We start from the raw sequence: 72,089 nt of genomic DNA, 5'->3' as shown, positions 1-72,089 counted from the left end.
AATACTGATATCGAGACTTTCAGATTTCTCTTCTTCAAAAAAATGAATTATTTTTTTATTATTATTATTTTAATTTTTTACTATTATTAAATAATTTACAATATTATTTAATAAAATTGAATGATAGATTAAAAAGAAAAAAAATTATTAAACTAAATTGAAACATGTGACGTACCAGCATTGAATCGTAAACATTTTAAGTGATGAACATCTGTTGTGGATTTAGACTTTGTGATAAAAAAGAACTTTTATTTTTAATGTTTCTTTAAAAAAATCAGGAACAGAAAAGTCACATTTTAACAAAAAAAAATTGTTTCGTGGATTCACAATTGAAATGAAACGATTCTTTCTTGACTTTCATTTTTACACTGATAGAAGAATATATTTGGTGGGACTAAATAAATTTATTAAAATTATTTTTCAGCATTTATTTGATACATATAAAGATTTATTTGTAGGTATTCTGATTTCGAGTCGGCCGGGCGAGCAAACTGAAAACTAGTGGACTGTAAGAATTAAGAGCAGAATAAGAACAAAGGTTGGATGCTAGAAGGTTCCAAAAAATAGTTTATTAACACCGAACTGCTTGGGTTTTATAGATTTTATTCAACAATAACACTTAACATAATCAATAGAACTTAATAATCACTACATATAATTGAGTTGACTGTACAGTAATTGTTCATACACTTCTGAACTGTCTGATAGTTATTTTTTCACCAAAAAAATAGTCTCAAAACAACAGTGAATAGCAACATTCACAGTATACACCAGAGTTGTTCGGGGGTGCGATGTATCCGTGAGGCACTATGGCGTCGACGCCAGTTCAGCTTCGCGCCCAAAGACACTACAACTGAATATACTGGACCACTGGCACTGATGAGAGTAATTTGATGATTCACGTATATTCGTGAGAGTTGTCTGAGTCTATTTGACCGTACTTTTTTGTACAAAGAGTGAGCTGACTGCAAAAATCTGCGATTTGACTGCGAACTATTGTACAGAGATGACCGCGTGATTTGCCTGGAGCTAACTGACGCCACAAGTGCTCGACCGCATGCTTGTTGGCGTCACTAGGGCCGTAGAGTTGCCTTCTGGGCCATGAGGGAAATACTTCCCGATGATTGGTCCAGTGAGTTGACTGAAGCGCCAGTAGACAAGTCCGGCATTACGAAATTTTGATTATTCCTGACTAACTGACTTGGGCCCCTCCAAGTCAGAACAGTAGGTAATAAATCTTCTTTGCTTAGCTGTCAAATATTATTATATTTATGAAACCATAAAAAATTCACACAAAATTGAATGGTTATAATGTAATTGCTCGTCGAGCTATTGGTTAAAAGAAAATATTAATTTTAATCATTACGAAAGCGTTATCTTTTATTTAAAAATTTCCAATAAATAAAAAGTATTTCATAATGTAACCTAACATTTGATTATGCTTTACCATCATTCTACCTTACCATCGAGCCCAATCATAGTATTTAGATGAGAAATAAATATTTGTTGGCAGCTAAGAAATCATTCATTGAGCCAAATAAATCTACTCTAATAAATAATTTCTTAACTGTTAACAAATGTTCATTCGATTTCTTTTTCAAATAACATATTTATTAGCTGCTAATAAATTATGTTAGATAGAAAGAAATACTTCTATAAGTGTTTTTGTAATTTAATAAATAAAATATACATAAAAAATGAAAAATAAAAGCATTTTATTGTTTGCGATTACTTCATTTGTTTAAAGTACAATAGAATGATTCCATGAATTCAAAAAGATTAAATACGTCTCCATATAACGTGAAATTCCCGCCCGAGTAATATTATTATAAGGGGAAGTGGTAACATTTAAATTTTGCAATACGGTTGATACTATAAAAAAACTACACTCTAGGTAAAATACCACAATGATTGTGATATATGTCACATACGCAATTTCCCTTTCACAATGTGTCCCATTTTTCATAGCTGAACTCTCTTTGAGTAGTAAAAAATTGTTCTCTTTCCACCACGTAGTCTTTTAAAACGATCAATAAGATTCATGAAGCAATAAAAAATAAGGGAAATATCATGCAGTAAATCTTTAATTGATTAACTTCACGAATCCAATTTATGATGCAATTTAATCAAAACATTATTATAACTACAATGATAATAATTATTATTAAAAGTTGAGGGAAAACACTGAAAACAAAATAAAAATGATGGTAATAAATGATAGAACTTAATCAAATATAATAATAAAAGATGTTCAACATTCAGACTTGACTGAAAAATTTAATAAATTAGTAATAATAATACTTTCCGTCTGCTCTTAACAAATGTAAATATCATCAACATGCATTTATAATTAATCATGATTCCAATCACTTTCAGCAATATGCACAATTTATGCAATAAAAACAAGAAAGGGTCCAGAAGGGTTTAATGAAACTTATCACATAGCTTTTATAAATTATACGACGATGCCCTGGTAAAACGAACCGATAAAATCCAATAGATACCCATAGACAATTTATAAGAATGAATAAAAAAGTATTGGGTCTATCGGAAGAGCAGAAAACGACTTATAAACTTTTTATAAGTATGAATCAGAATTTATAGGAGTTAAAAAATTATTTTTTCAATGTATAAGAAATTATAAGAATGAATGAGAGATATGCAATAAGATTTAATAAGAAGTTATAAGAAAATAATAATTAGAATTTCTGCTTCAATTAATGAAGAATTATAATCGCAAACGCTATCAGAATTTATGAGAACTTATCGGCAAATAATATCCAAAAATTTATCGCACGAGTTTATAAGAATCTGTAAGAGCAATTTTTGTTAGAATTTATAAGAACCTATTAGTAATAGGTACTTTAAATATTATAAACTAGCTATATAAGAATCTATAAGAGCAACCATTGTAAGAATTTACAAGAACTTATTGGAAAATAGTATTTAGATATTCATCACTTAGGTTTGTAAGAATCTATAAGTGGAGATGGCATCAGAACTTATAAGAATGTATTTGTAAAAAATGTACTGCGTCATCTCCTTCAGATTTATATGAATCTATGAGAGTAATTTTTGTTAGAATTTATAAGAACCTATTAGTAATAGGTACTTTAAATATTATAAACTAGCTATATAAGAATCTATAAGAGCAACCATTGTAAGAATTTACAAGAACTTATTGGAAAATAGTATTTAGATATTCATCACTCAGGTTTGTAAGAATCTATAAGAGCAATTTTTGTTAGAATTTATAAGAACCTATTAGTAATAGGTACTTTAAATATTATGAACTAGCTATATAAGAATCTATAAGAGCAACCATTGTAAGAATTTATAAGAACTTATTGGAAAATAGTATTTAGATATTCATCACTTAGGTTTGTAAGAATCTATAAGTGGAGATGGCATCAGAACTTATAAGAATGTATTTGTAAAAAATGTACTGCGTCATCTCCTTCGGATTTATATGAATCTATGAGAGTAATTTTCGTTAGAATTTATAAGAACTTATTATAATTTATAAAACCTTATTATAAAGTCGTCAGTATTTGCTAATAAATTCTAATAGAAAACGATAAAGTACTCCTTATAGATTATTGTAAATGTATAAGAATTAATCGGAAAATTGCATGAGAAATATGACGATTTTTATAAGAATTTATAAGAAAATGTCTTATGGATACTTATAAAATGTGCACTATTTCTCATGCAATTTTCCGATTCATTCTTTTAAGTTATTTTTTTATAAGTTTTTATCGAAATGTTTAACCAGGGTGGTTTTGTGGCTGGCGTTTGTGCCTCTGTACTTAACATTTACAAGTAATGCTATTAGAGTTGTCACTCTTGCTTTATTATTATCACTAAGTGGACTTGTTTAACTGGGATGCCTGTTTTTTCCCAAGATATACATAGTTTTAATGAAACCAGAAAAAAATACCAAAGAGTTGGCAATGACACAACATAGAAGCTCATGTTTACCAACATCAGCAGTGCCAATGCTTGTTTTTAATGGTAATCACTTTAAATTTATTTGAAGTATCAAAAAATAAATTAGAAAGGTTTGTAATTATTTTCTTGTTTAACTTAATTTTTTTAAAATTACGATACAATCTCCACTCTCTGGCTGCTAGAGTCTAACTTCTAAACTTTACCATATAGAGAGTTGCCCTTGTCATCGTTAGACAAAATTTTGATGGATTAATGAGGGTATCAAGGATACAAATTTCTTTGTAGATGAGTTTAATGATAAAAATAATTAAGATATTTTAGTATAGAACTAGGTAACGTGGGCTGTTGTTAGCAAAATATTATTCCCATCAAAGCAGTGTATTGAATTTCTTCAGATTTTAAAGGAATACCCTCCACAACCCATAGCTCGTCGAGTTCAGGATTCAATAATCGTGGAGGGGGACGAGAAATCTTTAGTAAATGACGGTTTTCAATAAAACAACATATTATTCAAACAAACAAAATAGTTATTATACGAAAACAGACATTACAATGACATTTGCAAAAATACTGAACAGATACGGAATTTAAGTACAAGTAAAACGGATGGAAGTGGAAATAGAAAATGATCAGTCGGTTAGTTAGTCGCAAAAGTGAAGAAACCGGATAACAACCTCCGTCTCTCGGAAACCCCAACTAGAAGAAAGCCGTCTAAAAGACAACTTATGGATTACGATAAAAAGATGTCTAAATGCTATTTGATATTTTTATAGTCTTCCTACAGACATTCAAGAAGATGTCCATCTTTGCGTAAAACTTTGGTCAAATGACATCCAAAAGAAAGTCAAAACATTGTCTAGATCTCCTAAAGACATTATTTTATTTTTCTAAAAATTACTTCCTATTGATATCTTTCTAATGACTTTTGGAAAAACTAATTCTTAATTTCTAAAAAACATTATATAGGCATAAAAAATTGTTTCTCTTCTAGTTGGGAACAAGTACTTTTATTCTCAAAGGAGGCATAGACTTAAAAACCGTACCCCATGCCAGCATTAGAGAAAATAAAAGACACCCAGTGTCCACAGTGAAATCTCGTATGTCTTCCTCTCTTAATTTTTAACAAGTAAAAACTTGCTAAGCTCTGCTCTAGTAGAACGCAAAACGAACCTATTTGAGATTGAATCCCTTTCAACAATTCTATATTTGAAACGGGAATGGATTATTTTTCTAGGATAGATTTAATATCTAAATCATAAGTTAATTTTAATGTTAATGATTTTATAAAGATTAAACACATAACTAATGCATTATACCTGGAACCAATCTCTAGTATTTTTCTACCCATGTACTAGAAATTACTTTCATTGGCCTCAAAAAAATGAATTTTACTATTCTTGGTCCACAGGTGAAGCTATTAAATCTAATACTTATTCAAATAGACCATTACAAAAATCATCAAAATCTAATTATACTTATACAAATCGTTGTGAGTTATAAAAAAAATTTGATCATTAAGTTAATTGTTTTTTTTTCTAATTAATATATGGATATAGTACATATCATTATAATGCCTTTTTTTACTATCAAACATGAATTCTTTTGCAGGTAAATCACAATTTTTGCTAAAAGATGAAAACATAGAACTAGAAAATACTCTCATAAAAAACAATGGAAAATTAGAAACAAACACAACTTAAAGCTCCAGGAGTAAAAACCTTAATATACTTTTTATTCAAATTATAAAAAAAAAAAACCAAATGTTACATAAATTTTCATTTATATAAATACTAGCAATATCCAATAACCATAGTGAGTTTACAAGGAATTTCCAATGGATTTCATAGCATAGATAATATTTAATTACATGGAAAAATTTACTAAACTTGTAAAATATGAAGCTAATTGAAATGATTGAAATTTCAAAACTTGATGACAAAACTGGAGTCTATTAAAAAATTTTCAACGCCAGAATTTATAAAAAATCTACAATAATACAATAACACATATCGCTAATTAAAAGTTATTAGTAATGATAAAGTTTGAAACATACTACTACTTATTAAACTCAATATACACGTATATAAAATAAGTACAATTTATTTATAATCTTATTGAATACTGGAAAAATGTACATTTAATTATGAATAATATACAATAGTTTTCATGCAAGCTGTGTAATAATTTTAAAATAATCGGTTATTAATTCCTTTTCTGTGATGAATAATACAACTGTTAGTATGTATCATTTATTCAATTTTTAAAATCAGAATTTCATGTAAATTTGCTCTCTTATTCGGAACGTAAAACATTAACTAATTATCAATGATTTTCACTGATTTAGTTCAAGAGGATCCATGAATTACTAGAGGCATCCAACACGCTACCAGGTGGCGTATGGTGTCATTTCATTAGATTTCACCACTAGGAGGCGCATAAGAGCTAGGTATCTAGCCAGCCAGAAATGTTTTCAATCATATGAGATTTGATTCTCGACTTGTGCACATCGTGTTATTTTTCGCTCATTTCTTTTGTGAAAATACAAGTGCTATTGAGTTTTTATGCTTTAACTGCATAAATTAATCGTCAAAAACGATCATTAAAGAATAAGTGGGTGTTTGTGATTAAAATTAGTTAATTTTTACAGTTAAGGTGAAGTAAATGAACAATGTCATACCAAAGTTCCAAAAAGATAAAAAATCCTATTTTCATGGCTGGAGTTCCTGGAGTAAAACCAGTACAAGATTTATCGAAAGTTGTGAAAATTCAAAGAAAAGTTCAGGAATTATGCAAATGGAAGGGAAATGGTTTTCCTGGTTCTCAACCTGTCTCTATGGACCACAATAACATTATCCAATTTAAAATCAGACCATACAAAGTGTCATGGAATGCTAATGGTACTAGATTTATGATGTTCATCCAAGCTAACAAGGATGTATTCTTTATTAATAGGAATAATAGTGTCTATGAAGTGTCTGGTTTAACTTTTCCACATTATAAAGACTTTTCTAGAACTCTGAATGATACTTTATTAGATGGAGAAATGGTTATTGATAAAGTGGATGGTAAAAATTATCCTAGGTACCTAGTTCATGATATTATTATGTGTGATGGCAGAGATGTATCTACAGACTTATTTTTCATTGAGAGATATGACATCATCGAGAAAGAAGTAATAGGAAGCCGAATTAGAGCATTAAAGGAAAGCCGAATACACCGAGATCAAGAACCCTTTTCTATTCGTCAGAAGCAATTTTGGGACATCACACAAGTCAACAAGTTATTGAGTGAAAAATTCGTTAAACAATTGGGTCATGAACCAGACGGTTTGATCTTCCAGCCTTCGAAGGAGCCCTACATCCCTGGACCTGCAGCAATCGTCTTGAAGTGGAAGCCGCTATCATCAAATTCAGTGGATTTCATGCTAAGAATCTTCGTCGAATCAGGTATGGGAACATCACCTAAGAAAATAGGTCATTTATATGTTGAGGGTTTAGAAGAACCATTTGGTTTTATTAAAATTACTAAACAAATTCAACAGTTTGATAATAAAATAATAGAATGCACATATAATAATGGAACTTGGTTATTTATGCGGGAAAGAACAGATAAATTTTTCCCTAATTCTTTCATTACTGTCCAATCCGTTTTAAATAGTATAATTAGACCCATTACTTCCCAACATTTAATACATTACATTGATAAAAATCAATTTAATGAGGATTGGGAAGATTGCATGCCACCCGCGAAACGTCGTAGATAATTTTTTTTCAGTAGTAGATTTTCTTCAAGTTGTTAGTTTTTGCATAAATTAGTAAAGTAAAGTAGAGGTTTGTTTTCTATTTTATAAAAGTGATCGATGATTAGAAAAGTGTGTATGGTGAATTCTTACCTACACACAATTATGAGATCTTATAAAAAAAAATTTTTTTTTGGTTGTTATTATAGTTTTTTCCCTTTTCATTAGATTATGAATATTACTAATAAATAAATAGATAATTCCAAATTTATCAAGGCATCAATTATTTCATATTTAGACATCATTTGCTTCAATTTAATGTCCAATACTTCATTTCTTATAAATTACTAGAAAAATAGTAAACATTTATGCATGAGCACTTCTAATCTACTCCAAAATTAGTTTTATTTGTAAATTAATATCGATGTATCTTCTTATATACTAGAATTTATAATATTTTGTAATATAAAATAACAAAATATCTTTTTATGTTACTTGAAAAATCACACTTTTTTTAATATATTATTTACAATTAGAATTGTGGAAAATATGTGCATAAATTTACTGATAATGGAAGATAAAAAATAATAAGATTTGTCTTTGGAAATTTTTTTTATCGAGTTGAATTTAAGATGAATTTTAGAAAAATTCTCAATTTGTTAGTAAACATTAATTAATATCGTCATTCACAACCAAAAGTATTTAATCGTTCTTGTTAACACTGATAATTATTATTTAATAAATATTAATTTAATTAATAACAATTGAAATTTGCATTGTCCAGAGCGAATTAAAATTGCTTTTTGTCTAAACTAATTCTTTTCTATTTGTAGAAAAGCTGGTTTACATTCCTTTGCCAAGAAATTTGGTTTAACTCCTGAGGATTTTGCTAAAAATCTTCGTGATCATTATCAGCGACACGAAGTAGATCAACAGCCTATTGATCCTCTCACGTTGACTTAAAGTTTTATTGGAAAACAATTAAAAACTCCAGAAGAAATCTTAAAAGCAGTTCAGCAAACGATAGCTATGCAATTAGCTCGTGAACCTCTTGTGAGAAAATATATGAGAGAAATGTACATGGTACGAGCAAAATTATCAGTAAAACCTACAAAGAAAGGAATAAAAGAAATTGATGATAATCATTCTATTTATACTATGAAATGTTTGAAGGATAAACCAATTCGTGAATTTCAACAAGATCAGTTTCTTAAACTGGCCATGGCTGAAGAGGATAAATAAATCACAATAATATCAAGTGATGTAATCGAAGGACATACTAGCAACAATTACATTGAGGAGATAAAACAGTTATATATTAGGGACGAATTCAGCAAAAATGTACAAGACTGGAATAATTTAAGAATTGCAAGTCTAGAAATAGCGTTAAACAAAATGATTATTCCAAATTTGAAGAAAGAATTGAAATCTAGTCTTATTGCTGAAGTTAAAGAGTATGTGATGCAAATATGTTGTAGTAAAATGTTTGATTGGATTAAAATAGCTCCGTTTTCAGTCGAGTTTCCTGAGGAAGTGGACGCAGAATGGAATACTAGTAAAGGTATCCGTGTGATGGCGATTTCATATGTTTCAGACTATACTCAAGCAGCATTTACGTGCATCATTGCTCCTGATAGAGAATGCATTGATACTTTGAAGTTACCTCACTTATTAAAAAAGAAGAACAGCTTTAGCGAACATGAAAAAGGGTTTATCAAGATTGACACCAACAGTCTCGGAGATAGTACTGAAGTTTATGTTGAAGTGCTAGATGGCTCGAGAGTTCATCCTGAAACATATGAATGGGCTAGAAAGATGGCTGTAGACGCTTTAGAATATGATGATGAAGATGGCAATCCTGCTGGAGCTTTAAAAGAGATTTCAGAAACTCCAGAAAAAGTAAATGACTTGGTTTTAGATGCAGTTGCTCAGGAATTAGAGAGACAAGGCTTTGGTAATAAATCTATTACATTATATGATATCAGAGCTGAGTTAACTGAACGCTATAAAGAACTTAGAACTATTTACGAAATTCCTTCTTCAGAAAAATTGTTTGATATTTTGACAAAAGAAAGTGCAGAAACTTTCTATATTGGAAAATTAATTTTAGCCGAAGGTATTAGCATCAACTATCATCGAACACCAGATAGAGAACAATTGGATCAAGCTCATCCCGTAAAAATTGATGAGTCTGGACTATGGCAATGTCCATTTTGTTTGAAAAAAGATTTTCCTGAATTGTCTGAAGTCTGGAATCATTTTGATGCTGGAACTTGTCCTGGCGAAGCTACTGGTATTAGACTCGGTTTAGATAATGGAGTTTCCGGATACATCCATATAAAAAATTTGTCTGATAAACATGTAAAAAATCCTGAAGAAAGAGTTACAGTCGGTCAAAGTATTCATTGTCGTATTATTAAAATTGATGTTGAACGATTTAGTGTTGAATGAACTGGTAAAAGCAGTGATCTTGCTGATAAAGAACATAAATGGAGGTACATTTTTATTTTTTAAATAATATTTATGATAATTATAATATTTCAATACAATTGAATTGATAATTACTTTTTTATTCCAGACCTACTAAAGATTCATTTAATGATACAGAAGAGGAACAGAAAGATATTAAACAAGAAGAAGAAATTAAGAAAATTAATCAAAGGCAGATTTATGTAAAACGTGTTATTCTACATCCTTCTTTCTATAATATTAGTTTTGGAGAAGCAGAAAAACGCATGAAAACTATGAAACTCAGAGAAGTAATCATAAAACCTAGTAGTAAAGGTTCAGACCACCTTACTGTTACATGGAAATTAACTGAAGGTATTCATCAACACATTGATGTAAGAGAAGAAGGCAACGCAAATGCTTTTTCTTCAGGTCAAAGCTTATGGATCGGTAATAAAGAGTTTGAAGACCCGGATGAAGTTATCGCGAGATACGTGAATCCCATGGCTGCTCATGTCTGCTAGTTGCTTGACTACAAATATTATAAAACCGGTGTGAATGGGATAAAAGATAGAGCTGAAGAGCTTTTAAATGAAGAAAAGAAACAAAATCTTGAAGGAATCCCGTATATCTTTTCTGCAGCAAAAGATTATCCAGGAAAGTTTCTCCTTTCCTATCTTCTTCGACTTGAATGTTTACATGAATATATTTCGGTGGTGCCAGAAGGATTTAAATATCGTGGACAAATATTTACTCGTTTTGACAGCTTGATAAAATGGTTTAAAGAACATTTTCGAGATCCAATTCCGATCCAGACTCCCAAAATTTAACAATCTGAAATGGAAGATATAAACTCAAATATAATTCAGAGTATGGATCAAAAACATTCTTATTATTATCCTCCTGACACACCAGGAGTATCGGGAGCTCTTAAATATGACAATACAACCTCAAATTCAAATACTCGCTACACTTCTTCAGCTCAAACTCCATACATGACACCATTTAGGGCTTCACCGCATACTCCATATGGTTCTGACAATAATTCTAGGTACCAAAAGGAATTTCGTGGTCATGGATGAGCATCAAATCCCAGAAGTCCTGGCAGAGGACGTGGCAATATGCAGAATAAAAGAGGTTGGAATAACTCGGCTAATAATGCTTGGCCTACAGATAACTCAAACATGCCAAGAGATTGGCAGAGTTCTACAGATAATAATTGGCCTGCAGGTGATTTGGCTAGTTCAAATGACTGGAAGAAACCTGCCGATGATGCTTAATCTACAAGTCATACAACTACTTTTAATCATTGGAAAAATTCTATTGATGATACATGGTCTACAAGCAGTACATCTGATAGCCATTATCGTGATCGTGATCGAGATAGGGGTCGTGGTCGTGGTCGATCATCAAATTTCAGTGGACGCGGCAGAGAACAAGTCAAGGGACGTAGTTGAGAACGTGGCAATATGCAGAATAAAAGAGATTGGAATAACTCGGCTGGTGATGCTTGGCCGACAAGCAGTGCTACGTATTCGAACGCCGATAACTCTTGGCCTACAAGAAATACAACTGATTCGAATATTGATGATGCTTGGCCTACGGGTGATACAGCTTCGTCTAATAATTGGGAGAATTCTGGCAATAGTGATTAGCCTACTGGAAATTCGACTACTCCAAAAGACCCGTAAGTTAATTCATGACATTACTTGCTATGCATTTTAAAGTTAATTCAGTAATTGAAGATATTTTACAGAACGAGAATATTGAAGAAATAATCTACTTTATCAATTTTCATATGTATTACCATGTAAAGTAATTAATCTCACACCATTTTTCTTCAATTTTAGATATAATAGTCCGATATATAATGATCCAAGAAGACCTTAAAGATACGGAAATGAAAGAAGTCGATCGGATAATCGAAATTCTTATTGAGGAAGATCACCCAGCGACACAACAAATATAAATTCTAGTCCTCAGAGTATGTTGCTTGGTAATGACACTCCTCTCTATAATGAGAAATAATATTCAAAAGTTGGTACAATAATTTCCTCAAGTTCATTTATTTCAATGTATCTTTTTTTTTTTTTGAATTTAATATTTCGGAAATTTTTCACTATTCTCAAGGAAGTTATAGTAATGGGTACGATTTGGCGAATCCCGAATTTTGATATATATCTACGTTTTAAGGTCCCCAGAGTCGAATATGGCCGTTCTTCAGTGTCCGTCTGTGTATGTGTATGTACGTATGTGCGTTCGGAATTATTTTTCGCCTCGATTATCTCGAGAACAAAAGATGATATCGTCGTGGAACCAACTGCGTTCGACACGTAATTGCGCAACTTAGAACTGATTAGGTTTTCAACAAAATCGGTCCAGTAGTTTTTTATGCAGAATCAAAAAATGGAAAACGTCCTGAATTTTGCAATTTATGAATTATACTATTTTTTAGACAAAATTTTAAATTCTTTGCAAAAATATGAATATTAAATGATTAAAATACTTGTATGAAAATATGATGACAACATTTCATCGGAAAAAACAAATTTTAAAAAACAAAATCAGCAATGAAAGAATTTTAAACTTGTGTCGGGATTGAGAAAACAGCATTAAAGACGCTATAATAGTCAATAATAATTGTCAATCATATGGAATTGTGTCCATAACAATTGAACATTGTTACTAACAAATGATTATTGATCATGGTAATATTTAAATAATAAGTTTTAAATTACTATAAACAATAAAAATAGGGATCTATTCTATATATATATGAGTACTTTTAACGCATGATTTTTTTTTTACTAAAAAAATGTTACCAACCGTACGACATAAATAAAAACATACTTTTTTTATTTATAACAATGAAATTGTTGAATAAAAACACACTAATGGATAGAAACACACTTATCTCGTTTATAACAATTTCATTTGTTACAAAGAGTGGAAACGAATTCTATTGGAAGTGTTTTTTCATTTTTTCCACTGGTAAGTTGGTCGTGTGGACCATTCGGGTCGCACCCAGACCACTGCAGAGCACTGATATTTTGAAAATTTCTGTAACAAAATAAATATTATTTGACAAGTAAAATATACATGATGTAAGATATTCTCATATTTGCATTTAAAATGAAACTTGGAAAGAATGAAACATATACATTCAAGTGTTACAAGTGCATATGACAGATTATTATAGTTTTCCACTATTTTCACGTAGTAAGTTTTTATAAAAATAAAAATGCTTTATGCTTTCACATGGTAGACTGATTTTAAGAAAGTAATGAGAACAAATTTAAATGGAATTATCTTTTCTTTTATTACCAACTTAATATCGAATAAATCAGAATACTTTTTGTAAAAAAGATATTTTTAATAGTATAATTTATCCCGTCGCAAAACTCAATGTAGTAATTTTAAAAATTTATATCTATCTAAGAAGATGTAAATTACAAAATCAACAAGGTCATTTTAATGATTTTTTTATATAGCTGTAAAAAATTGGCAAATTTTTGAACAACTTTCAAAACATAAATTTAAAATCATCTTAGTGAATTTAAATATATAACATAAATTTTAGTATATAAGAAGATACATCGATATTAATTTACAAATAAAACTAATTTTGGAGTAGATTAGAAGTGCTCATGCATAAATGTTTACTATTTTTCTAGTAATTTATAAGAAATGAAGTATTGGACATTAAATTGAAGCAAATGATGTCTAAATATGAAATAATTGATGCCTTGATAAATTTGGAATTATCTATTTATTTATTAGTAATATTCATAATCTAATGAAAAGGGAAAAAACTATAATAACAACCAAAAAAAAATTTTTTTTTTTTATAAGATCTCATAATCGTGTGTAGGTAAGAATTCACCATACACACTTTTCTAATCATCGATCACTTTTATAAAATAGAAAACAAACCTCTACTTTACTTTACTAATTTATGCAAAAACTAACAACTTGAAGAAAATCTACTACTGAAAAAAAATTATCTACGACGTTTCGCGGGTGGCATGCAATCTTCCCAATCCTCATTAAATTGATTTTTATCAATGTAATGTATTAAATGTTGGGAAGTAATGGGTCTAATTATACTATTTAAAACGGATTGGACAGTAATGAAAGAATTAGGGAAAAATTTATCTGTTCTTTCCCGCATAAATAACCAAGTTCCATTATTATATGTGCATTCTATTATTTTATTATCAAACTGTTGAATTTGTTTAGTAATTTTAATAAAACCAAATGGTTCTTCTAAACCCTCAACATATAAATGACCTATTTTCTTAGGTGATGTTCCCATACCTGATTCGACGAAGATTCTTAGCATGAAATCCACTGAATTTGATGATAGCGGCTTCCACTTCAAGACGATTGCTGCAGGTCCAGGGATGTAGGGCTCCTTCGGAGGCTGGAAGATCAAACCGTCTGGTTCATGACCCAATTGTTTAACGAATTTTTCACTCAATAACTTGTTGACTTGTGTGATGTCCCAAAATTGCTTCTGACGAATAGAAAAGGGTTCTTGATCTCGGTGTATTCGGCTTTCCTTTAATGCTCTAATTCGGCTTCCTATTACTTCTTTCTCGATGATGTCATATCTCTCAATGAAAAATAAGTCTGTAGATACATCTCTGCCATCACACATAATAATATCATGAACTAGGTACCTAGGATAATTTTTACCATCCACTTTATCAATAACCATTTCTCCATCTAATAAAGTATCATTCAGAGTTCTAGAAAAGTCTTTATAATGTGGAAAAGTTAAACCAGACACTTCATAGACACTATTATTCCTATTAATAAAGAATACATCCTTGTTAGCTTGGATGAACATCATAAATCTAGTACCATTAGCATTCCATGACACTTTGTATGGTCTGATTTTAAATTGGATAATGTTATTGTGGTCCATAGAGACAGGTTGAGAACCAGGAAAACCATTTCCCTTCCATTTGCATAATTCCTGAACTTTTCTTTGAATTTTCACAACTTTCGATAAATCTTGTACTGGTTTTACTCCAGGAACTCCAGCCATGAAAATAGGATTTTTTATCTTTTTGGAACTTTGGTATGACCTTGTTCATTTACTTCACCTTAACTGTAAAAATTAACTAATTTTAATCACAAACACCCACTTATTCTTTAATGATCGTTTTTACGATTAATTTATGCAGTTAAAGCATAAAAACTCAATAGCACTTATATTTTCACAAAAGAAATGAGCGAAAAATAACACGATGTGCACAAGTCGAGAATCAAATCTCATATGATTGAAAACATTTCTGGCTGGCTAGATACCTAGCTCTTATGCGCCTCCTAGTGGTGAAATCTAATGAAATGACACCATACGCCACCTGGTAGCGTGTTGGATGCCTCTAGTAATTCATGGATCCTCTTGAACTAAATCAGTGAAAATCATTGATAATTAGTTAATGTTTTACGTTCCGAATAAGAGAGCAAATTTACATGAAATTCTGATTTTAAAAATTGAATAAATGATACATACTAACAGTTGTATTATTCATCACAGAAAAGGAATTAATAACCGATTATTTTAAAATTATTACACAGCTTGCATGAAAACTATTGTATATTATTCATAATTAAATGTACATTTTTCCAGTATTCAATAAGATTATAAATAAATTGTACTTATTTTATATACGTGTATATTGAGTTTAATAAGTAGTAGTATGTTTCAAACTTTATCATTACTAATAACTTTTAATTAGCGATATGTGTTATTGTATTATTGTAGATTTTTTATAAATTCTGGCGTTGAAAATTTTTTAATAGACTCCAGTTTTGTCATCAAGTTTTGAAATTTCAATCATTTCAATTAGCTTCATATTTTACAAGTTTAGTAAATTTTTCCATGTAATTAAATATTATCTATGCTATGAAATCCATTGGAAATTCCTTGTAAACTCACTATGGTTATTGGATATTGCTAGTATTTATATAAATGAAAATTTATGTAACATTTGGTTTTTTTTTTTTATAATTTGAATAAAAAGTATATTAAGGTTTTTACTCCTGGAGCTTTAAGTTGTGTTTGTTTCTAATTTTCCATTGTTTTTTATGAGAGTATTTTCTAGTTCTATGTTTTCATCTTTTAGCAAAAATTGTGATTTACCTGCAAAAGAATTCATGTTTGATAGTAAAAAAAGGCATTATAATGATATGTACTATATCCATATATTAATTAGAAAAAAAAACAATTAACTTAATGATCAAATTTTTTTTATAACTCACAACGATTTGTATAAGTATAATTAGATTTTGATGATTTTTGTAATGGTCTATTTGAATAAGTATTAGATTTAATAGCTTCACCTGTGGACCAAGAATAGTAAAATTCATTTTTTTGAGGCCAATGAAAGTAATTTCTAGTACATGGGTAGAAAAATACTAGAGATTGGTTCCAGGTATAATGCATTAGTTATGTGTTTAATCTTTATAAAATCATTAACATTAAAATTAACTTATGATTTAGATATTAAATCTATCCTAGAAAAATAATCCATTCCCGTTTCAAATATAGAATTGTTGAAAGGGATTCAATCTCAAATAGGTTCGTTTTGCGTTCTACTAGAGCAGAGCTTAGCAAGTTTTTACTTGTTAAAAATTAAGAGAGGAAGACATACGAGATTTCACTGTGGACACTGGGTGTCTTTTATTTTCTCTAATGCTGGCATGGGGTACGGTTTTTAAGTCTATGCCTCCTTTGAGAATAAAAGTACTTGTTCCCAACTAGAAGAGAAACAATTTTTTATGCCTATATAATGTTTTTTAGAAATTAAGAATTAGTTTTTCCAAAAGTCATTAGAAAGATATCAATAGGAAGTAATTTTTAGAAAAATAAAATAATGTCTTTAGGAGATCTAGACAATGTTTTGACTTTCTTTTGGATGTCATTTGACCAAAGTTTTACGCAAAGATGGACATCTTCTTGAATGTCTGTAGGAAGACTATAAAAATATCAAATAGCATTTAGACATCTTTTTATCGTAATCCATAAGTTGTCTTTTAGACGGCTTTCTTCTAGTTGGGGTTTCCGAGAGACGGAGGTTGTTATCCGGTTTCTTCACTTTTGCGACTAACTAACCGACTGATCATTTTCTATTTCCACTTCCATCCGTTTTACTTGTACTTAAATTCCGTATCTGTTCAGTATTTTTGCAAATGTCATTGTAATGTCTGTTTTCGTATAATAACTATTTTGTTTGTTTGAATAATATGTTGTTTTATTGAAAACCGTCATTTACTAAAGATTTCTCGTCCCCCTCCACGATTATTGAATCCTGAACTCGACGAGCTATGGGTTGTGGAGGGTATTCCTTTAAAATCTGAAGAAATTCAATACACTGCTTTGATGGGAATAATATTTTGCTAACAACAGCCCACGTTACCTAGTTCTATACTAAAATATCTTAATTATTTTTATCATTAAACTCATCTACAAAGAAATTTGTATCCTTGATACCCTCATTAATCCATCAAAATTTTGTCTAACGATGACAAGGGCAACTCTCTATATGGTAAAGTTTAGAAGTTAGACTCTAGCAGCCAGAGAGTGGAGATTGTATCGTAATTTTAAAAAAATTAAGTTAAACAAGAAAATAATTACAAACCTTTCTAATTTATTTTTTGATACTTCAAATAAATTTAAAGTGATTACCATTAAAAACAAGCATTGGCACTGCTGATGTTGGTAAACATGAGCTTCTATGTTGTGTCATTGCCAACTCTTTGGTATTTTTTTCTGGTTTCATTAAAACTATGTATATCTTGGGAAAAAACAGGCATCCCAGTTAAACAAGTCCACTTAGTGATAATAATAAAGCAAGAGTGACAACTCTAATAGCATTACTTGTAAATGTTAAGTACAGAGGCACAAACGCCAGCCACAAAACCACCCTGGTTAAACATTTCGATAAAAACTTATAAAAAAATAACTTAAAAGAATGAATCGGAAAATTGCATGAGAAATAGTGCACATTTTATAAGTATCCATAAGACATTTTCTTATAAATTCTTATAAAAATCGTCATATTTCTCATGCAATTTTCCGATTAATTCTTATACATTTACAATAATCTATAAGGAGTACTTTATCGTTTTCTATTAGAATTTATTAGCAAATACTGACGACTTTATAATAAGGTTTTATAAATTATAATAAGTTCTTATAAATTCTAACGAAAATTACTCTCATAGATTCATATAAATCCGAAGGAGATGACGCAGTACATTTTTTACAAATACATTCTTATAAGTTCTGATGCCATCTCCACTTATAGATTCTTACAAACCTAAGTGATGAATATCTAAATACTATTTTCCAATAAGTTCTTGTAAATTCTTACAATGGTTGCTCTTATAGATTCTTATATAGCTAGTTTATAATATTTAAAGTACCTATTACTAATAGGTTCTTATAAATTCTAACAAAAATTGCTCTTACAGATTCTTATAAACTCGTGCGATAAATTTTTGGATATTATTTGCCGATAAGTTCTCATAAATTCTGATAGCGTTTGCGATTATAATTCTTCATTAATTGAAGCAGAAATTCTAATTATTATTTTCTTATAACTTCTTATTAAATCTTATTGCATATCTCTCATTCATTCTTATAATTTCTTATACATTGAAAAAATAATTTTTTAACTCCTATAAATTCTGATTCATACTTATAAAAAGTTTATAAGTCGTTTTCTGCTCTTCCGATAGACCCAATACTTTTTTATTCATTCTTATAAATTGTCTATGGGTATCTATTGGATTTTATCGGTTCGTTTTACCAGGGCATCGTCGTATAATTTATAAAAGCTATGTGATAAGTTTCATTAAACCCTTCTGGACCCTTTCTTGTTTTTATTGCATAAATTGTGCATATTGCTGGAAGTGATTGGAATCATGATTAATTATAAATGCATGTTGATGATATTTACATTTGTTAAGAGCAGACGGGAAGTATTATTATTACCAATTTATTAAATTTTTCAGTCAAGTCTGAATGTTGAACATCTTTTATTATTACATTTGATTAAGTTCTATCATTTATTATCATCATTTTTATTTTGTTTTCAGTGCTTATATAGAATGAAACCCCCTTTAATCTTATTTTTTTTTTTTTTATCTTGAAAATTAAACTCATGTAGAGAGAAAATTTTTTAAAGTCGTCATTGTCTAGAGGTATTAATGATATTTTAAGGATATAATAGCGATAAACATTGTTTTTTCGCAAATGTTATGAAATTGGAAAAGTTATGTAACTGTAAATTAAAGTGTGTTAAAAATGAGTACGCATAAACGTGTTCAATGTTAAGTACCATACACAAAGTATAGAAGTCTTGATTGTTTTGTACAATTTCTAAGTGTGTTAAAATTTGTATCAAGTTTACAAATAGAAATTTGTAGCTTCACCGTGGGGTGTTATTATAATAGGTCCGGTTTTGCAAGTCGTAAGTTGTGAGGATAAATTCAACATACATTTGTAACAATATGAGATTTTTATTAAATTAAGTATTTTCTTTAAATTCCAAAAACAAAGTATTGTAATAATAAAAATATTTTCGGATATTCTTTTTCCTTTAAACGTATGAAAATATTTAAACCATTAACATTATTTATTATGGAGATTTAAAATAAATAATGATTTACATAAATCTTTAAAAAAATTATACATGTGGATTCGTTCATATTAATATAATAGTAATAATTTTTTTCATTGAATGAATAGCTGAGCTGGTAAAGAAAACGGGTCTCAGATGCGAGCAAGCTAGCAATCGTAGGTTTGAATCCCCTAAGGAACATTTCCGCGGTAATTTAATTAAAATACGTTCAATGAATAGTATTTCGACAATAAAAAATCATGAAAAATGAGATAATCAAACAAAACTTAGTTTTTATATTTAACTTGCCTTAATTAGGCTTTCCTCACTTGGTTCCAATAGGGACAAGCGTTACATTCCCAATGTGGGCATAATGTGGTATCCCATTCGGCGCCTAACTTGAATTTAGGAAATTTAGGACTTTTTCCCAAAAAATAAATTCTATTCGGATATCTCCACATTTCAAAGTCCCCAGAGTCGAATACAACAGTTTTTAAGTGGATGTATATGTGTACACGTATGTATGTACGTTCGGGATTATTTTTCGTCTCGATCATCTCCGACCAATTGCATTCGCAATTACTTAACTTCAAACTGATTAGGTTTTTGGCGAAATCAGTCTGGCCATTTTTTTGTGAAGAATCAATAACATAAAAAAGGTTAATTAGCTGCATTTTGTAATTTACGTAAAACTTTCACGCCTCAACTTTTAATAATAATTAATATCATTAAAGTTATAATAATGTTTCGATTAAATTGAATCATAAATTGGATTCGTGAAGTAAATCAACTAAAGATTTATTGCATGATATTTCCCTTATTTTTTATTGCTTCATGAATCTTATAGATCGTTTTAAAAGACTACGTGGTGGAAAGAGAACAATTTTTTACTACTCAAAGAGATTTCAGCTATGAAAAATGGGACACATTGTGAAAGGGAAATTGCGTATGTGACATATATCAAAATCATTGTGATATTTTACCTAGAGTGTAGTTTTTTTATAGTATCAACCGTATTGCAAAATTTAAATGTTACCACTTCCCCTTATAATAATATTACTCGGGCGGGAATTTCACGTTATATGGAGACGTATTTAATCTTTTTGAATTCATGGAATCATTCTATTGTACTTTAAACAAATGAAGTAATCGCAAACAATAAAATGCGTTTATTTATTAAATTACAAAAACACTGATCGAAGTATTTCTTCCTATCTAACATAATTTATTAGCAGCTAATAAATATGTTATTTGAAAAAGAAATCGAATGAACATTTGTTAACAGTTAAGAAATTATTTATTAGAGTAGATTTATTTGGCTCAATGAATGATTTCTTAGCTGCCAACAAATATTTATTTCTCATCTAAATACTATGATTGGGCTCGATGGTAAGGTAGAATGATGGTAAAGCATAATCAAATGTTAGGTTACATTATGAAATACTTTTTATTTATTGGAAATTTTTAAATAAAAGATAACGCTTTCGTAATGATTAAAATTAATATTTTCTTTTAACCAATAGCTCGACGAGCAATTACATTATAACCATTCAATTTTGTGTGAATTTTTTATGGTTTCATAAATATAATAATATTTGACAGCTAAGCAAAGAAGATTTATTACCTACAAATAAATCTTTATATGTATCAAATAAATGCTGAAAAATAATTTTAATAAATTTATTTAGTCCCACCAAATATATTCTTCTATCAGTGTAAAAATGAAAGTCAAGAAAGAATCGTTTCATTTCAATTGTGAATCCACGAAACAATTTTTTTTTGTTAAAATGTGACTTTTCTGTTCCTGATTTTTTTAAAGAAACATTAAAAATAAAAGTTCTTTTTTATCACAAAGTCTAAATCCACAACAGATGTTCATCACTTAAAATGTTTACGATTCAATGCTGGTACGTCACATGTTTCAATTTAGTTTAATAATTTTTTTTCTTTTTAATCTATCATTCAATTTTATTAAATAATATTGTAAATTATTTAATAATAGTAAAAAATTAAAATAATAATAATAAAAAAATAATTCATTTTTTTGAAGAAGAGAAATCTGAAAGTCTCGATATCAGTATTGAGAAATCAAGAATTAAATTATTTTTTTATGTAATCTTTCAATCAAAGTAGATTGTTTCAATTTCAGGTATGACTTGGCCTCTAAACTATCGGAAAATGTCTTAATTGATAGTAGTTTGGATTATTTTCTTCCAACTAACTTGTTGAGGTTCTTGGATTAAGTAATTCTCGCCCACTTATCTGTAAAATTTTTTTATTGAACTTATGAATTAATATAATAAAAAAAACTAAACATTATAAAAATGATTTCAACAGTCGGATGCACTGCACATTATCTAAGTACATTTTTAAATGATAAAATTTTTTATTATTCATAAAATTTGAAAAGGTCTAATTTTAAAATTCATTACGTATGTGAATTTCGGAAAAAAAACTCTTACAGTTATAGGTAGCGTGACGATACTTAATGGCGATTATTTTTATTGAAACACGAATTAATCCACCAAACTTTAATAATTTTTTTTGCGAAAACTATCAATTTGTGAATATAAGTTGATATATCAGATCCTTTTTATTTTTTCGCATTACATATATCCGGCTTCGTTGTAAGTGACCTGACACCCTGTATATTAAAGGATTAATAATTGAAAACCTTTATTTAAATTCAAGGTTAAACTCTTCGTTACCGATTAAATTTTGAAAAAACTAATAGTACAGGCGCTCAGCATCGTATTATATACGTAAATAAGAGAAAAAAATTATATTTCATTTTTAAATTAAAAATGTCTCCCGCCATTACTTCTAACAACCAAACAACACCTGAATAAAACGATGACGGATATGACGACAACTGGCCATGCCTTTTACAAGAGAGAAAATTCTTCTTCTAATACCATATAATACATTATGGTCAAAAATATGCTGGCCCAAAGAAGGAGAGGGACCAGACTAATGCGACAGAAAAGGGCACTCTTTTCTAGTCAGATGTTTTCCAGACACTGTACAGACAGGTCATAATAGAGAAACAATATTTTAGTGATTGGTTGGATATTTCTAATATCAATTTAGAGTCTTTATGTTATGAAAATTACATTGATGCACCATTGATAAATTCCACATTACAGTTGAATACTATAAGCAATTTGATAAATAAATAATTACGTTCTTATGTGATTAACGAGAATCAAAATAATGTGGTGAATAGTGAACATATTGTGACAAATTATTCTTTAACACTTGCTGAAACATCATTCAACGTTGATGAAAAATGGATTAATATTGGGACTGCATTTCGAAATAGTATTGTGAGAGACACCTCCCAGTATTTAAGAGTGAGAATAATTTAAGTAGAGTTTTCAGAAAATTTCTAAGACATATTGTCTGCATACCGCCAGCATAGTTGAGCATACGCCGCTAGGTGGCTACGCCAGATCCAATTCGCACACTTTTTAGATTAAAATAATTCTGTATATTTGAGAATTGGGAATTGGACTGGCAACCTTAAAAATTGGATCTGTTGACTGAAACAGGGAGCATTTCCCATTTCAGTCTAGTTTGTAGTGCAGGAGCATTTCCCTACTTCAAACTATTTTGTATTCTTGACAAGGAGAGCGGGAGCATTTCCCTTCTTCTTCCTCAAGTCGTGGACCGTTCGTAAGTCATTATTTTGTTGTTTTTGTGATATTCAAAAACCGTAGTCTCACTTTTATAGTTCATAATAGTATTATTTGTACTAAACATTCTAGCCGTTATAAAAGTATTATTTAAAGTCATTAGAGTCATAAAATTCAGTAATAGTCAATTACACTATAGTAGAGAATAGCTTGAACCGCCATTTGTTTTTTCCAGCGCGGCAAAATTCAAAATATCAATTTTCTAGTATTTAAATTTCTGTTTAAAAGCTGGTAACATAGTTTCATCCTGTACCAGTAGTTACCGATACCGGTTACCAGCCATAAACGATAACATTGCTTTCATTTGTACCGACCGTACTTGAAATATTATACGCGGGGAAATCTAAAATACCCGAACCATTGTAAATACGTTATTATTGAAATTACTGTTTATTTTTATGTCAATAAAACATTTTATTATATTTATTTAAACAAATTTAGTCTTTCTTTGCGTTAAAATAAGTCACCACCAAATTATTTCTAAGGGTAATTAAACATACTCGAGTAATTAGCTGCCCGAATTGCTCATTCTAGTCAGATATACGAAAAGGTGACGTTCCTGGTGGAACTCTGGACAGCTGAGCTAAGAGCATTACCAGTCATTTCTCCTCAATAATACTTTCCTTTATTGTTATCAATAATTATATATAGGATAAATAATTAGTAAGTCAATTCAACTGAAATCCATGCAATTAATTAAGTTTAATTAAATGTTAAATTGACATTCTATAGATCTAAGATTTTGAATTCACCAAAAACCTGAAAAACAACCGTTACAGTATTAGTTTTCACTAAATACTACATACAAAGCATTTGAATTCAGTAATTTTTTTAACAGTTTGTGAAAAGTTAATTGGTGCTAAAATAATAGACCTCAAAACATTCAAACGGTGTATTAAAATAAATTTCAAACTTGTATGTACTTTTGAAAATGTAAAAAAGGATATTTCCGTTCATGAAGAAAACCATTTAACAGTGAAAAATAAACAAGTACTATCAATTACAAGATTCTCTGAAGAATTCACTTACGAAATAAAATCGAATTTACTGGAAACTATTGAAAAATTTCAAGAGTGTAATTCAGGATTTGTACTAGCAGAAATCATAAGTCGTGAAATAAACATCAACGATTGTACGCCATCAGAATTAACGGATTCTATAACAGTGACGAGCAACATTCCAAAGAATAACAAACTTTGTTTCATCGCATCTGTTACTGCTACACTATATCATCAGTTATTATCAAATAGTGTTCCAGGTACCACACCATCAAATTTTATATTTCAATAAATTTATAGCAAATCTGGCATAAGGTATCCAACACTATTACAATATATTCAAAAAATCGAAAAAGTTAATAATTCATTAATTAATGTCTATGGTTTCGATGAAAATAAATTTATTGTACCAATCTACTTAAGTCAAAATTATAAAAAAGTATGAAACGCTCTTGCATTCCTCTGTTAGCATCACAAAATAAAATGGACATAATCAATGGAGCACCGATTTCTGTATATCATTATTCTTCTATAACTAATTTATCTCACTTAGTAAGCAATGGAATATATGGTAATTGTAATCAAGTTGTTATATGTGATCGTTGTTTAAATCATTTTTCCAGTCAGCGATTGCTCGATAATCATTTGGAGGATTGCATAGCTATAAATAAATGTAAAATTTCATTTCCAAAAGATGATTGTATACAATTTACTAACCATCTTAATGAACAACAAGTACCTTTTGTTGTCTATGCCAATTTAAAATGTTCTATTAAAACAACTGGAGAAGATGAATCTAAATTAATACCTTGTAGCATAGCATTTTATGTTCATTGTTCTTACGATAACTCAAAGTCGAATTTACATTTTAAATGTAGTCAAGATTGTATAGATTACTTTTCAAAAGAGTTACACAAATTGAGTGAAATATTCGCCGACATAATTAATAATCCTGTGCCAAATGGAGCTTTAAATGATAAAAAAATATATTTTTTTTATACATCAAACATTTGCTACATGTGTGAAAAACTTTTTACAAGAGATCATATCAGGATTCCTATTTATTGTCACTTTACAGGAAAATTCTGTGGTCCAGCTCATCACCATTGTTATTCAAATTATAAAATTAGTGTGACTATCCCAGTCGTTTTTCATAATTTATCAACATATAATTCTCATTTAATCATAAAATCATTATCTTTATTATTCCCCGGACCTATAAGTGTTTTACCTATTGATAAAGAAAAATATATTTTATTTACAAAAACTGTTGAATGTGAAAAAAATGTATCCTCTATAAATACAGGTTCAAATTACTCAAAAGAAAATGATGTATTAATAAAATTACAATTTATTGATTCTTTTTTGTTCATAGAAAAAAGTCTTAATGAATTATCATCATATCTACATGATAGTTTAAAAAGTCTAACAAAAACCTTTTTTTTTGTGTGAGCAGTTATTTAAATTGGTGGCACATAAAAGGGTATTTCCATACGAATATTTTGATAGTAGGAACACATTTAAAGAAACTCAATTACCTGACAAAAAATCGTTTTATTCTTATTCAAATAATTCTGATATACCAGAGGACAATTATAAATACGTAGAACAATTATGGTCCCATATGAAATTTAAAACATTGAAACAATGTTATTTTGTATATTTAAAAGCAGATGTACTTATACAAGCTGATATTTTTGAAAACTTTAGAAAAGAGTGTCTTTTTACTTACGATCATGATCCTTTACATTATCACACAGCATCTGAGTTAGCATTTGATGCTATGCTTAAATGGACAGGTGTTAAGCTAGATTTACTCAAAGATCCTGAAATGTGATTATTCATTGAAAAAGGTATTCGAGGTGGAATAACTAAATGTCATAGCAGAATTACTGAAGTACACAATAAATTTATCTTTGGTTTTAATTTTGAAAAAGAAAAATCCTACCTGATGCATTATAAAATAAAAAATCTCTACAAAGCTGCTATGTGTTTTTACTTACCATACAGTTCATTTGAGTGGGAAACAAATAACATCAATGTCATGAATATTCCAGATGATTCGCTAATTGAATACATTTTTGAAGTGGATTTGGAATATCCTCAATCATTGTCAATCATTGTTTCAACTTCATCAAGATTTGCCACTATGTTCTGGGCATTTTATTCCACCTAATTTTAAAGAGTCACAATGTATATCAAATTTGTGTAATAAAAACAAATATGTGATCCATTACAAAACTTTAAAAAAATGTTTGAATTCAGGATTGAAATTAGTAAAAGTACATCAAATTCTTAAATTCAAGCAATCACAATGGTTAAAATCATTTATTGATTTAAGTATAAATATGAAAAACCAATCACTAAATAAATTTAAAAAAAAGTTTTATAAATTGATGAAAAATGCTGTTTATGGTGAAACCATCAAAAATGTTAGAAAACATGAAAAAGTTAGGATTGTTAGTGAGGAAGAGCAACAACGAGCAAGATCTTACATTGCATTACCAAACTTTAATTCAAGTATTATTTATGATGAAAATCTAATTGCAGTAGAACTTGATAAAATGAATGTAGTGTTTTATAAACCAATTTACTTAGGGTTTTGTATATTAGATACTTTAAAAAATGATGTTTATAATTTCCATTACAACTGTATTTTAAAATATTTCTCTCCAAATCAAGCAAAATTAATGTACGTAAATTCTGAACACCTGATTTATCATTCAACTGTACCAAATATACATGATTATGATTCTCAAATAATGTATAAATTGCATTATTAATGTACAAGAACAATCAAAAGTTTGATAAAAAAAAATTATGATAGATTTTATAAATTTGTAAGCAAGATTGTTATATGCTGTATGAACGATATAATATTTAACTATTGTAAATAATGTCTTTTAATCATAGAAATGTTATGAACAGAGAGTATGAATGTATTAATTGTTGTGAAACGAATGCTTAGATGTTGTAAACATTGCGAATGTTTAAATGTTGTAAGCAAATTATCAATTTTAAGACACCCCGAAGTGTGTATAAAACAATTACAAGAGTTCTTTTATTCGTTTATGGTAATTAACATTAGACACATTCATGTGTGTTTATCTAACTATATATGATTTGAAAATACTTTGGATATATGGCCCAAGGTGAGCATAAATGCGAACCCCCTTACCGACCATACACCCGATGACTCTTCCGAGCGACACCGGCAGCACCGTCACCACATCATGGTGGGGACGGCCGCTGAGTGGGGATCGCTCAGGATATGAGGCCGTGCTGAGCGGCCAGAGGGCCATTCCGCTCCGAGGCATCACCCGGAACACTACAGGTGAGGCATAATACCCACCAGAGGTCTTATCCCAAAACACTGAGGCATCACCCAGTATTTGTGAGGTCTTCACCCACCAGGAGGTTGTAACTCCGTCACCGCTGAGGCATTACCCTGCCGTTTGTGAGGTTGTTACCCACAGGGAGGTCATAACCCTGTACCGCCGAGGCATTTCCCGGCCAACTGGGTGAGGTCTTCACCCACCAGGACCCCAAGATTCTCCCTATCTCCGTCGCCATGGACGTGACCTGGCACCGTATTTCGTGTAACCCCGGGTAGAGAAAAAACTGAGGTTATAACCCAGCAGTCTGGTGAAACACCAGGCTGACCGGTCCCATCAAAAAGGCAGAGGTCTTACCCCGCCGCCGAGGTTGTTACCCGGCACTCGCGCCGCGGCAAGAAGACGGTGGTCATCACCCCGTCGCCGAGGTCGTTACACGGTACAATACCGCTTCGACAGGACGAAGGTATTACCCCGTCGCCGAGGTCTTCACCCGGTCAATCGCCATTTGCCAAGCTTACCCGTCACCAGGGGCCGATCCCCTGGGGTGTTGGAAAGGAGGTCATATCCTTCCCTCTAGAGTCACGCGTCCAGTTCACACCGTTGTTGCATGAGTCATTTGGGGTCGTAACCCCATCCTGGTGTGGATTGAAGTAAAGAGGGCGTGCACCTCCGGAGAGAAGAGACCCCCCCCCTCCAGAACCCGTTACCCCGCCGACCACCCAGACCGCCGTTACCCACTCTCACTTCGGGTACTCCGTCCGTCTAATAATCTCGCTAGCAACAGCTAATAGACACCTAGTTAACCGATCTCCGACTCCGCCATCATTTTTTCGAGATTCACTTTAATTTTGTTTATTTCTGTCTTGTTCATTTACCTAAATTCTGTTTTATTAATAAAATTCTGAAAATATAACTCAACTAATTTAATTCAATTATCGAGACCGTTACCTCCCCCCCCCTGCCCCTTCCACAGTAAACACAAGAATCCTGGACTCGACGAGCTGAAGGCACGTGGAGGGTATCACTTCCTCTAGAATCTACGGAAAAAAAGTTCTCTACAGATTTTTGGCGCTCGAACAGGGACCTGACCGCCGTTTTTTTGCTTTCTTTTTAATTTCGTGTGAGTAAGGATTTAACTACAAGTCCAACGACTGAGAGGTCAGAGACTTTGTTGAACAAACCCCATTGCTTGGGGGATCTTTAAAAATGTCGGATTCACGGGAAGGAACCACCTGGATATGGAGTTTAAGAAAAGCAGAGCTCGTAGCCGAATGTGAGAAGAGAGGAATTGTGGTCGAAGAAGGAGCCACTGTGGGGGAGTTAAAAACCCTCATCATTGAGCATATTCGTCAAATCAACAGGTCTAATTCCCAACGGAATTTAAATGAGCCAGAAGCTGGAACAAGCTACTCACTACGAAGTTTGAATAATTCTCGGGCAGATATTAACGCATCTTAAAATTCTTTAAGTAATTCGATTGCAGGAAGAGGGGGAAACCCCTCACATAGAGATAATGTAGTTATCATTACTCCAAATCGGCAAGACCGTAATTTTGAGGTCACACAATGTCTATCCGATCTAAGTGGCAAACAGCAACGACAAGAAAGGCCAGTGAGGCACACGGCTAGGCTCGAAAGTACAAATTCGACCAGACGAAACTCCCTAGCCAGCCTCGTAGATAATGACCGAAGCGGATGGACGAACTAAGCACGGCTTACCAGTGGAAGGACAATGTATTGTTAAAATGCGTCCCGCTAGTGCTCAAAGGCGAAGCTCTGCTGTGGTACCGCAATAGTAGCCAGGATTGGCGAAATTGGAAGGAATTCCTCATAGATCTAAAAAGATTTTTCTGGCCCGTAAACTTAGATGTACAACTGGAAGATGAAATTAGAAATAGGACTCAAGGTCCCGACGAAACGGCCAGAGACTATATAATAGCCACACAAACTCTCATACGGCGTTATGGTCGAATGAGTGCCGAAAGTCAATTAGAGCGAATATACCGCAATCTCCGACCAGAATATAAACTATATGTACGTCGTTCTGATATACATCACGTAAACGATCTGCTGCAGTACGCCGACGATTATGAGAAAATTAGTAGATAAGCAGGGCCGGTTCTGGATCACTCTGCAATACCGGCCAAGTCAAAAAAAGTGGGTTCTGATCCGCACTAATTACCGACCGCGATAACTTTGACGATAAGTTACCGACCGCGATAAGTTATCGACACTGATAAATTATCGGCAGCGATTTTTTTTTTACCAACCTCGATAAATTATCTTCAATGATAATACCGATTTTTTACCAACCGCGATTAAAATTTCACTATCAGCAAAAATAACTGATTTTTTTTCAAAGTTTTGTCAATGTATTGATATTCTCTCAAAATTTGCGCTACCAACTATCAGATTTTTTTTTGGAAATAAATGAATGAAAACAGTAATCTTTTTCATGTACACAATTTATTTATAGCAAAAAAAAAATTTGATTAATACATGAATAATATAATCATAATTATATAATATGTATATTTTTTACAATATTTTATGTTAGTTTTCTCATTTGCGCACTTAAAGGTTTATACTCTATTATTCGATCATGTAAGATCAAACAATAGGCTGATGTGTTAGCAGGAAAAGCTTTTGATGATTCAAATTCCAGTCGAACATCAACTGGTCCTGATTTTAAGGATTCATTTTGTTTAGAACAATCAATTACAACGAGTGGTGCTATATCTATAAATTTTTTTTTCGTGAGTAGAGGTTCTGCTTCTTTATCATAATATGATGTTTGGAAATCTCTATACATATCATATAATAAGGCAAATTGATTGTGACTTATGTCAAGATTCATGTTGCCATATGGATAGCATTGTGAATTGAGGAAAAGTTTTACATCCCTTAAATCACAATGATCGAAATGACTTGCATCTTTTGTAGCATTATTTTTGCGTGCAGTTTGAAATCCTAATATAACATAGCGGGGCTTTTCCAATTGAGTTGATGTTTTTACGACCCATACGTGTTTGGTTGTGTTCGGCAGCATTGGATATTCATATAATTCCCATGATCTGAAACTCACTGGAATCGGTGGGTCTTTTGCAATGTAACTTAACAATTCTACCTTTTTCATGTCTGCAACAGTGATATAAGGAATGATCCATTCAATTTTTATAAGCGTGATCGTCTCTTCAGGTTCCGCTGTAGCTTGTACAATTGCATTAAGATCGGTATTTGAACGAGTAAGTATTAATTCATGTTTGGCATTGACAATTATGCGATGATAATCTTCAGCAAATCCCAATAGCATATGTAACGGTATCGAAACATCAAAGTATCCATTATCATTAAATAATCTTTCATTATCAGTTACCCAACCTGCATTATCTAAATAATTTTTTTGACCTGGATGAAGAGATAGATATCCCTTCATGAGACTTGTAAGACCAACATTTTTATTTCGATCAATCTCAACACCATTCAATTCATATCGTATTTCTTCAAATAAATAGCATACGGCCATATTAACGAATCTTGATGTTGCTGCTACTGCATTTCCGTTAGATTTTGTAAATTTCCCCATAATATGAAGGGAACTTTTGCTTGGCAACAGACATAAATCTTGATGTTGAACTGAGATATGTATCTCATCATTATTATTATATGTTGTAGATGCATATGGTTGATGAGCATGCACCTCAATGTGTGCAATAGACTCATCAAATATGACACCTTTGCTTATTGCTAATTTTTCTTCTTCCATGGTAAAAGACATGCAAGACAACACACTTTCACTTTAATTTTGTTGCACTTTTGCGTATTTTTAGTCCCAGACTTTGTAGGAATAATCGATTTTGATAAGTTAATCGTTTGAATTTTCTTCGATGACTGATGGGATTCAGGCATGATATGTTAGTTTTATAGCTTCCCCCTACTATTGGTTTATAAACAATCCCCATTACGTGACTGATTTCAAATGTAAACGTATTGTTACAGTTTCACCACGTAAATTAACCAATTGACCGTCTTGATCAACAATGCGCAGTTGTAAATTATGTATTGTCTGTACGGTGATTGGAAGATAAATGACGTTTGATGGAACTTCAATGATCTTATATCCTGGTGGAACTGATGGGAAAAATTCGTGAATCGTATGTACCAACTGATTATTCATGTATGCTCCTGTAGTAATATTACATTCAATCCTTAATGCATTAATTTTCAAGATAGATACTGGTAAATCTGATGTGTGAGTCAATTTTGGAAAAATAACTCGTGGACTAAAGCCCAACAAACTACCAATAGAATCATGCGGTTTGAAATTTATTGTTGCATTTTCACTGTAAACTTCACTGTGTAGTTCATTATTATTGGGCTTAATAGAAATTGATAATTGAGTATCAGCTTTCTTCAAATAATTTTCAATGTCTTCAATTTCATAGCTTCCTGTGGGTATTTTAATACTTTTATCTTCACCATTGAGTGTATAATAAAATTTATTATTGCCGTTATCAATATTTGGAATGGAATTGAAGGTTAACAATTCCACAAGTCCTAAGGTATATTTTTTAGATGATGATAATTCAATTGGGGGAAAATAAAACGCTTCTAGAATGGACGTTTGTCCAGACAATGTTAACGTGAGTGAATCATCCATGACTGATGCTTATTGGAAAGTGCATATTACTTTTATACTTTTCTACGTAAAAATTTTAAACACAAGTGTCCGCAATTATCTGTACTGTAATCTTGATGTTTTTCATGATTGTACAGTATTTTATCAACATTAAGATATTTCATAAGCTCATGTGGTGGCTGCAAATTGCCAAAACTGTCATAATATATAACTTTATTACCACGTTTTTTATATGCCACCCAATGAGTTCCAGGTCCAGTTTTATCATCGAGATTAATAATTGCTGATTCATTTTTCCACGGTGAAGATTTTGGAAGATCATTTCACATAAAAACACCACGAAAAAAGGGTATTTTCATGATTTTTGCATATTTTTGAAGTTCAATATCAGTCAGTGCACGATGGGGTAAATTTAAAAGTTTTTTTTTACCGGTTTCAAATACAATCCTAATCCTCTCTTGTGCGGTTTTAGACGTAGACCTTTACCCAAAGCTATTGCTTCCATTTTCTCGTTATGTCGTTTAGCTTCTTCTAATTGACGTTTGGCGTCTCTAGCATCATTAATTGCTTTCGCAATGCCAGCAGCGCCACCTGCTACAGCACCAACTGCACTTAAACCTGCAAATAGAGGTATAAGAGGTAAAATACCTCCCACTTTTGGCGGCATTGGTATAATACGTGGAACTTTGATTTTTTTCTTTCCACCAGCATCGCGAACAGTCTTTCGTGCAGCAGCTAATGCAGATTTAATAGGATCTGAACTGGAATTTAACATAAGCTTTGCTGAATTAACAACTTTTCGCAAATGTTTAACTCCCTTGTCCTTTTTGTTTTTTTCTTTCAAACCCATTCCCAATTTTGATTTAACTTTCATGACGTTGGAAATTCCTAAAGCAGCAATTCGTTCAGCAATATCTGCGTCTCTCGCAAAAACACGTTTCATAGATTTTTCAGCAAGTATTCTATCAGCTGCGTTTCTAGCTTCAATATTATCTCGATTTTGCGAATATGCAATATCGTGTTCTTTACAAGCAGCGTCCAATGGATTGATTCCTGGATCTCCACGTGCTAATCTCTCCTTCAATTTAGTTCCTGGACCACAATAATGATATCCTGGTATATGAAGTTCAAATGGCAATTTGTTTATAAGTGTGTTAACAATACCAGCACCTCGTTTTTTGATACGTCTTTGCACTATCATTGTTCAAGAACGACTAACTCGACACCTATAAAAGATGTAAATTTATAGCTAGAATGTCATTCTACATCAAGATGAAGTTCAATCAACAAGACATTAAGTTGCCTGTAATTAACTTTGACCTATCACGAGACACAAATATCAAACGTCACGGACAACTTTTACCAAATAGTGTCCGTGGTGTTATTTGTGGTCCATCAAATTGTGGAAAGACAAATACTCTTTCAGCACTTATTGTACATCCAAATGGCCTACGATTTGAAAATATTTATTTGTATTCAAAATCATTTAACCAACCTAAATATCAGTTTTTAAAAAAAATAATTGAACCAATTGAAGGTATTAAATTTTATGCTTTTAATGAGCATGAGGAAGTGGTAAAACCGGATGAAGCAAAACCCAACTCAATTATGATTTTCGATGACGTAGCATGCGAAAAACAAGATAATATGCGAATCTATTTTTGTATGGGATGACATAGAGAAATTAACTGCTTTTATCTTTGTCAAACTTATGTACGAATCCCAAAATATTTGGTACGTGACAATACAAACTTTCTTGATCTTTTCAGGCAAGATGACATGAATCTAAAACACATTTACGATGATCATGTAAATACTGACATGACTTATTCTGATTTTTGAGATATATGTTCACTGTGCTGGAATAATGATAAATATGGCTTCTTGGTAATTGATAAAGACAGTGATCTTAATAATGGGCGATATAGAAGAGGATTTGATTGCTTTATAAGTATAAATTCACCGTGAATACATTAAATTGTACATTATGTATGTGATTGTCAAAGTGTCAACATGAAAACTACGAAGCTGCAACAAGAAAAAAAAATATTGTATCAAATAGCGAAAGTTAGTGATGCAATACGCCAAAAGCATAAATTGATTAAACTTGGAAGAGATATGACTCAACAAACCATGAGTGAAATATTTAAACCTATGGTGACTCCTCTTAAACAATTAGCTGATAGAACACTTATTAAAGAGGAACCTCAAGAAAAAAAATAAAAAAAGAAGAACCTAAAGAAGAGCCTAAAGAAGAAGTTGAAAGCAAACAAGAAAGCCTTACACCTGATTATGAAATAACTGATGATGATTCTTATACAACAGCAACAATTACCCATCAAAGTACTCCTATTAAAGACATACCTGTAGTAGAATTAGATACAAAGTATGGCATACGAAAGTTAAAAGGTAATCGACTGATGATGGGTGATTCTGAAGTCAGGTTCGACAATAATTTTATTTATATTGGTGATAGAAAATACAATACTACTTCTGGTCTATTGGAATTATTATTTATGAATTCACCTGATCAATCAAAAATAACAAAAGAAAGCATTATCTTCCTGACAGAAGTATCAGAGTAGATAAGAATTTAAAAAAATTCACCGACATAATCAGTAAATATATACCAAAAAGTGGAGGAAGTTTACCACAATATATGATTAAACATAAACAAAATCATCCTACCGATTATATTTATTGGGATGATCCCAATGAACTTGTAGATCGACTTCGTTTACTTATTGCATCTCAAACTGCTGGAAATTTCAGTCATACTAACGAAATTTTATCAATTTTAGAGGAATTGCGTGAAGCTGAAATCTTTTATTAATCTGATGTATTCTACACAGCTACTCATTCTTTGAAGAACTTTTGAAGTGAGAGGTTTAAAAATGAGTGTTGACGTTTTTGGACGACAATTAGCGAAAGATATTGTGAAAAGTGCTGTTCGTGGGCCTCCTGGTGAAGGATTCAAATTAACTGTGGATCAACAGTTTGACATGGATAATAAGAGATTGTGTAATCTCGCTGAACCAGTAGATTTGAATGATGCAACATCATTAGGAGTAATTGAAAAAAAGATTACAATTTTAAAAAAATTTATTGAAATAGAATTACGTCTGTTACGCGAAACTGTAGCGAATTTAAGAAGAATTGTTGAAGAAAATAGAGAAAGAATCAAAATCATTAATGTTCAAGTAGAGCAACATATTGAATCATCACAAGAACATCGTAAACGTCTGAAAGAAGAATTGAATGAAACAATTGAACTGCATGAGTCAGATCGATTACGTTTACTGAAAAAAGCAAATCGTAAACAAGCTGAAAGTATTAAACAATTGGAAGAAAATATTCGGAAATATCTTGATCAGCAGCATCATGAACAAGGAGAAAAAAATAATAACTGAAGAGCTGCATAGACCGGTCAGAAGAAATTATCAACGACGACATGTTGATATACGTGGGCTTGATGAAACTTGGCAAGCTGATCTAGTTGACATGACAGCATATAAATCTTATAATAAAGGTCATCAGTATTTATTGACTATTATTGATATTTTTTCAAAATACGCTTGGGCTGTGCCCACAAAATCTAAAAATGGTAAAGATGTAGCCCATGCAATGAAATCGATTCTATCACAAAAAAGAGTGCCAAAATTTTTGCATGTTGATAGAGGAAAAGAATTTTACAATAAAGAATTTGAAGCACTTATGAAACAATATAATATCAAAATGTATTCCACATTTAGTAATCTTAAGGCATCTATATGTGAACGATTTAATCGCACGTTAAAAAGTCAAATGTGGAAACAATTTACGTTGCGAGGTAATTACCAGTGGATAGACATCTTACCAAAATTGATGACATCATATAACAATAGCAAACATAGAACCATCAAAATAAAACCGATTGATGTTACTTCAGCCAATGAGAAACAATTACGTCATACTATCTACAATAATAAACTTGAAGTTCAACAAAAAATAAAAAAGACTAAATTTAAGGTTGGGGACAAAGTACGCATAAGTAAATATAAGCATGTCTTTGAGAAGGGATACACCCCTAATTGGACAACTGAAATCTTTAATGTAAGTCAAGTATTGAATACTGATCCAGTAACCTACAAGCTTGTCGACTATCAAGATCAACCGATTGAAGGAGGTTTTTATCAAGAAGAATTGACTAAGGTTCAATACCCTGATATTTATTTGGTAGAAAAAGTTCTGAAAAAACGTGGTAATCAAGCTTTTGTCAAGTGGTTAGGATTCGATAAAACACACAATAGCTGGATTAACATAAAAGATTTATAATGTCTCTAACTGATGAGTTAGAAACAATGACTGCCAAAATGTCTTTAGCTGAAGAGCTAGAAACAATGGCTGACAAAATGTATAGTGATGCTCAAAAATTACCACGTTATACAAAAGATAAAGCTGCTAATATTAAATGGATATCTTTAACTCATAAAGAACAACAACAAATTAAAAGAGAAAAAAAAATAATTAAACGTCTTGATAAAATTAATAAACGAATGTTAAAAGAAATTAAAAAAAATAAGACCAATAAGAATGAAGATGATTTTGTCATATTATTTGTAGAAGATGAGTTCAATACAAACTAATGTAAATAATTTATAATATTTTTTTTTATTGAATAAATTTTTTTTTTTCTTACAAATTATTTTTTTTTTTTTAACATAAACCTCATATTTAAAATAATTTATTTACACTATTTAATATAAATTATAACCCCAAGGAAGTGTATCAGTTGTTTGTGCTAGAAGAACTCTTTTATTGTCTTCCCAACTTAATGCTAATTTTTGTCTACTAATTGTATGTACTTCATGTTTCTTGCTGACTATATGATATTCCGTTTTACATAATTTTTCATGATTAAGTAAGCATTTTTTGTAATCATCAAATGTTATAGATTTTATTGTTGCAGTTTTGACACCCTTTGCTTTACTATATTTGTCTTTTTTATTTTGAACTTTAAATGTGTACATTTTTGCTTTTAGACCAATGAATTCCGTCATTATTTCACCTTTATTTTCATCTTTCATAAGACCTACAATTTTTTTATTAACTAATGGAATATTAAAACGGTTATTTGGTGGATAGTCTGAGGTGTCAAATTTATGTATATTATCTTTGATGCAATCATAAATATCAGCATTGAGAAATTGATAAATTAAACTATCTGTATCTGTGTATAATAATTTTACCTGATTGTCTGTAAATTGTCTTTTAATTAAATTGTAATGGAAGTCATAAATAAACATTTTTGAAAGATCTAAAACTACAAATCCTACGTATATCGGCTTATTGAAATATATATTTTTTCGCTCCATTTCTATTATTACCATGTCATTGTCAAAAATTATACTATTGTGGAATTTTGGAGAGGCAATGAGATTTTTTGCACCATACCGACCTTCCCACTGTGTAACTAACTTTACATCTTTATACTTCCGAACGTTTTCCATTGTTTTTCCGTAAACTGCATTATTCATTAATTTATAGAAATTCTTTTCAAAATCATTTTTAGATTTTTTTCGTAAATCTGTATTCAGATCTACATACTTCTTCATCCATGGTGATTGATTAAATTTAAGGATCCTATGGATTTTGGTTACAATCATTCCTAAATCGAGACATTGTTTTAAATTTCTGTAGTGAATCACATATTCAAGTTTAGGTAATAATGTCGTCATAAGTTTGCTGCTATTGCTGTTTGGAGGTTTACGGTGTTCAGGACACAATGGCAAATCTTTATGATGCTCGTGTAAGATTTTTGGATACTCTAAATCAACCTCGAAAATGTAACCAACTGGAGAATCATTGGAGATATTTTTAATTATTTCACAGATATTAGAAATATTGATGTCATCTTTCACCCATTCAAATGATCCAGTTGGTAGGTACTCACTCATTGCTGCTCCATACAAATTATTTACATCAAAATACATGAGATATGATATATTTTCATTGGGGTTATAATCATTACACATATACGGGTTATTTGCTTTTGCATATCTATTTGAACACTGTGCCACTCCTCCTCTAATACCTTTTTCTATGAAATTAAGCATTTCCACATTGTCCAAGAGTTCGAGTTCAATTTCTGTATATTTCAACATAGCATCAAAAGCTAATCCAGGTGCAGTGTAGTAATGTAACGGATCAAGCTCATAAGTAGAGATACAACTTTGTCTAAAATTTTGAAAAATGTCTGCTAACAGAAGAACGTCTGTTTTTAAATATAAATCTGAATATTCACCGAGGGTGTTTAGTTGAAATTGATCCCAAACGTGGCGTGCATGTTGGTAATCGTCATCGGAAATGGCCGAATCGTTGAGTTTCGAATAGAATTTTGTTTTGTCAGGTAGTTGTCGTTCGTCAAGTTTTTCCCAACTGTCAATACATTCATATGGGAAAACACCTTTACGAGTTACTAACTGAAATTTATCTGGCTCGGGATAGAAACTTTTGGTAATTGATTTTGCATTATTATCCAAAAATGATGCAAGTTTCTCAATACTATTGCTCATGAATCGGAAAGAATCAATAAATCGTAATTTAACAAATATTTCTTTTTTTCTTTTTTCGTGGGAAATTTTCTGATCAACTGTTTTTGTAAATGCTATGTATTTTTCTTTATTGACAGGTAATAATTCCATATAACCTTTAAATGATGCAGCTAATGATTGAATTTTGATAATTTAAATTACAATTAACATGAGCAGCGCCTCGATAATTGCCTGTAAAGTGACAGTGATCATGTACTTTCGTTTCATCATGTAAAAATGATTTATTACAAATGTGACAGATTTTTGCATTATGAAAATCGTTTAACTGTTGGGATGTTAATGGTTTCATTGGTACTGCGTTTTCTAGGTAAGTTTTGACAGTTTCAGCTATTTTTTTCAACTCAGTCATGAACCAGTTTATACAATTAACGTCACGTTTAAGATTAAATCGACATTTTGAATTGTCATATGTACAGTGCATATAATAGGCTACACTACATGGAATATGCTTTTGATTACCTTCATTATCAGGTTCAAGAATACTCTCAAGATCGGCATAGATAGCAAATGGCACAGGCTGTTTAAAATGAAAATTTTTAAATTTTATTTTAACACCTTTTTCCGGAAGTGAAATTCGCGTATCATTCATATTGATACAATCTTTTTGATGATTTTTATATGATTTTTCTATCTTAAAGTGATTTAAACATCTATCACATAAGAATAGTTTGTGTGCATTTTTAGAAATTTGATTTCCAACTAATCTTGAAAGATCCTTTATCAGACAAAAATGAAAAACTGGATTAATATTATTATTTTCATCACCTACTTCTACTCTACTTTGTACCATTAACAGGTGAATACATGGCTCATCTACTTTATAATATTTACTTAAATATAACGGAATAATTTCACAATTATTATCTAAACCATACGTACAGTCATCTAAACCATACACATTTATTGGTAAATCGTTGAGTTTTTCAAATTTTGGAACATCATGTAAGGTTGTGGGACAGTTGATACCCTCACATTTTAACACACTTTTGTAATCAGGATATGAACTTGTTCTTGTTGAATTTACAAAAACAGGATAAAGAGCTGCAGTAACAGCCCAAAAGAAACAACATTGATCGTTGTTTTTAATATTTAGTACTGCTTTTTTTTGTTGTATAAATTTTGGTAGAGGTATAAATGTAGATTGTCCAGCTAATAGAGGTTGATAACGATTAATATTGACTTGCAGATATTCAATTTCTACAAGTGACCAACCAGAATCTCGTTCTTGAAAATCCTCGACTTTTGTTAGTAGTTTGTCAACAACATTTTCCAGAAAATGTTTTTTTATGTCTGTTGACGGCAAAATTGCTTCATTTTTAACATTAAAGTACTTAATTTCTACAACTGTTCCATCATTTGTTTGATTACTGAATTTACAAGCAAGGACAAAGTTCACTTTTAAATTTCCCTCACTTGTTACTATATCTGTCAACTTTTCGGTAATCAGCTTTTCAGCGTCCAATAAGAAGTCTCGTAAATTTAAATGTTGCAAGTTAATGACAACACCAGTGCGAATTCGATTTTGGAAAATATTTTCTAAATCTTTCCATCGAATCAATTGTTCTGTTGATTGAAGGCTTCCTCCAACGATTGAATGATTTATAAACTTTTCATGTAATGTTGCGAGTGCTGCAATTATCGATTGAATTCGTTGTTTTTCACCAACCGATAAACCACTCGATTGCAAATGTCTGTTTAATGTAGTAATATTGTCACTACTAATTCGCACCCACTTATCAATGATTTCACTAGATTCATGATTCAAAGATGGTAGAAGAGTATAAGCCTCCTCCATCATTTTAATTAAATCAGAATAATAGTTTAATGCACTCATTTCTTTCGACTATACTAGACAAACTTCAGAATTACAATGATGAAAAAGCGTGTTTGAAAAGATTTATATAGGATTTTGGATGACCTTGTAATGTGGTGCCATAATCCGAAAAAATTTCTTGAGAGTTCGAGAATATCAATTACCAAATTTAACCGTCATTAAATAACGATTTTCTTAAAATGTAGAGAGGGGAAATATTTAAATCAAAAGAACAATAATTTCAAATATTTATTGTATTCATTATTTTTGTAACATGAAAATTTTTTTTTAGATTACATTGATTATCGTAAGATTTACATTTCATCAATTGTATCCATTATATTTTTTTTGTTTGACATGTAAAATTTTAGATTACATTTCATCATCAACTATGAATTCAAAAGAATTGTTAGCTCCACCATGGTACAAAAATGATAATCTGTTGTCAACGGCCAACTCAACCAATTTTTCAAATTCTTTATGATTTTCCAAAATTTTCACCGTTCTTGGAGGTAAAAATATCATGTAGCTATTTTTAACTGTTGCCACAACTTTTGTTCCATACACAGTTTCAAGTTCTTTTAAACCAGTAATTTTATACGTTTTAGACGGTTTTAATGTATCCATCTTTTTGGTTGGTAAGTACGTCTCACACTTGGCAATTTTATTTACTCTTGATAGATCCATTTTTACTGTTTTGAATTATGTATAACAATGTATTTCTCACAGTTTCAATTGATCAGTGATTTTAAACATGAGTCGCATGGGTATAAATACAATTCATCCCCTCCAAAACAAAGATTCCAGAATGTTTCAATTTTTGATGCAATCATAAATTAAAACATGCATAAAAAAACGTTTGCATAATGTTTCATCATCATCCCCCGCTGAAAACTTCCAGAACATGTCAAGGCTGTGAATCAGCCCTGAGATCATTTAAATTCTTGCTTGATTTTCCAAGAAAAAATCGAATGCATAATGTTGCATCATCATTCTCGCTGAAAATTTCTAGAATATGTCAAGGCTGTGAATCATCCCTGAGATCATTTAAATTTTTGCTTGATTTTTCAAGAAAAAATCTTGAGGGGTTGGCATGATGTTTCATCATCGTTCTTGCTGAAAATTTCAGACTATCGAAAATTACATATAATGAAAAAAATATAATTTTATAGACAATCGTTGTAGTGATCAAACAATAAAATTAGATATTATAATTTTAAAGTGGGGATAAACATATAAATAGATGATTTACCAAAAAAACTTTTCAGTTGGGTTTTACATTTTGGCATGTATACAAATTTTTGAGCACATCATGGAAATGATATTGGATGTTCAAGGTTTCAAGCAGCCAAATAATCAGTTTTTAGTGAAAGAATTGGCGACTATTACAATCCAAGATAATAGTGATGGTATGGAAGACATTTCAGTGATAATTTTTAAACCGCCATATCAGTGGGAATATTTACCTGAAAAATATAAATGCATAAATTCGTGGTTGATACGTAATTATCATGGCATTCCATGGAAATCTGGAACAATACCATATGATAAACTTCCATACATTCTTCGTGTACTTGTTAAAGATCGAGACCGTATTTACGTGAAAGGAGATGAAAAGAAAAAATGGTTAGAAAGTTTAATTGACAACTCAAAAGTTGTAATTAATTTGGATGAGCTTGGATGTCCTTCGCTACATGTTCTGGATATGAATCATCTAAGAGATTGTGGGGTGCATAATGGAGAAAATAAAAAATGTGCAGAAAAGAATGTAAAAATTCTAAAAGCATGGTATATGGTGAATTTTCATGAAAAAACTCCATTTGAGAAGTCATTCAAATTGTATTGTTTATTAAAAAATATAACAAAAATGTCAAGTGAAGATATTGCTTGTCTTCCAAAGTATTTTTTCTTGAAGATTGTTCCAGAATACATCGACGATATTTGGGATAAATTACCGGAACATTTACAACTCGATAGAGATATCTTATTGCATCGTAAATGTTACAAACATTACATGTCATTAGATCATACAAGAACATTGAGAATTAATTGTATTGATTGTAAAAAAGAAAAATTCATTCATTCAAATACATAAAATAAAAATGTATAATTTTTATTTCTTAAATAAAAATTCTTTCTCAAGATAAAAATCTTATTATTATTGTTAAAGAAGTCATTTAACGTAAATAATTATAAATCATAGTTCAGAAAATATAAAATGAAAAAGATAATAATTTTTCGTTTCAATAATTTTTTTACATTTAAAATACGTTTAGTTATGATTACTCATACAGTAAATAAAATATTTCAATTGATTATTCATGATATGTATTCTGTCTTACTTCAATAAGTAACAGAGAATGAGAGCATAAACAAAGTGAAAAAGAGATAAGGGTGAGGAAAATATGATGCAGTCGACCGACTGAGTCAAACGTTAACGTTTCTAAATGAAATGAAATAAGTCGATTATTTTTCGACACATGGCCCTTTCAACTCTTGCATGAATCACAGCTTCTTAGCGGAGAATGAAAGTATAGACAAAGTGAGGAAGCGGTGGCGGAGCGAGGAAAAGAAGATAGCAGAGGCATGAGCGACAAAGAAAACGCGTTTAATTAAAAATCCAATCGAAAAAATATGTGTCTAAAATTATTTATCCATAGTAGAGATCGTTTACAAACTATTTTAATAATTAAAAAGAAAAAATGTCATTTATAAATTTTTTTTTAGTGAGAATTTTTTCTTGTTGTCAAATTCTTTTCTTTATCTGTAATTTGATGCTGAGTGATGTGATCAAGGCCTCTCTATATAGATTTAAATCAATATCGTTCAATGATTTTTTCACCATTGGCCTCTTTGAAAAATATAAACATTTAGCCATGGTGTATGATGCATAGGACAAAATATTTAGTTCATTTTCGACAGTCAAACTGATCAAACCATACCAAGTAAGTAGTGACTTTTGCTTCATTCAAGTATAAAAAGTGTGTTTTTTTTTTAATTTTTATGCATTAATATAATTATTTATTGAGTGTAATTGTGAATTTTATAAATTGTTAAATGATAATTTATCAAGTGGGAGAATTTTTCTTTTTTTAAGTTTGAAAACAATCTATCATAATCGTTATTACTTTTTAGAAAAAGATGTGCACTTTTATTTTTCCGGAGGCCTGGTTCGACCTACCGATCACCCTCCTAGAAATTATTATTCTAATGACACTTGAAGATCATTGGGAAGAGACGGGAGGGATAGAAGGCGCTACCCTTACACTTTGTGGCGTAACGGCTACCTGCCTAACGTTCCCCGGTAACGTCATATGGTTCCGGATAGAAGGAGACATCTCCGTCGTGCCACCACCTCTAAGCCAAGAAATCATCACTGTCGAAGACAGTGATAGTGAGGTAGAAGTTCTACCTCCTTCTCCAGCGACTGTGTCATCGGAGGATAGTGAGGTAGAATTTCTACCTCCTTCACCTCCAACAATTGATGACGATGATAATTATGATGATGATTCCACTGACTATGATGATGGTTATGATACTGTAAGTCTTGTTTTATGATTAGTTTTTCTAGTTTTACTTATATGAAAAAAGTTATTAAAGCAAATAATTTTGATTCTTACAGGTAGATTAATGCTACTTGGGAACCATCATTCAAGGGATCATTATTTTTTTATAAAAAAGAAAAAATATATTATAATTTTTTTTAATAAAAAAAAAAAAAAATTGACTTGAAAGAGAAATTGTTTTTACTCTAAAACGTTTTCCCAATCATCTAACATCCTTGAAACACATCATCGCCATTTTTTTTTCTACGGTTATTTTTTTTTGCTGATAATTATAATATTATCGCTGAAGATAATTTATCACCAATCAGGATCGGTAAAAAAAAAAATCGCTGCCGATAATTTATCAGTGTCGATAACTTATCGCGGTCGGTAACTTATCGTCAAAGTTATCGCGGTCGGTAATTAGTGCGGATCAGAACCCACTTTTTGACTTGGCCGGTATTGCAGAGTGATCCAGAACCGGCCCTGCTTATCTACTAAAATTGAAATTTCGAAAAGACAGTTCAAGCAGCCACCACCGTCACAAAACACCGTCATGCCCGAAACAGCCTATAAGGGAAGAAATCCTAAAAGAAAGGAAATGGTGGTAGCAATGATCAATCAGCCATACGTCTCCGGCGAGTGCTGCTGAAGATGCGGACAGAGGGGTCACTACAGTCCACAATGTAAAAACCCACGAGTCTTATTTTGCTCACGGTGTGGAAAAAAAGACATTATGTCCCGGGACTGTCCCTGTCCGCCAACGGGAAACGAGAGATGGGCCGGAGTGACACCTGCAGGCCGGCCCGAGAAACAAGAAAGGCAGAACAACTGTTACTAACAAGAGGAAGCAGCGACACCTGTCAGACCCGGAGGCAAAGCCAGCCGAGCTCCACAACGGCAGATAATAGAGAAACCATCAGTAGTACCGCAATCTCTATCATTACCAATACCAGTTACAATCCAAGCCCAAACAACATCGAGTGCCACGCACCACTCTACAACATAGAAGGTACCGACGTGCGTCCTTTTCTAGGTGTAGAAATTGGAGATAGAAAGATATGGGCACTCGTCGACACTGGTGCCACTAGAACATGTATCAACCAATATCTATGGGAATACCTCAAGAAGAACAATCTAGTGGAGGGGTGTAGACTACAGGATTGGGTGGCACGGGTGGCCGATGGCCGTAAGGTCAAAGTGACAGGGACCGCCATATTACCAGCGAGAATCCACGACCGACAACTCATTTTAGAAGTAGCAATCATGCCAACAATGCCAAGAGAGATGGTGCTAGGGGTGGACAACTTAATCCGAATTGGCTATCAAATTAAATTCACGAAAAATCCAGATGAACCCAGATTCCGTTACGAACCCAGATTACGAGCTCGAGTCAATCGAAGACCTCTCTTGGGCATGGGCGATAATCGAAGAAGAACTGACACAGAACCAAAAGGTATCAGGCCGCACTCACCTCACAACTCACATCATCAAAGTAAAGGAAGGGGTAGAACCCACTAAATTCCATTACACACCAAAGAATCCAGCCATGTTGAAAATCATCAATGATGAGGTCGACAACATGTTGAACGAGGACGCCGTTGAGCCAGCAAACGGTCTATGGAATTCACCCATCGTCCTGGCAAAGAAGAAGACAAAGGATTACCGGTTCTGCATCGATTTCAGGAAAGTCAACAAGGTAACGGAGAAAGATGCATATCCTCTACCCCAGGTAAACGCAACGCTTGATAAGTTGCGAAATGGAAAGTACTTTTCGACCATCGATCTAAAAAATGGTTACTGGCAAATTCCATTAGACGAAAAAAGCAGGCCAATAACCGCCTCCACAGTACCCGGGAGGGGACTCTTTCAGTTTAAGGTAATGCCATTTGGATTACATTCCGCCCCCGCCACGTTTCAACGACTCCTGAACCAAGTAATAGGTGTTGATTTAGAACCACATGTGTTCGTCTACCTAGACGATATTGTAGTGGTCACAAAAGATTTACCGGAGCATATAACAATACTACGAGAAGTATTCCGCCGACTGAATGAAGCTCAATTAAAAATCAACACGAAGAAGAGCAGATTCTTGCAACCAAGCATAACCTACCTAGGCCACCTAGTGGACAGGCAGGGAATCAGGACCGATCCCGAAAAGACAAAGGCTATCAAGGATATACCAACACCAATAAATATAAAACAAGTCCGATAATTCCTGGGAGTCGTCTCATGGTACCGCCGATTTATACCCAACTGTTCAGATTTTACCGCTCCGTTGACTAAACTTTTGAAAAAGAACCGAAAATGGAATTGGACGGAGGAGCAACAGATGGCGTTTGAAACACTGAAAACGAAACTACAGGAAGTACCAGTGTTAACCCCACCAGACTTCAGTAAACAATTCACACTGCAAACCGACGCCAGCAATGAGGGGTTAGGGGTAGCCCTTACCCAGACCCTTGAGGATGGGGAGCACGTGGTAGCTTACGCAAGCCGAACATTGAATAAGAATGAGAGAAATTACTCCACAACCGAGAAAGAATGTCTGGCCGTAGTATGGGGTATACAAAAGATGAGACCTTATCTAGAAGGATATCAGTTTGAGGTCGTTACCGACCATCAGTCTTTAAAGTGGCTGCAGTCAATGGAAAGTCCGGCAGGACGGCTGGCCCGATGGGGGATATACCTCCAACAGTTTGACTTTACCGTTACCTACCGCAAGGGGAAGCTGAATAAAGTTGCTGACGCTCTTTCTCGTCAACCTATTGAATTAAACCAAGGGGGAGAGGAGGAGGATCCCTCGGAAGAAACTTTATGCAGTGTAGAAATCGTAACTACCGACTCGTGGTACATTAAAACTGTCAAGTTAGTACAAGAAAACCCCGGTAAAGCGCCAGACTATAAATTAGAACACGGGCACCTGTATCGCCACCTATGGCATAGTTTACACATGGGTGACCGGGACAGAACTTGGAAATTATGCGTCCCCAAAGAACTACGGGACAGAGTCCTGAAAGAAAACCATGACCTGCCCACCGCTGGACATTTAGGAATAGCCAAGACATTCGCACGTATTTCTCAACATTATTATTGGCCATCAATGCGAAGACATATCAAGAAATACGTTTTGAACTGTGTTTCATGTCAGCAATTCAAGAGTATGTCGACAAAACAACCAGGAATGATGGGGACGATGAATGCGAGAGACCCCTGGCAAATAGTTTCAGCCGATATAGTAGGGCCCATGACACGTTCTTCTGCTGGTCATTCATATGTACTGGTAATACAGGACAAATTCACGAAGTGTATTGAAATCCAACCGTTGCGCCAAGCTAAGGCTTCTCCAATAGTAAAGGCTCTTAGAGAGCATGTCCTGTTACGGTTTGGATGTCCGAAGATCGTAATAACCGACAACGGAACGCCATTTGTGGGCAGAGAGTTCACTAAACTCCTTCAAGATTACGGCGTAAGACATCAGAGGACACCACCATACTCTCCTCAATGTAACCCCGTTGAGAGGACTAACCGAGTTTTAAAAACAATGATTGCCCAATACATAGAGAAGTCACAAAGAACTTGGGACCGCCGACTACCAGAGCTTACATTTGCCTACGACACTAGTATACATGAAGCAACCGGGTACTCCCCCGCTTTTTTGAATCATGGCCGAAAACTAGACCCACCGCTTACCCTACACCAGCAGGTGGGAGAAACAAAAGACCAGGAAGAGGGGGATCGGTTAACAGAACTAGAGTCTTTGCGCGACGCGTACTCAGTGGTGAGAGTGAATCTGGCAAGCGCATACACGAAGCAGAGTAAAAACTTTAACAAAACCCATAGACACTGGAAACCCGAAGTGGGAGCCAAGGTCATGAAGCGGTCACACACACTGTCATCGGCCGCGAATGATTTCTCCGCGAAGCTCGCGCCCAGATTTAAGGGTGATTACACCGTAATAAAAATACACGGCAACAAAGTGCTGGAATTATGTGATAGTGCTGGAAATCATTCACGTGCCCATGTAAAAGACGTGAAACCCCTAACCCACACCCCGAACATAGAAATAGAAATTACTGTTACAGATCTCAAGATGACCACGGATCCTAATGGACTGACTGTACTCGAGGAACCACGGTTCGAAGAAGTCGCCGAACCGCTACCTACAATCACACCAACGCCAGTGGAAATTCCGCCAACAGAACCAAAGAAACGCATAGCAAGACCGCGAGATGACCACCGACAAGGCATTAAAATGTGCGAGCCGACGGGGAAAAACCCAGAGCCAGACCCGAAAGCTCGCAGAAAGGAAGCGAAAAAACTGAAAACCCAGGGCAATAAAAAAACCAAGATCAGTGACAACGGAAGAGGGGGAGCGTCCACAACTTCACCCCCACCACAGAAGAGCACGCCCAACGAGAACGTGGTACGGGAATTATTTGAGGAGACGCCGCCTAAGAAAGGGCCGTTGGAGAAATCCCTCGAGGAACAGATAGAGGAGGCGATAGGATGCAGTATGGTCGAGTCGGACCCTCTCTCTCCCCTTGACCATTCCTATGAGCCCAGGATCGAGCCGCCACGAACGAATACACCAACCCGTGCAGAAGATGAAGTAACGACCATGGAGGTAGACACAGAGGTAGTAAAAGCGACAGCCATACCAGTGGGAACCGTGACCCCCACAAAAGTCATACCTGTGTCTACCGCGAGTACACCACCGCCTGCGACGCCATCTTTTCCACCATTAGATCCAATACAGAAGACTAAAGAACCGAACACATGGCGCCCGCCACCACCAGTGCACGTTGCTCGATCACAATTATCTACTGGCTTTGTGGAGAGCCACCCCAATGACCCCCGCGCCAGAAGGGCAGCACCCACATACAACTGGGTTATGGCTAGTGATGAGAACGACCCGTACGAGCCAACAGGAGCCAGTAGTAGTAGCGCTATACCATATGTGCCCACGCCAATAAGGGGTCTGCCTACACCTAGACCACCACTGACCGCCATGACAAATTTCGTTAGCTGGCAACCATCACCGAGGCCATTGCTGCCGAGAGCGACCATCGAAACCATACGACGTCACCGACGTCATCGGCGGCGTTACTTCGAACGAGACGCTGATGGGGTGGGGTACCAGGTGACCGTCACCCGCAAGGGAATCATGCGAAAGAGAAAACAGTAAGCGGAAGAAAAAAAAGAAACCAAAGAAGACTGAAAAGAGGAATATACCCTCTCGCATCTAAGTGTTTAAATATTAGTATTGTTAGCTAATTGTGTTGCTTTTATAACTATCCTGAGTTTAACTATTGCATTTGTTGAAAAAAATTACTAGCGTAAGTTGTTGGCTAATTGCCCTATTTTTTTTATATAGAGTCATTGGACCCTGAGTGTGATTACTTTATTTATTTGTTGCTAAATTGCCTTGTACTTATAATTATTAGATTCCAAGCTTAATTATTTGACTAATGGATTTGTTCTAGAGTTTGATTATTTCTGTGTGCAATTACTATCGTAAGTTGTTGGCTAAGGCCCCAGTAAATTTAAGGTTAAACAGTCCATGATTAAAGACTGAATAAATTAATTAGTCGCATTTTATTTAAAGAGTTAAATACTATTGTTGGCTTCGGCCCCTCTTAGTTTTAAGTTTCGAAATAAATGAAAATGTATAAACACAAAAAAAAGGGTATGAATAAATATATCTATGTATAAAACGAAGAAGGAGAGTCGAGCCTTCCTCGACCCTCCTTTTCGTCTAAGGAAGAGGGGAGTTTGTAAAGATTACCCGAGGTGAGCATAAAAGCAAACCCCCTTACCGACCATACACCCGATGACTTTTCCGAGCGACACCGGCAGCACCGTCACCACATCATGGTGGGGACGGCCGCTGAGTGGGGATCGCTCAGGATATGAGGCCGTGCTGAGCGGCCAGAGGGCCATTCCGCTCCGAGGCATCACCCGGAACACTACAGGTGAGGCATAATACCCACCAGAGGTCTTATCCCAAAACACTGAGGCATCACCCAGTATTTGTGAGGTCTTCACCCACCAGGAGGTTGTAACTCCGTCACCGCTGAGGCATTACCCTGCCGTTTGTGAGGTTGTTACCCACAGGGAGGTCATAACCCTGTACCGCCGAGGCATTTCCCGGCCAACTGGGTGAGGTCTTCACCCACCAGGACCCCAAGATTCTCCCTATCTCCATCGCCGTGGACGTGACCTGGCACCGTATTTCGTGTAACCCCGGGTAGAGAAAAAACTGAGGTTATAACCCAGCAGTCTATTGAAACACCAGGCTGACCGGTCCCATCAAAAAGGCAGAGGTCTTACCCCGCCGCCGAGGTTGTTACCCGGCACTCGCGCCGCGGCAAGAAGACGGTGGTCATCACCCCGTCGCCGAGGTCGTTACACGGTACAATACCGCTTCGACAGGACGAAGGTATTACCCCGTCGCCGAGGTCTTCACCCGGTCAATCGCCATTTGCCAAGCTTACCCGTCACCAGGGGCCGATCCCCTGGGGTGTTGGAAAGGAGGTCATATCCTTCCCTCTAGAGTCACGCGTCCAGTTCACACCGTTGTTGCATGAGTCATTTGGGGTCGTAACCCCATCCTGGTGTGGATTGAAGTAAAGAGGGCGTGCGCCTCCGGAGAGAAGAGACCCCCCCCTCCAGAACCCGTTACCCCGCCGACCACCCAGACCGCCGTTACCCACTCTCACTTCGGGTACTCCGTCCGTCTAATAATCTCGCTAGCAACAGCCAATAGGCACCTAGTTAACCGATCTCCGACTCCGCCATCATTTTTTCGAGATTCACTTTAATTTTGTTTATTTCTGTCTTGTTCATTTACCTAAATTCTGTTTTATTAATAAAATTCTGAAAATATAACTCAACTAATTTAATTCAATTATCGAGACCGTTACCTCCCCCCCCCTGCCCCTTCCACAGTAAACACAAGAATCCTGGACTCGACGAGCTGAAGGCACGTGGAGGGTATCACTTCCTCTAGAATCTACGGAAAAAAAGTTCACTACAATTCGAGATTAAGTTGGTAATAAAAGAAAAGATAATTCCATTTAAATTTGTTCTTATTACTTTCTTAAAATCAGTCTACCATGTGAAAGCATAAAGCATTTTTATTTTTATAAAAACTTACTACGTGAAAATAGTGGAAAACTATAATAATCTGTCATATGCACTTGTAACACTTAAATGTATATGTTTCATTCTTTCCAAGTTTCATTTTAAATGCAAATATGAGAATATCTTACATCATGTATATTTTACTTATCAAATACTATTTATTTTGTTACAGGAATTTTCAAAATATCAGTGCTATGCCGTGGTCTGGGTGCGACCCGAATGGTCCACACGACCAACTTCCCAGTGGAAAAAATGAAAAAACACCTCCAATAGAATTCGTTTCCACTCTTTGTAACAAATGAAATTGTTATAAACGAGATAAGTGTGTTTCTATCCATTATGGTGCTTTTATCCAACAATTTCATTGTTATAAATGAAAAAAGTATGTTTTTTTTTATGTCATACGGTTGGTAATATTTTTTTAGTAGAAAAAAAAATCATGCGTTAAAAGTACTCATATATATATAGAATGGATCCCTATTTTTATTGTTTATAGTAATTTAAAACTTATTATTTAAATATTACCATGATCAATAATCATTTGTTAGTAACAATGTTCAATTGTTATGGACACAATTCCATATGATTGACAATTATTATTGACTATTATAGCATCTTTAATGCTGTTTTCTCAATCCCGACACGAGTTTAAAATTCTTTCATTGCTGATTTTGTTTTTTAAAATTTGTTTTTTCCGATGAAATGTTGTCATCATATTTTCATACAAGTATTTTAATCATTTAATATTCATATTTTTGCAAAGAATTTAAAATTTTGTCTAAAAAATGGTATAATTCATAAATTGCAAAATTCAGGACGTTTTCCATTTTTTGATTCTGCATAAGAAACTACTGGACCGATTTTGTTGAAAACCTAATCAGTTCTAAGTTGCGTAATTACGTGTCGAATGCAGTTGGTTCCACGACGATATCATCTTTTGTTCTCGAGATAATCGAGGCGAAAAATAATTCCGAACGCACATACGTACATATACATACACAGACGGACACTGAAGAACGGCCGTATTCGACTCTGGGGACCTTAAAACGTGGATATATGTCAAAATTCGGGATTCGCCAAATCGTACCCATTACTATAACTTCCTTGAGAATAGTGAAAAATTTTCGAAATATTAAATTCAGAAAAAAAAAGATACATTGAAGTAAATGAATTTGAGGAAATTATTGTACCAACTTTTGAATATTATTTCTCATTATAGAGAGGAGTGTCATTACCAAGCAACATACTCTGAGGACCAGAATTTATATTTGTTGTGTCACTGGGTGATCTTCCTCAATAAGAATTTCGATTATCCGATCGACTTCTTTCATTTCCGTATCTTTAAGGTCTTCTTGGATCATTATATATCGGACTATTATATCTAAAATTGAAGAAAAATGGTGTGAGATTAATTACTTTACATGGTAATACATATGAAAATTGATAAAGTAGATTATTTCTTCAACATTCTCTTTCTGTAAAATATCTTCAATTACTGAATTAACTTTAAAATGCATAGCAAGTAATGTCATGAATTAACTTACGGGTCTTTTGGAGTAGTCGAATTTCCAGTAGGCTAATCACTATTGCCAGAATTCTCCCAATTATTAGACGGAGCTGTATCACCCGTAAGCCAAGCATCATCAATATTCGAATAAGTTGTATTTCTTGTAGGCCAAGAGTTATCGGCGTTCGAATACGTAGCACTGCTTGTCGGCCAAGCATCACCAGCCGAGTTATTCCAATCTCTTTTATTCTGCATATTGCCACGTCCTCAACTACGTCCCTTGACTTGTTCTCTGCCGCGTCCACTGAAATTTGATGATCGACCACAACCACGACCCCTATTTCGATCACGATCACGATAATGGCTACCAGATATACTGCTTGTAGACCATGTATCATCAATAGAATTTTTCCAATGATTAAAAGTAGTTGTATGACCTGTAGATTAAGCATCATCGGCAGGTTTCTTCCAGTCATTTAAACTAGCCAAATCACCTGTAGGCCAATTATTATCTGTAGAACTCTGCCAACCTCTTGGCGTGTTTGAGTTATCTGTAGGCCAAGCATTATTAGCCGAGTTATTCCAACCTCTTTTATTCTGCATATTGCCACGTCCTCTGCCAGGACTTCTGGGATTTGATGCTCGTCCATGACCACGAAATTCCTTTTGGTACCTAGAATTATTGTCAGAACCATATGGAGTATGCGGTGAAGCCCTAAATGGTGTCATATATGGAGTTTGAGCTGAAGAAGTGTAGCGAGTATTTGAATTTGAGGTTGTATTGTCATATTCAAAAGCTCCCGATACTCCTGGTGTGTCAGGAGGATAATGATAAGAATGTTTTTGATCCATACTCTGAATTATATTTGAGTTTATATCTTCCATTTCAGATTGTTAAATTTTGGGAGTCTGGATCGGAATTGGATCTCGAAAATGTTCTTTAAACCATTTTATCAAGCTGTCAAAACGAGTAAATATTTGTCCACGATATTTAAATCCTTCTGGCACCACCGAAATATATTCATGTAAACATTCAAGTCGAGGAAGATAGGAAAGGAGAAACTTTCCGGGATAATCTTTTGCAGCAGAAAAGATATACGGGATTCCTCCAAGATTTTGTTTCTTTTCTTCATTTAAAAGCTCTTCAGATCTATCTTTTATCCCATTCACACCGGTTTTATAATATTTGTAGTCAAGCAACTCGCAGACATGAGCAGCCATGGGATTCACGTATCTCGCGATAACTTCATCCAGGTCTTCAAACTCTTTATCACCGATCCATAAGCTTTGACCTGAAGAAAAAGCCTTTGCTTTGCCTTCTTCTCTTACATCAATGTGTTGATGAATACCTTCAGTTAATTTCCATGTAACAGTAAGGTGGTCTGAACCTTTACTACTAGGTCTTATGATTACTTCTCTGAGTTTCATAGTTTTCATGCGTTTTTCTGTTTCTCCAAAACTAATATTATAGAAAGAAGGATGTACAATAACACGTTTTACATAAGTCTGCCTTTGTTTAATTTTCTTGATATCTTCTTCTCGTTTAATATCGTTCTGTTCCTCTTCTGTATCATAAAATGAATCTTTAGTAGGTCTGAAATAAAAAAATAATTATCAATCCAATTGTATTGAAATATTATAATTATTATAAATATTTAAAAAATAAAAGTGTACCTCCATTTATGTTCTTTATCAGCAAGATCACTGCTTTAACTAGTACATTCAACACTAAATCGTTCAACATCAATTTTAATAATACGACAATGAATACTTTGACCGACTGTAACTCTTTCTTCAGGATTTTTTACATGTTTATCAGACAAATTTTTTATATGGATGTATCCAGAAACTCCATTATCTAAACCGAGTCTAATACCAGTAGCTTCGCCAGGACAAGTTCCAGCATCAAAATGATTCCAGACTTCAGACAATTCAGAAAAATCTTTTTTCAAACAAAATGGACATTGCCATAGTCCAGACTCATCATTTTTTACGGGATTAGCTGGATCCAATTGTTCTCTATCTAGTGTTCGATAGCTGATGCTAATAACTTCGGCTAAAATTAATTTTCCAATATAGAAAGTTTCCGCACTTTCTTTTGTCAAAATATCAAACAATTTTTCTGGAGTAGGAGTTTCGTAAATAGTTCTGAGTTCTTTATAGCGTTCAGTTAACTCAGCTCTGATATCATATAATGTAATAGATTTATTACCAAAGCCTTGTCTCTCTAATTCCTCAGCAAATGCATCTAAATCCAAGTCTTTTAATTTTTCTGGAGTTTCTAAAATTTCTTCTAAAGCTCCAGCAGGATTGCCATCTTCATCATCATATTCTAAAGCGTCTACAGCCATCTTTCTAGCCCATTCATACGTTTCAGGATGAACTCTCGAGCCATCTAGCACTTCAACATAAACTTCAGTACTATCTCCGAAACTGTTGGTGTCAATCTTGATAAACCCTTTTTCATGTTCTCTAAAGCTGTTCTTCTTTTTTAATAAGTGAGGTAACTTCAAAGAATCAATGCATTCTCTATCAGGAGCAATGATGCACGTAAATGCTGCTTGAGCATAGTCTGGAACATATGAAATCGCCATCACACGGATACCTTTACTAGTATTCCATTCTGCGTCCACTTCCTCAGGAAACTCGACTGAAAACGGAGCTATTTTAATCCAATCAAACATTTTACTACAACATATTTGCATCACATACTCTTTAGCTTCAGCAATAAGACTAGATTTCAATTCTTTCTTCAAATTTGGAATAATCATTTTGTTAAACGCTATTTCTAGACTTGCAATTCTTAAATTATTCCAGTCTAGTACATTTTTGCTGAATTCGTCCCTAATATATAACTGTCTTATTTCCTCAATGTAATTGTTGCTAGTATGTCCTTCGATTACATCACTTGATATTATTGTGATTAATTTATCCTCTTCAGCCATGGCCAGTTTAAGAAACTGATCTTGTTGAAATTTACGAATTGGTTTATCTTTTAAATGTTTCATAGTATAAATAGAATGATTCTCATCAATTTCTTTCGTTTCTTTCTTTGTTGGTTTTACTGATAATTTTGCTCGTTCCATGTACATTTCTCTCATACATTTTCTCACAAGAGGTTCACGAGCTAATTGCATAGCTACCATTTGCTGAACTGCTTTTAAGATTTCTTCTGGAGTTTTTAATTATTTTCCAATGAAACTTTGAGCCAACGTGAGAGGATCAATAGGCTCTTGATCTACTTCGATTTGCTGATAATTATCACGAAGATTTTCAGCAAAATCCTCAGGAGTTAAACCAAATTTCTTGGCAAAGGAATCTAAACCAGCTTTTCTACAAAGAAAAGAATTAGTTTGGACAAAAAGAAATTTTAATTCGCTCTGGACAATGGAAATTTTAATTGTTATTAATTAAATTAATATTCATTAAATAATAATTATCAGTGTTAACAAGAACGATTAAATCCTTTTGGTTGTAAATGACAATATTAATTAATGTTGACTAACAAATTGAGAATTTTTCTAAAATTCATGTTAAATTCAACTCGATAAAAAAATTTCCAAAGACGAATCTTATTATTTTTTATCTTCCATTATCAGTAAATTTATGCACATATTTTCCACAATCTAATTGTAAATTATATATTATAAAAAGTGTGATTGTTCAAGTAGCATAAAAAGATATTTTGTTATTTTATATTACAAAACATTATAAATTCTAGTATATAAGAAGATACATCGATATTAATTTACAAATGAAACTAATTTTGGAGTAGATTAGAAGTGCTACATGCATAAATGTTTACTATTTTTCTAGTAATTTATAAGAAATGAAGTATTGGACATTAAATTGAAGCAAATGATGTCTAAATATGAAATAATTGATGCCTTGATAAATTTGGAATTATCTACTTATTTATTAGTAATATTTATAATCTAATGAAAAGGGAAAAAACTACAATAACAACCAAAAAAAAAATTTTTTTTTTTTATAAGATCTCATAATCGTGTGTAGGTAAGAATTCACCATACACACTTTTCTAATCATCGATCACTTTTATAAAAAAAAATACAAATCTACTCTACTTTACTTATTTATGCAAAAACTAACAACTTGAAAAAAATCTACTACTGAAAAAAAATTATCTACGACGTTTCGCGGGTGGCATGCAATCTTCCCAATCCTCATTAAATTGATTTTTATCAATGTAATGTATTAAATGTTGGGAAGTAATGGGCCTAATTATACTATTTAAAACGGATTGGACAGTAATGAAAGAATTAGGGAAAAATTTATCTGTTCTTTCCCGCATAAATAACCAAGTTCCATTATTATATGTGCATTCTATTATTTTATTATCAAACTGTTGAATTTGTTTAGTAATTTTAATAAAACCAAATGGTTCTTCTAAACCCTCAACATATAAATGACCTATTTTCTTAGGTGATGTTCCCATACCTGATTCGACGAAGATTCTTAGCATGAAATCCACTGAATTTGATGATAGCGGCTTCCACTTCAAGACGATTGCTGCAGGTCCAGGGATGTAGGGCTCCTTCGAAGGCTGGAAGATCAAACCGTCTGGTTCATGACCCAATTGTTTAACGAATTTTTCACTCAATAACTTGTTGACTTGTGTGATGTCCCAAAATTGCTTCTGACGAATAGAAAAGGGTTCTTGATCTCGGTGTATTCGGCTTTCCTTTAATGCTCTAATTCGGCTTCCTATTACTTCTTTCTCGATGATGTCATATCTCTCAATGAAAAATAAGTCTGTAGATACATCTCTGCCATCACACATAATAATATCATGAACTAGGTACCTAGGATAATTTTTACCATCCACTTTATCAATAACCATTTCTCCATCTAATAAAGTATCATTCAGAGTTCTAGAAAAGTCTTTATAATGTGGAAAAGTTAAACCAGACACTTCATAGACACTATTATTCCTATTAATAAAGAATACATCCTTGTTAGCTTGGATGAACATCATAAATCTAGTACCATTAGCATTCCATGACACTTTGTATGGTCTGATTTTAAATTGGATAATGTTATTGTGGTCCATAGAGACAGGTTGAGAACCGGGAAAACCATTTCCCTTCCATTTGCATAATTCCTGAACTTTTCTTTGAATTTTCACAACTTTCGATAAATCTTGTACTGGTTTTACTCCAGGAACTCCAGCCATGAAAATAGGATTTTTTATCTTTTTGGAACTTTGGTATGACATTGTTCATTTACTTCACCTTGACTGTAAAAATTAACTAATTTTAATCACAAACACCCACTTATTCTTTAATGATCGTTTTCACGATTAATTTATGCAGTTAAAGCATAAAAACTCAATAGCACTTGTATTTTCACAAAAGTAATGAACGAAAAATAACACGATGTGCACAAGTCGAGAATCAAATCTCATATGATTGAAAACATTTCTGGCTGGCTAGATACCTAGGTCTTATGCGCCTCCTAGTGGTGAAATCTAATGAAATGACACCATATGCCACCTGGTAGCGTGTTGGACGCCTCTAGTGGCATTTCTAATTATGAATCATCAAATTCATATTTATTCTTCTTAATCCTTATTAATAAGAAATTTTGTTATTAACATTTGTTTTGATATCATAAGGTACTTCTATTAAATTTACTTTAGAAAAACGAAAGATAGGAAAATATTTTTAGAGTTAAAATGACAATATTGAATAATACTTGAATAAAACTCACTAAAATCAATTATGTTTATAATTAATTTATGATCTAAAAATTGTGGTAATCAGTGTACATATTATCCAAATGAATTAAATTAAATTTATTAGAATTTATTGCATATGTAATTACATAATGTCTATAATTTATTCGAAGTCTTAAAATTGTAGCAATTAGTATACTATTTATAGACATATTTTCAAAACCAAATACATTCAATTAATTAATATTCATAACATATATGAACATGTAAAATATTTGTTTCTAATATAATCGATTTTACTGTCTATTAATTGTACATTAAATCACATTCCTGGTGTAGTTGTGCGAAAATATTTGCAAAATTTATTGTAAATACCAATACATTTTAATTGAATTGAATTTTTAATATCCACATCAGCTAAAAAATCATATTTTTTTTTCAATTCTCTTACTAGACGTTAGTGCATAATTAACGGTCATCAGTTATTAAAGAAAATCAAGTAAAAAAAAATAAAATGTACATTTTTAAAGAAAATACTATCAACAATTTGTTTAATTCACTGAAAATCTCGAACTTTCGAAAGTGCAATAAAATCCACTAATATAATAGAGTCAGTTATTCAAGGTAATAATGTACTTGAACTCTTCACTAAGGATTAAAACTGGAAAATTTTTGAAATCTCATAAAGGTAATAATCCACCGAAACTTTGGAAAAAGACTTTGTCTCTTTTATAGTACCCCTATGTTTTAAAGGATTTTCCCAAATGTATTTTCATTTAAAAGTGTTCAAATATATTTTTACCCTAAATTTTTAACTTCATATAATCATTAATTTTATTGCACTTCCCAAGCTGTGAGTACCCCAACTTCCAAGATCTACTTTTCAACTTTCAATGGGATGTTCCAGCCCTAATGGGCTAAAGTTTTATTTTCTAGGCTAAGAAATATGTGGAAAAGTTGAGAAAAATTGAATAATTTTTAAACAACTAAGCCTGGTGACTCTTAATGCTGATTATTAATTTGATAGATTACATTAACTCTACAGGGAGGTCGCTTCAATTTCAACTTTGGTAAAATTTCTTGGATATCATATCTATAAAAATATCTATAAATTATTGTTAAATTAATTTCTTCTCACATTGTACATTACTTTTAGTAAAAAAAATTACTTTAGACTACTAAATAATTTTATTTATTTGTAATTGAACTTTTTATAAACAAAAAATATTCATTAATATCCATTTTATAGGACAGAAAAAAAGGGAAATATGATTTAAAAAAGAGTCTATGCAGATTAGAGAGATTGAATATTATTACAATTTATTAAAATCATGAAAATTTATTATTACATTAAAACTTTATTACACAGTACATTTACTAATTTCAACAGTTGATAATCTGAGTAAAGAAAAAAACTGTTTAAAATAAATCATATAAAAGCATCATGCTTCTTCTGAATACTGAGATAGAATCTATTCAGAATTTTTTTAATAGTTTTATCTTCGTGATAAAAATCTGTTTATGTGAATATCTAAGAAATTACATCAAATACATTAAGAAAAAAACATTTAATTAAATTTTCTGATAATAAGAAAATTTCATTTTTATTCATAAATATAAAAAAAAAAAAAAAAATAATAATAATAATATTGCAGAGTAATTGAATAGTAGATCTTGGTGGCCTAGTTCCATGTTAAGGACAATTTACTCGTCTCCAACGACTAGACAGTTTAAGTCCTTCACTGAAGTCTTTGTTTCATCTCCAAGAAACAATGACTGCATTGATTTCCAAAATTCCCCTCAGCTTTTATTATTGACACATTCTTATATTTACACCCTTCAAAGACAATTATACATTAATAGTTCTGTGATATTGCTGCAAAAATTGCTTTCTTCTCTAACAGTAACACCAAGAATTAATTCTTTTTTAATTTATTTTTATCAAAATACGTCTAAATAAGATTATAAAAAAAAAAAAAAAAGATTGGTTCCAATTAATATAAATAATTGAATAATAAATTGATTACAGTAATTTGATAAAACATATTGTTTTAGTGAAACAATAAATAACAACAAAAATTAATAAATCGGGCATGATTAATATAATCTGCAGATGTACAATAAAATTAAATTTAAATAATGTTGTGATGGCATTAACAATAAATATAACATAATTAAATAATAAATCCAATTGTTTTCTCCAATAAAGATTTATTGAGTATTATTATTGACATCATAACATAACAATTAAATAATCAAATGATTATTCACTTCATTTAAATAGATTTATTAATTAAATTTTATTCTCATCTATTCTCATTTAATATTTCATCAATTTATTCAAACATAGATTGAATAATGTTGAATAATTGGATACTATTTTTGGGATTTTACATTTATTAATTTGAAAAAGAAATAAATCATAACATTGATCTTCTATAATTATTTTTATTTATAATCTTTATAACAATAAACATTAAATTAAAAATGATTCTATTTTACTTCAATGAATATTCTAACGAATAAAATGATTTTTTTAGCTTAAAAAATTGCTAGTAACTGTGAATTCATATTGAACTGAATCGAATTATTGTCAAAAGTACCGTTTTATTGGCTAGTCACTGTTAGTTTTATTTGTTATAGGAAAAAGGTTGGATTCAGCGTTTTAGTGAATTGAATTATTTGTCAAGCCTTCGTTTGGGTTCGATTCAATGAATTTTTTTTCACAAAATAAATACATCGTAAATAGAAACAAAAAAAGTTTATTTTTAACTTTGTTATAAAATATTGTAGTTATTAGTAATATTTCTAGACATGAAGTAGTAGTTATTGAGAATGGGAATATTAAAAAAAAATTTTTAAGAATCTTTAAGACATAAATTTATAGTAATTAGCTATTTGTTATTAAGAATTATTAATTAAAAGCAAAATTTTAAAATCTATTTATTCATATATTGACGACCAATACGGACAATTAGGAGTTTCCTATAATTTTGGAAAAATATAATCTCTCAGATTAATAGTTTAGATCACAAATGATCGAGAATTTTTTTGAAAATTGTCGAGTATTGCTTGAATTTCTTTCATATTTGTCATTCCAGGTAGGCAAACCTTTGCCCCTAACAGCTATAACTACCTGTCGAATCTTTAAGAGTGCAATAAAATTTATAGTTAAATAAAATTAGAAAGTTAGGGTAATAATATCCATGAACTCTCTTAAACAGGGATTGAAAAGGCAAAATTCTTCGAGAAATTTTAAATTGTCATGCAGGTACTACAAAATCGTCAGTTTTGTTGTTTTTTGCAATCGAATACCTTTTATAAAAGTATAGAGCAAATTATAAATCTCAAACATGACTTTGACTATTTTATAATACTTTTTGATGAATTTAAAAATTTTTAAGCGATTTTTCCACTTCAATTCTCCTTCAAAAGAGTTTAGGTACAGTATCATCCTTCGTTTCTGATTCTAATCTATTGTTAGTTCGTGCCGAAAAGAAAATTCCTACTTTCAATGTGTCAGTCTAATCGTTAATTATCCTTAGTCACAGGGAGAATACAAAATACGGAAAAGAACACAGTAAAAAAAATAAGTTGATTATCATTATTTATGTCTTCAAATGTAAGGAGTCCGTTTAATTACCAATTAATTCAATGCAGTAAGTACCAATATCCCCGAGTCAAAAAATTGGGACTCATTTTGTCTTCAATTGGTCTTTAATCGAATTTCAATATATATTTGAGACTAAAGGACTGAGAAGTCTCATTTAATCCGTGGTTTTCCATTATTAAGACAATTTAAGACTTTTGAGAAGTTTAGATTTTTTTTTCAATCTCACTTTATCCTCAAAAAAGTCTCATTTTGTTATTATTGAGGAGAAAATGAGTTTTATTATAAAATTGTTTGGTCCATTAAATGAGGACAGGATGAGATACATGAAACATTATTGAGACGATGATTAAATGATAAAAACGATATTGGTGATGTGGAATTGAAAAAAAAAATGAGAAAAGAATGACTGGCACGTGAAATCTGAGAAAAAATTGAGGTAGCTAAAATTCTTTTTTTAATGTATGAATTTTTTTCAGGCCAAACTTTTTTCTGGAGTTTCTAAAATTTCTTATAAAGCTCCAGCAGGATTGCTATCTTTACCATCATATTCTAAAGCGTCGACAGCCATCTTTCTAGCCCATTCATATGCTTCAGGATGAACCCTCGAGCCATCTAGGACTTCAACATAAGCTTCAGTACTATCTCCGAGACTGTTGGTATCAATCTTGATAAACCCAGCGCAATTTATAAAAACTTTTGGACCCATATGACAAATTGTGACTAGTTGAGTTGAGTTGAGACTCTCCACCGACAACGATAACATGTTTCTTCTTTTCTAAGATAAAATTCTTTATGGCTAATAAGTTAACGTCTTTCATAGCATTTTCATGTTCTCTAAAGCTGTTCTTCTTTTTTAATAAGTGAGGTAACTTCAAAGAATCAATGCATTCTCTATCAGGAGCAATGATGCACGTAAATGCTGCTTGAGTATAGTCTGGAACACATGAAATCGCCATCACACGGATACCTTCACTAGTATTCCATTCTGTGTCCACTTCCTCAGGAAACTCGACTGAAAACGGAGCTATTTTAATCCAATCAAACATTTTACTACAACATATTTGCATCACATACTCTTTAGCTTCAGCAATAAGACTAGATTTCAATTCTTTCTTCAAATTTGGAATAATCATTTTGTTTAACGCTATTTCTAGACTTGCAATTCTTAAATTATTCCAGTCTTGTACATTTTTGCTGAATTCGTCCCTAATATATAACTGTCTTATCTCCTCAATGTAATTGTTGCTAGTATGTCCTTCGATTACATCACTTGATATTATTGTGATTAATTTATCCTCTTCAGCCATGGCCAGTTTAAGAAACTGATCTTGTTGAAATTCACGAATTGGTTTATCTTTTAAATATTTCATAGTATAAATAGAATGATTATCATCAATTTCTTTTATTCCTTTCTTTGTAGGTTTTACTGATAATTTTGCTCGTTCCATGTACATTTCTCTCATATATTTTCTCACAAGAGATTCACGAGCTAATTGTATAGCTATCGTTTGCTGAAATGCTTTTAAGATTTCTTCTGGAGTTTTTAATTGTTTTCCAATGAAACTTTGAGTCAACGTGAGAGGATCAATAGGCTCTTAATCTACTTCGTATTGCTGATAATGATCACGAAGATTTTTAGCAAAATCCTCAGGAGTTAAACCAAATTTCTTGGCAAAGGAATGTAAACCAGCTTTTCTACAAATAGAAAAGAATTAGTTTAGACAAAAAGCAATTTTAATTCGCTCTGGACAATGCAAATTTCAATTGTTATTAATTAAATTAATATTTATTAAATAATAATTATCAGTGTTAACAAGAACGATTAAATACTTTTGGTTGTGAATGACGATATTAATTAATGTTTACTAACAAATTGAGAATTTTTCTAAAATTCATCTTAAATTCAACTCGATAAAAAAAATTTCCAAAGACGAATCTTATTATTTTTTATCTTCCATTATCAGTAAATTTATGCACATATTTTCCACAATTCTAATTGTAAATTATATATTATAAAAAGTGTGATTTTTCAAGTAGCATAAAAAGATATTTTGTTATTTTATATTACAAAATATTATAAATTCTAATATATAAAAAGATACATCGATATTAATTTACAAATGAAACTAATTTTGGAGTAGATTAGAAGTGCTACATGCATAAATGTTTACTATTTTTCTAGTAATTTATAAGAAATGAAGTATTGGACATTAAATTGAAGCAAATGATGTCTAAATATGAAATAATTGATGCCTTGATAAATTTGGAATTATCTATTTATTTATTAGTAATATTTATAATCTAATGAAAAGAGAAAAAACTATAATAACAACCAAAAAAAAAATTTATTTTTTTTTTTTATAAGATCTCATAATCGTGTGTAGATAAGAATTCACCATACACACTTTTCTAATCATCGATCACTTTTATAAAAAAAAAAATACAAATCTACTCTACTTTACTTATTTATGCAAAAACTAACAACTTGAAAAAAATTTACTACTGAAAAAAAATTATCTACGACGTTTCGCGGGTGGCATGCAATCTTCCCAATCCTCATTAAATTGATTTTTATCAATGTAATGTATTAAATGTTGGGAAGTAATGGGCCTAATTATACTATTTAAAACGGATTGGACAGTAATGAAAGAATTAGGGAAAAATTTATCTGTTCTTTCCCGCATAAATAACCAAGTTCCATTATTATATGTGCATTCTATTATTTTATTATCAAACTGTTGAATTTGTTTAGTAATTTTAATAAAACCAAATGGTTCTTCTAAACCCTCAACATATAAATGACCTATTTTCTTAGGTGATGTTCCCATACCTGATTCGACGAAGATTCTTAGCATGAAATCCACTGAATTTGATGATAGCGGCTTCCACTTCAAGACGATTGCTGCAGGTCCAGGGATGTAGGGCTCCTTCGAAGGCTGGAAGATCAGACCGTCTGGTTCATGACCCAATTGTTTAACGAATTTTTCACTCAATAACTTGTTGACTTGTGTGATGTCCCAAAATTGCTTCTGACGAATAGAAAAGGGTTCTTGATCTCGGTGTATTCGGCTTTCCTTTAATGCTCTAATTCGGCTTCCTATTACTTCTTTCCCGATGATGTCATATACCAAGTTCCATTATTATATGTGCAAAAGTTAAACCAGACACTTCATAGACACTATTATTTCTATCAATAAAGAATACTTCCTTGTTAGCTTGAATGAACATTATAAATCTAGTACCATTAGCATTCCATGACACTTTGTATGGTCTGATTTTAAATTGGATAATGTTATTGTAGTCCATAGAGACAGGTTGAGAACCAGGAAAACCATTTCCCTTCCATTTGCATAATTCTTGAACTTTTCTTTGAATTTTCACAACTTTCGCTAAATCTTGTACTGGTTTTACTCCAGGAACTCCAGCCATGAAAATAGGATTTTTTATCTTTTTGGAACTTTGGTATGACATTGTTCATTTACTTCACCTTGACTGTAAAAATTAACTAATTTTAATCACAAACACCCACTTATTCTTTAATGATCGTTTTCACGATTAATTTATGCAGTTAAAGCATAAAAACTCAATAGCACTTGTATTTTCACAAAAGTAATGAGCGAAAAATAACACGATGTGCACAAGTCGAGAATCAAATCTCATATGATTGAAAACATTTCTGGTTGGCTAGATACCTAGCTCTTATGCGCCTCCTGGTGGTGAAATCTAATGAAATGACACCATATGCCACCTGGTAGCGTGTTGGACGCCTCTAGTGGCATTTCTAATTATGAATCATCAAATTCATATTTATTCTTCTTAATCCTTATTAATAAGAAATTTTGTTATTAACATTTGTTTTGATATCATAAGGTACTTCTATTAAATTGATTGTCGATTACTATTACATTCAATTTATTATTAAATTGATTGTGCCAGGTCGTTAAATAAATTTCATTATCTTCTAGTACCTAAATCTTTTAGTAATTTGTCTTAAATTAAAGAATGTTGAATAATAAAACAGTTATGTTCTAAATGGTCGAGCATGATCTGCCAGCATTACAACTGCTCCAGACACTGACTACATATTGCTCCAACTATCACCTATTTATCATTGGGTATCAGTTTATGATGATCCCTAAAGTTCTAATGATAGTGATGATAGATACTGAAATAAATAGTAACTTTCAATATTTTTATTATAATTATACTTTATCTATAAAATTATACTGATAACAAAGTTCATATATCTCCGTACTTATTTATAAGTTGAAACTGTTATGGCATTTTCATTTAATTTAATCAATATTTGATTGTTTTTTTTTTGCAAATATTGTTTTCGTATGAATTTCAATAACTCTAATATTTCATCTCTCGTACTATCTTTCCGTATGTATACATTCAGTGGCGGTGATGTACTTATTTTCGCTTCTTTATCTATTTCAATAAATTCAGTGGGTATATTGTCTAGCTGATTAGATACTTTATTAATTTCTTTTTCTATTAGTTTTCGAATCGCTTTCAAGTTATTTATGTGATGAAGGCTATTCTGGTTCTCCGGTTCAATTCTATTTTCTACCGAACTTTTGTAGATATCGAAAAATCCTTCCAATACCTTGTTTTACTCGTTACTGTCTTTTGTTCTCTCGGATAAAAAGTTCCTCTTTCTATTTGAGTTCATGTTGTTCGTCCATCAATTTGTTTGTATTCGATAACGACTAAAATTAACCCAATTAATATTACAAGTTACATAAATAAAATGAGAAAGAGCAGTATACATGTCAACTTACGTAAAAAAAATTTGGATGAGGATTTTTTGGTAATAAATTATTCAACCCTCTATGGTATGATTCGATACAATCATTTGTTCTATCGTAATGATTGCCATGTACAGAAAAGCCAGATGGGATAATTTTTTTTTATTCAATAATTTTCGTAATATTGTGAAAACTTGTCGAAATATGTACCAAATTCTTCTGTGCATTTTGACTTAATGGTGCAGAATGTTGCTGCAATTTGCTTTAATGGTATTAATGATAAGGCTATTAATTCTTTAATAACAATGTAAATGTCAGGGTCTGTTGCTGAATCGATATTTTAACCAATGACATGGAGCGATTCTGCCTTTTTAATAAAACCCTACAAAAGGTTGTTCTTTATTTTATGTCAAGTATTAAAAAATAAAAATACTAATTTTAATAATTTTATTGTATTTCGTACTCACTTGAGAATTATGATAATAGCAATATCTGCCAACAATGTTTGGGTACACCTGTTTTATTGAGTTATGAATGGCTGATTCAAAATCTGAAATGTACACTTCTGGATGTATCATTGGAAATTTCGTCCTCATGAATTGGAATATGTTAACATAACATTTTTCGACCCACATAAATAGAATAGCCTGAAATAAATTAAAAAATAGTATTACCTCACAAGAATAATATAACTATTATAGTAAGTCAATATTTATTCTACAGACAGATTTTCTTCAATGTAACAAAAATTTTTCAAAAACTCCGGAGACAAATACCCGAGTGGAATTTATTTTAGGCATGCCTAAATACCTATTGGGCCCTTATTGAGAATTGAATAGGTTAGCATAAATTAGGCATTCCCAATCTATGCCTGATCAATTTGTTTTTAGGATGAAATAAAATTTTCCCAATTTCGCACTACCCAATAACATATTACATTATCCTTATTAAACTGTTTGAAGAACGAAAAAAAACTTTGTAAGGATAAATTCAACATACATTTGTAACAATATGAGATTTTTATTAAATTAAGTATTTTCTTTAAATTCCAATAACAAAGTATTGTAATAATAAAAATATTTTCGGATATTCTTTTTCCTTTAAACGTATGAAAATATTTAAACCATTAACATTATTTATTATGGAGATTTAAAATAAATAATGATTTACATAAATCTTTAAAAAAATTATACATGTGGATTCGTTCATATTAATATAATAGTAATAATTTTTTTCATTGAATGAATAGCTGAGCTGGTAAAGAAAACGAGTCTCAGATGCGAGCAAGCTAGCAATCGTAGGTTTGAATCCCCTAAGGAACATTTCCGCGGTAATTTAATTAAAATACGTTCAATGAATAGTATTTCGACAATAAAAAATCATGAAAAATGAGATAATCAAACAAAACTTAGTTTTTATATTCAACTTGCCTTAAGTAGGCTTTCCTCACTTGGTCCCAATAGGGACAAGCGTTACATTCCCAATGTGGGCATAATGTGGTATTCCATTTAGCGCCTGACTTGAATTTAGGTAATTCGAATTGGGTGCAAACTCTTTCCCAAAAAATAAATTCTATTCGGGTATTAAGTATTATGATAGATCACTTACTGCTCCTTTTCTATCCGCTTCATTACCAACTCTCGTCATAATTGTCCGCAACTGCATATTTTTCTGTTGTAATTTGGTTACGCATCGATAAGTGGCATCAAGCATAATCGTCTTGATTTTCGAGCTCATATTTGTAATGAATTGTTCATCAAAAAAAAAGTATGTTTATTGCATGAATGTTGATTTTTTCTATTATAACTGTGAATTTCTGAATTTCAATTTTTAATTGGTACTCTTTTCCCAGTCCAGCGGATCTGGAAATTATTATTTTATTTTACTGTTATTATTTTTTTTATGCATTTTAAATATCTTGACATGATACAAAACAAAAAAAAATTTAAGAAAATAGTGACAACATACTCTTAACGGTTAAATAGTTTCAAGGTGTTTAACAATTTTTTTTTTTTAAATTACTTTCAATAATAATTTTACATAACATTCATTTACTTACGTTCTCATGATACCTTTTTTGTTTACGTGTTTTTTGTCTATATGATAGAATATCCATTTATTATCCATTCACCACTATGTGGTTTTCTTTTTGATTGAATTTTTGGATTTATTTTCATCTTTTTTTTTCCATAAATATTACAGAACGTTTCATTAAATTACTAAACTAATTTGCAATGCAATATAACATTCTTCGTTACGCGTTTTCCAGTATTTTACAGCAATTGTATTTCGCATTCGTTTTTGTCGAATCAATATGCGTCGATTAGAATAGAGTAAAAGAATCATTAAAAAAACAAAGAACAGGATTCTGTCGCAACAAAGCATGGTTAATTGTACGATTAAACCCGTCTAATAAGAAAGAAAACGTAAATATGGATACAGACGGTGCTGAAGTATTCTGAAAGTAAATAAATTCTTTTCAAATGAGTATTAAATATTAAAAATATGATAGATTGAAACTGCTGAAATCATTAGATAATGTCGTTCGCAAACCAAGAGTTGCATTTGTAAGAGATATTTCTTGCAATCTTTGTACAATTATTAGCATATTCATGCATGTTAAATATATAAATTAATTACATATATTCATTTTTCATCGCGAACATTATTGTAATAGTTACAATTCTTTTTAGGGGGTCAACACAATGACATTGTTTTAGCTATTATGAGAGGTAATGATTTTCATAAAGAATTCAATACACGCAACTGGAATGACTTCTTCAATTCGGTGGATGAAAATTATTAGAAGTAAGTATAAAAAACTTTTTACAGTATTGAGACGATAATAAAGTTTGTATTGCTATAAAATTAAATGCAATAACATGATTTCTTTCAGCGAAATGACAAGAGATAGCAGGTTGACCAGACAATTCATAGCTGAACAATGCTATCAACGCTTTGTTCAGATGGTTGAAAAATATAACGTAATTATCAAAATTATAAGTTTATCGATAAAGTACAATAATAATACAAATATTGATAATGATTATTCATTCCAGTATCTACGATCACTACCAAGGGATGAAAGGAGAAATAATTATTATCATGTGTATAAGTACACCCATTGGTACTATGAGTATGTTCAATGGAAAATATAATGAAGACAATATCCGCGATAACTGATAAGGACCTGTCTTGATTAAATCTGATAGTAAACATAAGAAAATTATGTAACTAAGAGTTCTTTTTTAGCTTTTGAATGAAACACTATGTAAAGAAACAATAAATAATGAAGATAAAGAAAAGAAAAAAATAAATTTGACCAATTGAAATCTATATGCTTATTATCACTGTGCAATTATCAAGGTCTTAAAAAAAAATTGAACCTCATTATCTTATCTAAAAAAATTTCGGAATATATTTAGTAATCACTTATCAAGGTGAAGCATTGTACATCTATTTACACTGGCGTCTCTGGACTATCCCAGTCTTCCCTAACGATGTAAATTTAATGCGGATTCATGAGACCTATGATTAGAACTTTCAGGATCATTATAAACTGATACCCAATGATAAATAGGTGATAGTTGGAGCAATATGTAGTCAGTGTCTGGAGCAGTTGTAATGCTGACAGATCATCCTCGACCATTCAGAACATAACTGTTTTATTATTCAGCATTCTTTAATTTAAGACAAATTACTAAAAGATTTAGGTACTAGAAGATAATGAAATTTATTTAACGACCTGGCCCGACATCTAGAAATATACACACATGCATAACATTTTAGTTTGCTACAGACTTTTTTGTAAACAAATAAAACCGTACAACAATTATTTTTTAAATGTAACTGTTTATTGCCATCATTTAATGAGTTATTATAAATAAACGGAGATCTTTAAAAAACAATATTAACAACAATAGCTGTACATCTTATGACAGTTTCACATCAACCTATTATTTTTGATAAATTGATCTCTAAATTCCCCATGCGTAATGGACAAATAAATGTTCAATACGATTTTATCGACGTGATTGCTAATTATAATTAAGCACACAAAACTTTACATTACTCTAAAAATAATTTTAAGTCAAAAGTTCATAATTACACATCAATAGATCGTAATTTATAAAATATTTTTAAACTTTTATCATTTTCAATCTTTTTTTATTACAATCATTCCATTTGTACTCAACTAATAATAAATTTTTAACTTATTAAATAATGAAAAACACACAGACTTCATTAAATCTTTAGGAAACTTATGACTGTTGTAATCTCTCCTTTCACTCATGGAATTTACAGGCAAATTATTACTCATTTCGCTGGTAACTTTGATGAAATATAAAAAATAATTTAGATAACTGGATTAATTAATATTTTGTTTACATAGTCATTTTTTTTATTTGATATAAAATAGTCAGCAATAAATGGAAAATAAAACTGTTCAAAGTAAAAACAAACTAATCTAACATCTTCACAAATGTATCATTTTGATATTAATCAGACTAGAAATGAGTGCCATATTCGTTGTTGTCGGGGCTTTGGTCATCAGACTTTGGTGGTTTTTCAACAATAACCACAGGCAGTGTAAGCGGTAGGGAAGTAGACTCATCTGGAAGTGAGTCTGGAGGTACTACAGTAGGTGAGAGTACATCTAAAACATCTCCGCATGCTTCTTCGTTCGATGTTTGAAGAGCTCCACAGATCATCTGTTCTTCTAGAATCACCTAATACCTGAAACACTTATTTAACATACGTTTTATGATTATTATCTTATTATAAATAACTTGAAATAAAATTTCACACAAACATAATAAAATTTTTATTGTTCAATGATTATTACTAACAAAAGAGTCATTTAAAAAATCAGATTGTAGTGTCTATTAAAACAATTTAAATAATAATCAAATATAAAAAATATTACAAGCTGATTTAATCGTGACTTTTGCAAACACTAAAATGATTGTGTTTCTTA

General features: G+C 31.8%; 3 protein-coding genes and 1 pseudogene across 3 annotated transcripts; 2 read left to right on the top strand and 2 right to left on the bottom strand.

The window, feature by feature from the left end:
* The first annotated feature begins 6,619 nt into the window (after positions 1-6,619).
* LOC118065604 (mRNA-capping enzyme-like) lies at positions 6,620-7,714 on the top strand. The gene has a single exon (XM_035081042.1). The coding sequence runs from the start codon at positions 6,620-6,622 to the stop codon at positions 7,712-7,714; it is 1,095 nt and encodes a 364-aa protein (XP_034936933.1).
* An 801-nt stretch (positions 7,715-8,515) lies between these two features.
* On the top strand, positions 8,516-11,418 carry LOC118065528 (transcription elongation factor SPT6-like; annotated as a pseudogene).
* A 2,720-nt stretch (positions 11,419-14,138) lies between these two features.
* LOC118065452 (mRNA-capping enzyme-like) lies at positions 14,139-15,191 on the bottom strand. Its single transcript, XM_035080783.1, has one exon. The coding sequence runs from the start codon at positions 15,189-15,191 to the stop codon at positions 14,139-14,141; it is 1,053 nt and encodes a 350-aa protein (XP_034936674.1).
* Positions 15,192-16,200: 1,009 nt separating this feature from the next.
* On the bottom strand, positions 16,201-40,915 carry LOC118065381 (uncharacterized). Its single transcript, XM_035080664.1, has 7 exons — positions 39,914-40,915; positions 33,809-33,894; positions 33,314-33,537; positions 33,014-33,223; positions 16,804-16,909; positions 16,412-16,492; positions 16,201-16,292 (listed from the first exon to the last, which is right to left on the bottom strand). Exons 1-7 carry the CDS (start codon positions 40,870-40,872, stop codon positions 16,201-16,203), a joined length of 1,758 nt encoding a protein of 585 aa, XP_034936555.1. The 5' UTR covers positions 40,873-40,915.
* Between the last annotated feature and the right edge of the window lie 31,174 nt (positions 40,916-72,089).

Source organism: Chelonus insularis, unplaced genomic scaffold (genome assembly GCF_013357705.1).
Source record: "Chelonus insularis isolate UGA/USDA-ARS -01 unplaced genomic scaffold, ASM1335770v1 contig_109_pilon, whole genome shotgun sequence".
NCBI classification, from domain to species: domain Eukaryota; kingdom Metazoa; phylum Arthropoda; class Insecta; order Hymenoptera; family Braconidae; genus Chelonus; species Chelonus insularis.
Note: the sequence above shows the minus strand (reverse complement) of the source record. Positions and strands in the feature narration are given on the sequence as shown.

Coding starts and splice junctions, on each gene's coding strand:
- LOC118065604 (XM_035081042.1), top strand. CDS start 6,620: ATGTCATACCAAAGTTCCAAAAAGATAAAAAATCCTATTTTCATGGCT.
- LOC118065452 (XM_035080783.1), bottom strand. CDS start 15,191: ATGGCTGGAGTTCCTGGAGTAAAACCAGTACAAGATTTATCGAAAGTT.
- LOC118065381 (XM_035080664.1), bottom strand. CDS start 40,872: ATGAGTGCATTAAACTATTATTCTGATTTAATTAAAATGATGGAGGAG. Junction 33,224..33,313: donor GAATTTCCAACGTCATGAAA/GTTAAATCAAAA, acceptor AATTCAGCAAAG/CTTATGTTAAATTCCAGTTC. Junction 16,493..16,803: donor AGTGTCCACAGTGAAATCTC/GTATGTCTTCCT, acceptor CTTGGTCCACAG/GTGAAGCTATTAAATCTAAT.